The sequence below is a fragment of the Arvicanthis niloticus genome, chromosome 19 (genome assembly GCF_011762505.2).
Source record: "Arvicanthis niloticus isolate mArvNil1 chromosome 19, mArvNil1.pat.X, whole genome shotgun sequence".
Taxonomy (NCBI): Eukaryota; Metazoa; Chordata; class Mammalia; order Rodentia; family Muridae; genus Arvicanthis; species Arvicanthis niloticus.
In genome coordinates, this window is record NC_047676.1 from 8,896,383 (window position 1) to 8,968,471 (window position 72,089).

The 72,089-nt window shown below is 43.0% G+C and overlaps 1 long non-coding RNA gene across 1 annotated transcript; it reads left to right on the forward strand.

Annotated features, from left to right (window-relative positions):
- Positions 1-7,056: 7,056 nt before the first annotated feature.
- Positions 7,057-43,709, forward strand: LOC143435105 (uncharacterized). The gene is made up of 6 exons (XR_013105106.1): positions 7,057-7,135; positions 18,801-18,978; positions 23,546-23,662; positions 24,408-24,627; positions 41,724-41,832; positions 43,490-43,709. It is a non-coding gene; the product is annotated as an uncharacterized LOC143435105 (long non-coding RNA).
- The last annotated feature ends 28,380 nt before the right edge of the window (positions 43,710-72,089 follow it).

The following is a 72,089-nucleotide window of genomic DNA, read 5'->3' on the forward strand; positions in this document are numbered from 1 at the left end:
AAGAGGGATAAAGGTACTTACCTTGCCAATTTGGGTTTCATGTTTAAATGAATTTGTCTTTATTCATCAACTAGAGAAGGTTTCCTTTATTACATCTTTGCACCCAACTTTAAGAAAGCCCGGGTGATGGGTGAGTTTTTCTCTCCACTTGCCAACGTTTACCATAACAGACCTGCTCTCAAGCATCCGCAGAGGTGACTGATCTGGGAAACTTGTCTTCCCTCACCTGTCCGCGTTGTTATAAGCATATGCGTTTAACATCTGAAGCATTTCAATCCGATGGAATCTTGGGACAACTTTAATTGGCACTTGTCTTATTATAAGCAAAGCAGAGCATCTTGTCTGTCAGTGAGTCAGCTGCCTTCATTTCTCCACAAATGTTCTGCTGGTATTTCTGCTGTTGACTACTGGCATTGGTATTTACTTTCTCTATTAGAACTTCCTTGCAAATTAAGTTCATTGGTCTTTGCATTTTTCTTAGCGTATTAACTGTCATTTTTACTTTATTCACATCTTTTCTATTTAATCATAAAGAAAAAGCAATGTTGGGGGGAATATGTTCATAAAATAACCATCAAATATGTGTGAAACAAAAAAGGCTTTTAAAGATAATTAAATTAATTTTCCATGATTTTTAATTAGTTTTTTTAAAAGATTTTATACAATGTGCTTTGCTCGTGTGCACTCTACCCTAGCTCTCCCCGCCCCCAGATCTCCTAGCGGTCCTTACTCTCCCAACTCTGTAGCCTTTTCACCTATAAAGTCCAATTTGTGGTGCACGTGTACTCTTGGGGGTGTGGCCTTCACTGGAGCATGATGGGCTTACAGAATCAATACTCTCATGCTCAAGAGAAAGCGGGCTCTTCCTCCCCCTGCAGATATGTTCTTTATTTCCTCTAGATTCCAGTTAGTAATCAGGGAAATAGTCTTTATTCTCAAGTTAAAGAGAAATCTATCTGCTTTTTTTTATTTTACTATGTATTTTTGTTTACATTTAAATACTTACCATTGGACATTTGTCCTGATGTACAGCAGAAGTAAAGATTCAGTCTCCCGATCTGCCCCACATAATGTCACCTGTGAGAAAGGTAGTCTCTGCCGGCTCAGTGATGCGTCATTTTTTTTATTGTGTGATAGGTTTTCAGTTATGTGAATCTGTCTCAGGATTGTCTCTTTTATGTTGAGTCTGTCTGTCTGTCTGTCTGTTTGTCTGTCTGACAGAAGCTTCGTACTGTGCTTTAGGACCTGAGCTGTCTGGCTGCCCTCAGCTCTTCCTAGTGCTCTTTGTTCTTGATGCTAGGCTTGTTGGTCATTTCAGATGAACTGTATAATCAGGCTCCCGGGCCTGTGGTGGTGCATTTTTTCCCGAAAACATCTACATTCTAAGGGACTGGAATTTTCTTGGGACTTCACAGCCAGAGTTAACAACGCACTTTGCGGTCACTTAAGACTTAAGACTGCTAGTCTACTGTGCACTCTGCCTGTTTGTTTAATCTGCCTTTAAGGGAACAATGATACAATCAACCTTACTTGCCTTGGATCTCACACATAACCAACTTTTGCATCCTAAGCTACTGCATAGTTGTAATCATAAGTTATGTGCTCTTCCATCCCCCGGATCCAAGAGTATGTGTGTATGTATGTGTGTTATGATAATCATTTGCTGGCCTTATAAAATGAATATTCATCATAAATACAGAAAGCATCACTCATTGCTTGATAGATAAGAGAGAATGTGTGTGCACATGTGTGTGTGTGTGTGTGTGTGTGTGTATGGGGGGGAGAGGGAGAGATATCTGGGTCATTTGGGGTCAGAGACATCAGTTCTTGTAAAACTCTGTTAAGATTTTTGTAAAATATCTACCCCCTCCTTCCCCGTGTGATACTTTCTCTGCTGCTCAACAAATGAGAGAGGAAAACCCCTTTGTTAAGGACAGACACCCAGGGACAGATACAGACACAGACAAGGACAGACAGACTTACAAGACAATATTCAAGCAGGCAGAGATTCAGATTCCCTCAGTAGACAGGCAGGGTGATGAGACATGGAAGAATGGAGAACTCAGATCTGGGGTCCTCTTCCATAATATGGCACCAACATGTTATTGGGACTTGAGTGTATTATTGATGAGGTCAAACTGACTGCACCAGTGCATATAAGATCCCTGGTTACTTAAGATATGAATCACATTAGACTTACATATTAACTGAGGATGACTTTTTATTTATGCAGTATTCCTATGGAAGAATACGGGCATCTTTGCATTTGCTTGAGTGGACTTTTGTGGTTTTCAGGATGTTTACTGCTTGGCTTCTCACAGGCTTGTTTTCCTAGTTCCCGTTAGATCCTTTGTGTATTGCTTTTCCTTGCATTAAGTGTGGTCTTCAGTGCTAACAGTGTAGGCACGTATCTGTAGTTCCAGCACAAGGGAGGCTGAGGCAGGAGGATCAAGCAGTTGAGGGCCTGGGTTACACAGTAAGATCTTATTTAAAGAAAAACAAAAACAAAAACAAAAAAATATATATGAAACAAAATGACACAAATATGGTGTTCTGTTATATATTTTTATTATTTTTCATTTTTAGTATACAATGACTATTTTTATTTGTTAATTTTAAATATTTCGGTCTCACTAAATTCTTTTTTTTATTAGATATTTTATGTATTTACATTTCGAATGTTATCCCTTTCCCAGTTTCCCCTCCAGAACCCCCCTCTCCCATGCTCCCTCCCCTTGTTTTGGTGAATCTTTTCTCTGATGCATTTGAATTCTCTGGATATGCAATCATAAAGGAAAATCTTATTTATATTAATAACTTTTAAAATCGCAAATAATAAATAAATTAATATATTATATGTTATTATTATTTGCTTGTTATGTATTTTAAACTCACTTACATTGCTAACTCAGTGTCTGGAATCTGAATCTCTGAGAAAGTGTGCCTCTTAGAGAGAGGAGCCAGCGCAGCTGCTGAATTCTCCAGGAAATGTATGGGGAAAACACTCTAAGAAGAAAAGCAAAGCGAATTTCAAGTGCTCAGATTAATATTAATTTTATTAATATTAATTAATATTGTCTGTGGAGTTGAAATAGCATTGTATAAATCTCTCTCTCCCTCCCTTCTCTCTCTGTCTCTGTCTGTCTGTCTCTCTCTCTCTCCTTCCCTTTCCTTCTCTCTTTCCATATATGGATTGCCACAGTCTTCAGGAATGCTCTTTTTCTCACGGATCCTACTAGCTCTATCTCATACAGCTGAAGTTCTTCTCCACTCCTGAGTTTTGTCTCCCGTTCCCTTTCTCTGCACAGTGTCTCTCTGTGTCACCAGGGCTGGCTTCATATCCTCTGTCCTTCTGTCTCTACATTTTCTATGCGCTGGACTATAGGATCATGGCTGGTCTACATTCCCCTTTTGGTCATGTTTGTATTTTATGTTGGTAATAATGCTGGGAATAATATGCAATGAAGAATAGGACAAAATGACTGGACTAAAGGGATATCTTAAATGTATATAAAGATTTTCTTAATAATCTTTATTTTACTCCTAGAGACAGTAGTCCTGTGTGTGAGTGCGCATGCGTGTGCGTGTGTGTGTGTGTGTGTGTGTGTGTGTGTGTGTGTGTGTGTGTGCGCGCGCGCGTGCGTGCGTGTGCTCGTGTGTAGGATGTAATACATGCTATAGCTTATCCAGAATCTCACAGAAATTGTGGAAATGTTAACAGTTTCAGTTTGGGGGAACAGATTTTTAGTGGCAGATATATGGCCAGGAACTCATCCATTCATGTGACAAGTACTGAGTGCCCAGTGCCATTCGACCTGCTGTAGGAAAGGATGCCTGTGTCCTTTTGTCTTCTTGAAGGAAGAGAAAAGACGACGTCAGATCAGCATATAGAGGATAGAATATACGCTGAAGATGGCTGAGGTAAGACTTATGCAGGCACAAGGTCGGAGCTGGGAGAGCACGGAAAGAGCAGAGGAGGAGGGGGAGAGGGGAAGAGGGGTGGGGAGAGGGAGGTGTAGAGAGGAGAAGAGGGAGAGGAAAAAGGAGAGGGAAATGGAGGAGAAGGAAAGGAAAAAAGAGGGAGGACAGAGAGGGGGAGAGAGGGAGGGGGAGAGTTAAGAGGGAGAAGGAGAGAGAGCTGACTCCAGGATCCCGAGTTGCCAACAGTACAGCAGGTCGCCTTCTCACTGTCATGTCAGGGTACTATGGACTGCTCAGGAGAGCAGTGTCTCGGTGTGTTCACTGAAGAGCAGAATCTCTCAGCTTGGCTTCTTCTCTTCCTATTGATGAAGGTCACCTCGTGGGGCATTAACTCCCTCTCACAGCTGTGTTATGCTTCCCAGCTTCTTCATCTGCTGAACAGTGAGGAGGCAAGTGGAGACTACGAAACAGGAACCAAGGCAGTCAGTGAGCCGAAGAGATGTCATGTGCACAGGGATGAGACACATCAGCCTCGGAGGTAAGCAGTGGATCATGTGAAAACTTCGAAGTCCTTGTTTTGTTCTGTTGGCCAAGAGGGCGCTCATTTTATAATGTAGGTGGCCTTGAACTCACATGCTCAGTCTCCCAAATACTGACTGAGATTACAGAACCAAGCCCTTGTTGCTGACTTTTAAGTTCCTGGGATAGCATTGGCTTTACTTGTCAGGAGGTATGAAGCCAATGGAGGAAGTCTTAGAGCAGGGACGTGAGAGTTCCCAGAGTCGTTAGCCTGGATTCATGGAAACGAAACAACTTTCTGAAGGTGATTGAGCCGGGACACAAACCCAGTCCTTATCTGAAGTGCCTATCCTGTCTGCTGCAAGCATTTCTTTCCTAATGCATTAAGTACAAACTCTTAATTCTGTATATTATTTATGTCTCCGTTTTATGCCCACCTTTCTCCTTTTTGTGGAGAGTGAGGCTGTGTCTGAGCTGTGATTTTTTTCACTCATTCCAAAAGTAAATATTCATCCCATTGCTGTGTGTCTGTGTGTGTGTGCCCATAAATTGTACCTTGCAATAAAGAAAGTGGACAAACATCCCCCTGGTCTCAGGAAATTTATAGTCTGCCTGTAAAGAGAAGACAGGAGTTGTATTGAAATTATTTATATTCAACGATTTTCACTTTGGGGGGATTCTTGCTTGTCTCATTTAATTACCTCAAACAAAATTGCCACTCCTTTTTTTTCAAGAATCTTCCTAACTGAGAAGTGGAAGTAGGCAAAAAAAAAAAAAAAACCATGGGATTTCCTTTTCGATTTTATAGATTTTGACTTGCAGCCTGACTGTTCAGTTAGCACAGTAAAAGACAACTCCCCGCACGCCCCTAAGCCTTGCAAACCCCACCTGTGATCGGAAAATCCAGCTGTGCACTTTCTATTTTTCGCCTCATTGATGGGAATAAGGATTCAGCAATCCTGGCTTTAGTGACAGAGCTGCCTGTAACACCTGCGGCAACACAGACCAGCTCAGCAGTTCTCAAGAGAGCAAAGCATTAGTCAGGAAGAGGAGATGCTCTGGGTGCCTCCCACTCCCTCACATGGAGCTTCAGGTACCCCAGCTCTGCTCCTTAAGAGGTCATAACCTACATCCCACACCTTGATGTGAAGACATGACATGACCAATGGAGAACACTGAGTCTAAAGACCCTGCTGTTTCCCCATGGCCACTCAGGACACAGATACAATAATGAGGCTCTTGGCCTTTCTGTAGGTGTCCTGGAAAGTACCTCAAACAGGAGAACAGATTCTGAGTATCTATTTGGGACTCATAGGTTTGAGGTGGACCTTGGCCACCATCTCCCCATTGGCTGTGCACTCTCCAAGAATTGAATGGTGAAGTGATTTAGCTTTGTAAGGCATTACGGGCTTCTTTTGGGTCTTGGAAATCTGTAACAGAAGGCCATATATAGGCTTAACTTTTATAATTTTTAAAATCCTTGTTAGGAAGTTCATTCCAATTCTAGTTGGTGTGCTTCCATGGTCTATGTGAACATTCAGGGTCTCTCAAGCCACAGACCACAATATCTCACCTGTGACCCTCCCAGAAATAGAGGAATTTCATTTTACCCAGTTTGTTCCCATGTTCTTCCTTGTACACCCTTTCTCCTTTCTTTCTTCCTCCTCCTCCTCCTCTTCCTCCTCCTCCTCTTCTTCCTCCTCCTCTTCCTTCTCTTCCTCTTCTTCCTCCTTCTTGGATAGGGTCTTTCTATGTAGACCAGATTGACTTCGAACTCATAATCCTCCTGCCTCTCTCTGCCTCTTGTGTGCTGAAATTAAAGGCGTTTGCTATTATTCTGGCTCACATAAACATTTTCAAACAGCTACTATTAATATCCTATGATTTAGGAATGTTATCATTTGCTTAACAAAGTAGGTTAGAGTCTCACTCTATGAAATGAGTAAATGTTCCAGTCATTCATTCATTCATTCATTCATTCATCCAGCCAGCCACCAACCCCTTTCATTCATAAGAGCTCCCTGAGACCCAGCACCCACACTGCTGCTGTGTGAGGCTGGTGATTCAGGAAGCTCCATCTTTTTGCCTATTGCTTCGCTGTCTCAGAGTCTCTGCTGTGATGCTCCTACAAGAGCCTTTCAAGAACTATGGCTTACTTTTCTGATCAAGATTTTATACCTTAAAAATCGATAAGATTCAGCATCAGACGTTGTGAGAATTAGGAAGTCTTTGGAATTTGTATGCAAAATCCTTTCCAGGAAAGGCCAACTTCCCCATCTAAGGTGCAAAATAAGATAGAAATGAAATTATTTTAAATTTATTCCTTCCTTCCTCCTTCCTTCCTTCCTTCCTTCCTTCCTTCCTTCCTGTTTTTATTTCATTTCCCCCTTATTCTAGATTTTTTTCACTTATCTTGAAAATTCCTAGTTCTGCTCATGTTTCTTGCTACTGACAATTTCCTTCTTCTTGGTTGAACAGAGGTTTAAAACAGCCACTGGGAACTGTTATCCTTTGTGTAACAAAGCAGGTTCTCACGCTACTGCCTGTACACTCTGCTGTGTATACACACCACACTTTCTTTCCTCACAGATCCCTTGGTGACCACCGGCTGTCTCTTGGGAACTGCTCTGTGGTAAACATTCTGAGGACTTGCCATGAATGTCGCAGATACAGTGCCGATAAATTCGTTGTGATGGTGAGTGATCCAAAGGTGACCTGATTTCTGAGCTTCCCAAGTGCCCACCTATGGTATGGCAGCAAGTCAGTCAGTTCCCTTTATTTCCAGGTCAAGACCACAACCTAGGAATGTCAGGGAGATCTATCGCCCCTTAATCTCAACTCCCAGATCTCGGGTCCCATAGAATTGGTTCCTTGAAAACAAAACTTTTGTGTTGGTCCAGTAGAAAAGCCACTCGGTTGCTCTATCGGGAGCCCAGGTGGAAGGAGCCGAGGCAGACGTTTGTACACATTAGAGTCTAAGAAAGTGTTCTCAATCCTTGAAGAAAACCATTACTTGGCTCACTGCAAGCTAATTGCATTTGTTCAGTCAGTGTGAAAATGAATGCAGACGGGATGAGCTATGAAACACCCTACTGTTAAACCACAGAATAAAGCCACTTGTTCAGGAGACATGGCCTAGGATGAGGCTTTCACCAAGAAGTGGGAAATTGCTTGGTAAATTTCACTTTTATGCTTAAGTAACTCTTTTAATTAATTTCTACTGACCTGCTCCTCCTCCACCATAACATGTGTGAAGAGCTAAAGCTGGGCTCTGGGGATGGGAAGAAGCAGCTTCCGATTGCCCTGCACAGAGCCCAGGGTGCTGGAATCTGCAGCTTAGGTGGCCGGCCTCAGAGGACACAGCTCAGTAGTGTGGTACCTCCAGCTCCTGTGAAAAAAGCTTGCTTTGGGGATTAGAGGCCATGTTGAGACTTAGAAATCACGGAGAATCAAGTTTTAATGGGAAAAAGTACACGGCATTAGGGTAAAAAAATCGGCGGGGGCGCTGAATTTAAAGGACCCGAGTCAAGACTCCAGTATCATCTCTTTCATCACAGGCGCCATCCCTCCCATCTTTGCTCTGATTGGCTGATTCCTTGTGTCAGCTCTTCCTTAGAAACAGAGAGGTGCTGTGTCATTCAGTTACACGTGGAAGGAATTCGGGTTGAACCCCAAGTTTTCAGAAAAGTGTTAAGGCCAGTCATCCCCTGGAGCCCAATTCAGTGTTTGAAGAAAAATGTCTCCATAAAGGTCTGTATTGTTGTCTCGTGTTCAATGCTGCAGAGAAATACTTGAGATTATGAAATAGTAATTAGATACTTAATAGAACGAACAATTTATTTTTGCAAGTCCTAGTACACTCTAGTCCTTTAAGTGGTCTGGCTTTAGATATGGCACTAGACTATGGTTTGCATAAAATAAAAAAAAATATTTAGTGTCATGTATGGCTTTCCCAGTGACTCAGGCAGGACACAGATAACAAGGTCACTTAAATAATGTTTAAATGGTCTTTGAGCAGCTGCCTGAGGATAATCCACAGTTAGGCACTGGAGAAGAGAGTCCTGAGCCTAGTCAGCCGTAGAGGAATCTATTTTCCTCAAGGTCACACAACTCCTTAGAAGGGAACCACGCTAAGAGTCAGGTGACCAGAACCTGCCGGGACTGCTCCCTGAATTTCGGGAGTAGGATGGGGCTTCATCTTAAGCACCCTCAAGGGTCTGTGGAGAAAGGACAATTGAAGTCTTGCAAACCTGGGAGATTATATGTGGGACAGGTACATGAACTGTCTCATTTCCAGTAGCTTGCTCCAGTTCTATGAGAAAGCAAAGTAGACATCAGTGTGCCGGTCAGGCCAGGGGATAAATATATCTTCGTGGCTTCCCCAAGGCAGCATGGCTTCCTCTGTGAAATACACACTACAGTGTTGGTAATGTGGGGAGACAGAGCCTTGGGGTGAGAAACCTGTCTAATCCACGCAGTACCAAACTGAGATCTCCAGACACCAGACACACTGGAATATGATGGGAAGAAGCTGTAAATTGCATCACAAACACACACACACACACACACACACACACACACACACACACACACACACACGCAAATGTATAGGAACATAAATGAGACAGAAGGAGACAGGTGAGGAGAGATGGAGATTCTGACCCTGAAATGTTAGCCATCTTGTTATCTTGTTAACCTCATGGATATTGAATTACATAAAGAGAAATGGGCTTTAAGAATATTTTAACAGCCGGGCAGTGGTGGTGCACATGTTTAATCCCAGCACTTGGGAGGCAGAGGCAGGTAGATTTCTGAGTTCAAGGCCAGCCTAGTCTACAAAGTGAGTTCCAGGACAGCCAAGGCTATACAGAGAAACCCTGTCTCAAAAAAACAAAACAAAACAAAACAAAACAAAACAAAAGAATATTTTAATTAAAATTCTATTCAAAACATGCACACATGCAAAATCTACTCTTTGTGTCATAATGTGGACCTGATGGTAGCTTTGTCTTATTAACCAGGTTTGAAAGGCAGCACCGATGTTTTGGAAGGAAGCTGAAGACTGTTGGCATTTTTCTTTTCAGTGTTGTGGTAACTCAGCAAAGGCTGAAAAGCAGATGCTTCAGAGCTCAGTGTGCCTACAACTCCAGAGTGCACTGTGTCTACAGCTCCAGAGCACAGTGTGCCTACAACTCCAGAATGCAATGTGTCTATAACTCCAGAACACAGTGTGCCTACAACTCCAGAGTGCCCTGTGTCTATAACTCCTGCTTCTTCCTGGGTACATTTGCACAGCGAGAGGCTGCTGACACTTTATTAACTGCTGTTTTATTTAAATTGCTGAGTCTGAAGTGATGCTTCCCCTCTGCTTCTGTTCTCTAAAGTGCAAAAATCATTAGCTACTTATTTGGGAAGCGGCATGTGGCATGTGGTACTACTCCACTTGATTAATACGTGGAGTCGCTATTTTTGCTTTATTTCAAAACATTCTGATTCATGGTTATTTTTCATTTTTTCCTGTTTCTGTTTTACTTTTTTCTTCCTGGCAAGAGTATAAATGTTAAATATTCCATTTCTAGCAAAATTAAAAAAAAAAAACCTTACATTTATTTTTTGGGAGGTGCATCCATTTATTTATGTTACTAACAGACTGCCCATCATAGACCAGCCTGATTGCTTCTGTTCTCAAACTGACAGTGACCATGAGTGATCTCATGTGTTAAAACAAACAAACAAACAAACAAACAAACAACAACCACCACCAAAAATTCTTATATTCATTTCCAACTTTTGATTTTGTTTTTCTCTCCTCTTGACCATTCCATCTTGAGCTGGGTTATAAACTTGTCTCCAACTTCAAAGACGCCCTTCTGATTAGTGTGGAGAAATTGTTTATGGCCAATCCCTGGATTCCTTAAGAAACAGTTTCTCAAGAAGCTATAAGGATCCAGAGCTGGGCTGACTTCCGTGCTCTTCTTAGTTACTCATGAGTTTTGATATATGCACTTTCTCAGTTAATTACTGTTATTGTACTAAAAAGAAGATGAAAAAATGTAAGTTAAATGAGGTTGGGCGGAGGGGAAGCCCGGCAAAAGTCAGAGGGCAAAGTCATGTCCCCAAAGCCTTGGGGTGCCGTTTCCTTCCTGTGAGCCACACACTCACAATGACGGTCAACATCTAGCTGAGTTCTATTCCCAGTGAGCTGGGAACAGAGCCCCTAATGTCGCTGGTATAAGAAAACCTCTAGCTAAACACATGAATAGCACATGAACAGAACTTAGGAGATGCAGGCACGTGAGGGGCAATGCTTGGCAGCCTAAGGCAGAACATGGAAAATCCTAGAGAGCTCAGAAAGCAGACGTTCTGGGAAAAGAAACTCTACTGCACATAGTTAAATCCTATGAGGATGTTTGGGGGGTATAGATGCGTTTAAATAAGATTCTGAAATTCAATAGTGAAAAATAGCAGGAAACATATTTACTGCTGCAACCTACATGGCTTTAGAAGTTACTCACCAGACTGATGAGAAGAAAGGACAGACAGACAGACAGATAGACAGACAGACATGTAGAAAAGCTGGGATTGGACCGGCCATGTACTGTGATGAGGATGCACCAGCATCCTGGAGACTCATTTTTTGTATTTATTATATTTAGTATATACCCCTAAACAAGGAGATGGGATTATTATTTCCAACCGACAGATCAAAAGTTTACTGTATACTAGACCAGCTCCTGTGTAGTGTAGAGACAATTTCTTAAATGTGAGGGGCCCTCAACAATGAACATTAGGAACTCATGCTCCAAGTGCAAGAGGATTCTTCACATGTCCTGGTACTTGGTGTTCTCTCATGTATGCTATCCTATCCAGTATTTCTCTGGGAACAGATGGGGTCTGAAGACATGAAAAACAAGGAAGGCAAGAGAAAGCACATTTTTCTTTGGCTTAGCCTCGGATTTTCTTAAGTGATCCCAGCCAGGTTACCCCCAGGATATGGTTTAGAAAGAGCTAAACAATAATTCTTGTGTCCTCACCCCAACCCCCTAGTATACATCATGTTTCTACTTTTAGTCTTGGCTTCGTCAAGTTGAATGTAGCCCCCAGAATTTGCAATATAAACATACTAGGAGACAGAAGGCTGTCTGTCCACACTCAGAGGCTGCAGTTGGATCCTAGCCTGCTTTAGAGAGGGAAACATAAGGTGCTGCCTGGACAAAGACATGGAGAAAGGAAAGTCAGAGCTCCCAGGGACCTGGGTAAATCTCGGGGATTTATCTCTGTTCTATTCATCTTTCCTGGTTTAGTAAGGTTCAAAGGAAAAAGTGACCTTAAAGCTTGGCTGGCTCGATCCTATCATTTACAGTGAAGACTGCACCTCTGGAGGCTGATGGCTGCTCCACAGCAGATGCGGGTCCAGGCTGGCCTCCTGGTTTGCGCAGTTCTTTTCATTACAGTTCGTGTTTCTCACAGGCCCGAGCTCAAGATGAAAGCCCTGAATGATCTTTCCTGCCAGGGCTCTGTACAAGGGATGTGTCAGTGGATATGAGGAACTAGAGGGCAAGGAGTTGGGAAGCCGTGAGGATCCTCGATTCTACAGACACCCCCCCCCCCCCAGCTGTGCTTTAACTGCGTCTTTCAAAGAATCCACCCAGGATCCTTTGTTTAACCCCTAGGGCTTTCCATGGCCTTATCTTTAAACACCTAAGTTCTTAGTGACTTGGTCTAAATTTTGATTGACTTGTGGATATTTGCCTAGTTGGAATTTTAAAGAATTACCTGATTTTTCTCAAGCAACTGTGCTTTGCTGTCTTTCTCACCCACCCCACCCCCACCCCACTCTGTTTTTCAAGTTCAGACAGAGTCTATTGCTTTTGAGATTTATGCTCCCTGTCTCCCGAGTCTGTTGAGCACCAGATTCTCAGGAGGAGTGGAGATCTGATTGCTGTGATGTGATGGAGACCTGTGCTTCAGTCAGTGCACTGTTTGTAGAGTGATGGACATGTCCGTAATGAGAATCTCAAGGTGGGGGTTTGTATCGCCACAGTTTTGTTACCTGATCTGAAGCCGTGGGCTAAGCTCTCTATGTCTGAGTCCCTTCATCTAAAAATGAAAATGGCTCAACTAGATCATTTTAGCTCACAGAGCTATGAGAATGAAGTGTAGGTATCAAAACACATCTGCAGGTATGAGAATGCTTGGCAAATATTAGACGCAATAGAGTTGGACCTTACGGGTGTGCAAAAACTCCTGTTAAATTCGACAGACTTTATTTTTATTTTAAAAAAGTTTAAAGTACTTTTTGAAGAACTAGTATTTAGAGAGAAAAAAGAGCCGTGCAATTTCGAACAAAGGAAAATGGATCTGTTTTAGAATTCTCTACTCTGTCCCCACTGGGTTACACAGCTTACTGCTCTGTGGTCCTCTGTGTGCTGTTGGCGGCTGAGGGAGTGCACAGGGGCATGGGCCAGTTCAGCATTGAGCTGAAGGCCAGGAGTGGAAAAGCTGTTGTTCTCTCCCTTCCAAAAGCTCCTTGTGTGAGGAGCTGTGCTGGCTGTATACATGCTTCCAGACCGTGGGCCCCACATCCCCAAATGCTTCCATGCCATGCAGGAACTGCAGGATTACAGAGCTGACTGAACCCTCACATGTGAAATGTCCCCAAAGACCCATGGGTTAAAGGCGTAGTGTTTAGCTTGGTGCCGCCCAAAGGCAGTAGACACCATCAGCATCAAGCAGTAGTTGAAGCCAGGACTGTGTGGGTTTAATGCTCAGAACCCAGGATGTTTGGAGAGAAGGAGTGAGCACTACTCATTGTCAAGAGGCTAGTGCAGGCCAAAGAGCTGGGGGAGTCCAAGGAATCCAGGGAGCTCAGGGAGAAGCCTAGGAAGCTCAGGAAGCCCACAGAGCCCAGGCGGCCCAGGGAATCCGGGAGCTCAGGAGCGGGAGGATGGACCTGGGAAGAAGTGATGTTAAATTCTGCTGTAAAATTGAGAATCGGAGAAATAATGGTTATTTTACTTAGAAGTACCACAGCCACTGGTGTAGTTAGTGTGTGTGTGTGTGTATTTCCCAGGGACTAAACATGAGTTTTTACTGGCCTCTGCTATTTGAGGGGGATGAAGCGGGGGAGGAGTGGGAGGCACTGATACAAGGCTAACTGTGCTTCACTGGCCAGTAGGTGATGGAGAACTCGCTTAGGTAGTGTCTGATCATTTCTGGTTTGATCTCCACCTGGCCTTGCCGTTGTACACGCTCACAACACTGCCTAACCATCTCAGGCGGTTGGTCCAGTTCCACACCACGGTAGATGAACTTGCCAAAGGTCTGTTTCTTCTGCTCCACTTCAGCCATCTTGGCAGCTGCTTGTCTGAATCTGCCGGCTTTTTTTTTTTTTTCCCACGTATTAATAAGCAGAGTGTATTGTCATGGGTGGAGGAGAGACCATAGACTTGGCTCGCGCTCAGGACATGTCTGTCAGATTATAAAGGACATTTCCTTTTGGACTTGTCGGGGTTTGAATTGACTACGCTGAGTTTGTTTTTAAAAACACCGTCATTGTTTTCCGATTTCCTATTCCCTATTTTTACCCCAGGGGTCTTTCTACCCCTGAACGTTGGGCTATGCCATGTTATACTATGCTGTACTTTCTGTATCTCCAGACCTTTTTGTGATAATAAGCTAAATCTGACTTTTCCACTGATTCCAACAACATTTTCTGAGGTTCCTTCATGCTTGAAACTCAGCCCAGGATTCTGGATGGGAAAGAAAAGAAATGAAAGATTTTGTTTCCAGTCTTTTGTACCATGTGGCAAATATCATCCGGGTGATTTCAGAAGCAATTCTAGGAAGGAATCTGAGCCAGGATCTTTAGGGATGCACAGGAGAAACCAGGGTTCAACCATCTATCAGGGGCCCTTCCACAACCCTAGGAAATGGAAATCCCATGTAAGATGAGGTCACAAATCAAATGCAGAACAGGGAGACATGAAAATAACTTCATTCGGAGTTTCTTGGCCAACGCGCATCTCAGAGAACCAGTTTCTAGGTAGTTCTAGCGGTACTCCTTCTATTACTCCAGGTTTGTGGGAATGCGCAGCGTGTTCCTGTTTTTATTCTCCACGCCTCTTAGGGACACTTTCAGTAGCTCCACAGATACTCCTTGATTTGGATGGAGTTAGGTCTCAGTAAAGCCACCACAAAATATCACAAGTCGCAGGTATGCTCAATCTACCTAGAGAACACCTGCCTTAGTCACACAAGACACCTTAGCTAGCTGGCTGTCCCCTCATGACTTCAGAGCTGATGGGAAGTGACAGCCTGCTGATGGGGTCCAGTGCTACCAGAGTGAGCATCTTATCACACATGTCTAGCCATGGGGAACCTCAAAACTGGACGCTTACGTTCTCCTGGATAAATACTGCTTTGGGAGCGATCATAATAAGGTTGAAAAATCCTAAGTTGAACTTTCACAAGCTAGGGACTCCGTGTGTGTGTGTGTTGTTGGAGGCTATCTATGTATGCATGCACACATTTATCACATTTATTTTACTTTTTGAGATAGGATCTCCTAGGATGGTTTTATGTTTCCAGTCCGCCTTGGTGTCCTCGGTGCTGGGGGTGCAGACGTGTGCTGACACCCCACAGAAACCCCCTCCCTCTGTGTATGTTCTCGTTCCTCCACTCTCTACTGACATTTGTTCCAAATCAGAGCTCTCCACTGCTTGATCCTCTCTTCAGTTTTGTTTAGTCTGTCACTTAACCTGCCCATGGGCATGTTAACATTTCCAGGCCTATTTTCTCTTCTGGAAGCCACATCCATGCAGTCGGGAGAGCCTGCCTCCTCCTTCCTGTTTTCTTGGTGTTCCGTGGTGCTCACATTTGTTTATGTCTTTGATCAGTTTGATGGACGGACTTTGTCATGTCTACCATGTTTTCCCAGTTCCTCAAGGTCCTGACTATGCTCCATGTCCCATTCTCTCTCTTCCCTCTCTTAGTGACCACCAAATCCCCGTTATGACATCCATCTCTCCCTTTGTCTCCCATTTCTGACATGACAGCCCATTCACCTTGTTGACAGGAGGGGCTGCACAGCTGTCTCTGCTCGTAACCACAGGGTTTCACTACTCTGAGAGGGTGGTTGTGTTTTGTTCTATTTTTGAGGTTCAGGCACTGTTTTGATAGCATAAGTTTAGACTCTACACCTAAGCTACGCACAAAATTACTGCTTTGACTTCTTACCGAAAGACCTTAAAGTTATTTTTTAACCTTAATCCCAAGACAGAGAGATCAGTACCATCAGGCCAGCTGGAGAAAGTTCCTGCCTTTCGTGCAAATTATTAAGGGGCGAGCTCTCAGCTTCACCTTCACTGCCTGTACTGTGCGATACGACCCCAGGGTTGCAGGTCTGTAAGTTGCATGTGCACTTTGCCACCAGCTCTCTTTAAGCTTTGCCAGCTAGGTTCTCAGAGTGGGAATGGAAGGAGGAGGGAAAGAATGGACTCTCTGCTTGCTAGCTGTCCTCATTCCTGAGCCATTAAACCCAGCCACAGTGCTCAGCTCAGTCAGCTGAGAAGGAGTTCCGGTTTCATTGTATCCAGTTCAGCCTCAGAGACACAGTGCCAGATGGGAGCACCCCTTCTTTGAGATTTGGATCTTGTTTGTGTGGGGACCTTAATCCAGAATGTTAGTTTTTAATAATCTCATCCTTTGTCAAGAACACATGTGGAGAGCAGCCTATGGTGGAGGACCCGCGTCTTTCCTGTCTGGTGCTCACAACTCTTGAATGTGAGCGGTACACAAACGACTGGTTATTCTGCTACAAGATTCTCTTCGTTGAAGCCCGGTGATGAGGAGCAGAGGGAAGCCTTAGTTAAGGTCTGCCAATGGCTCACAGCGGATGAACCGACCCTGCTGATAGGAGTGATCTTGGAAGGAATCCACGCCCACTTGATATATTGAAGGGGCCTTAAAGAAACCCAGCTGAGCCATGCCAGGACGCACATCCTACAGAAGCTGTGAGATCAGATGTGATCATGGCTTTATGCAACTCTGCTTCTGATAACAGAACCATATATTTGTGGAGGCAGAAGATCTTTGAATACATTGACTAAGATTAAAGCTATGAGCTTTCTCTAGCCTCTAAAGGTGCCAGAATTCGTTCTCTCTAAACACAAGCATTTAGGCCTGGCCTCCACCTTTGGACCTTAGGATCTGGGGGGTGCTTCTTGGGTACCATGTAACCTCTTTCTAAGTGTCAAGAAGCATCTGGTTATTTCTCTCTCTCTCTCTCTCTCTCTCTCTCTCTCTCTCTCTCTCTCTCTCTCTCCCCTCTCTCTCTCTTCTCTCTCTCTCGGACTCTCTCATTCTCTCTGTTTACACACTCATGTTGTACATGGGTGTATGAATGTGTGCAGGTACACATGTCCATTCATGAGGTGCTTGTGAATATGTGCACACATGCATGGGAAAGTCATGGATCAATTTCTCTGTACTGTCTACCTTGGTTTTTTTTCTTTTTTTGAGGCAGGGTCTCTTGTTGGCCAGGAGCATCTAGGTTGGAGAAGGCCGACTGACCAGTGAGCCCCAGAGATTGTGCCTCCCCAGTAGCTGTAAGTTTATACCCCTATGTTTGTGGCATGTTAGTGATCGCCAGATCCCTGCTTGTACCTGGATTCTGGGACTCTTCTCAGGTCCTTATGCTCACACAGTGGGCACTTCACCAACTCAGTCACCACCCCAGCCTTTCTCATAACTTTTGAACTTCTCCTCTAAATATTTTGCACATTACCCAGGGTTTCTCTGGGCTTTAGAAGGAAGTGGGTATCCTCAGATCTTGCTCCCTCCCCACGGTCAGATATCAAAGGCAAGCTCTGGCTGTTCCTACACAGGGTAATTAAGCATCATGAAGTCTCCGTATTTCAATTCTCAATATTGAAACAGATTGATCTTTACCAGTTGTTAAAAGGTAATCTCTAGTTCCTGATATAAATGGTCTCCCAGGATGAATGCCGTTCGGGCAATCTGGTGGATTAATTGCTTCCTCCCTGATGACTTATGACTTGGAGCAGATAGGAAAGAAGGATATCAAAACAAACACTCGAAGCACAAAGATAAAAAAACGGTAATAATTAGTAACAGCTAGAAGCAAAATTAATTCACAGTGGGCCCATAATGCCAGCTATTTAATGCAAATTAACAAATGACATTTTAATGTAAAGGACACGAAAGCTAATATTCTAATTTTCTGAGTAAGATCAATAACTCAACAAACAATAATGTGCTCTAAAAAGGAACTTAGAATCAGAGCAATAACTTTACTTTAGAGATAAGTGAAATGCCACACAAGTTTATATTTGTGGTTCCAAAATTAGACTAAATTAGAATTAGGTGCCACAGCCTTGGAAGGAGGGCCTCGTAAAGAAGGAAAGAGCAAGCAACGCTGATCACTAAGTGATGAAACTGGTCACATAACGCTGGATAATGAGGCAATCTCTCACTTCTCTGAAGGATTAGCAAGGGCAATTCTGAATTAAAATGGTGCTGTCTCAAAGCCTTGGCATCTTGTGTCTTAAATACAAGTTTTGGGAATGAATGATGAAACAGCATTCCCATTTCTTGTGTTGGGTTGCTTGGGATGAATCGTTTTAATTTCAAGTTCAAAAACATACCCCGGCATTCAGACCAGAAGCTCATTGTGACCACAAGTGACCTACCTGGTTTATTTTTGTCTGGTTCACACAAAGCACAAAATAAAACCCCTCAAACTGGATACTTTCTGTAGCCTGGTACCTTGTGGTCAAAAGATAAACTTTACTGGTTTATGCCATTTCTTCCTTAAAACGAACCTGCATGGTGGGAGTTCTTAGTCTCATAGTGAGAGACTTGAAACATTAGGGTTTGCACAGGGTCATGTGTTTTGCAACTTCATGAGCCCGGATTTCAGTAGTGGCCTGCCATGTTTAGAGAACTGATGACTGATGTTGCCTGCATTCCTTTCTTGTATCTCTCTCTCTCTCTCTCTCTCTCTCTCTCTCTCTCTCTCTCTCTCTCTCTCTCTCTCTCTTTCTGTGTGTGTGTTCGTTCTCCGAAATGGCCTATAAGCCAAATGAGTATCCTTTACCAATTCTGTAATTTACAAAGGGTGTTGTTTCTCTATCTGTTCTAAAGTATGTTTATAGTTATTCCTTTATTTCGGAGACAGGGTCTCCTAGGCACAAAGCCATCTTTCCACCTCAACTTCCCGAGTAGCTGGGATGACCAGGGCCTCACTGTCTTAGGTTTTGAGTTTAAATTGAATTGCAAGATCCGAATGTGAGCCCTGAATTCCTTCTGTATCATGTTCTCTGCCCTCACCCTCCAAGAGTCATTCCCGTCTCTCTTCTACGACAATGAGAAAGATATGCTGAGAAGCAGCCCTCATGGAGGAAGACAAACACTGTAAATGTGCAGTGCTGGAGCGTGGCCATGCGTCCTCAGCCTTGACCAAGGGACGGAAAGTGAGCAGCCTACAGAACCTGCAGGTTACTACTCCCTCCAAAGGTAAACTTTGCTCTGAGTAGTATATACTTTTAAGTAAATGAAATCTGATTTAGCAATGTGTCAATAGGAGTCATTTTTATTTCTATATTCATTTAGCATGATAATAATTAACACAACAACAACAACAACAACAACAACAACAACAACAACAACAATAGGTAGTTTTCCCCTAAGTCCCATGACTTGTTTAGTCCCATGTTCCTGACTTCATTAACAGTATCAGGTATGGGTTCCATCCCTTAAGTTCAATCAAAAAGTGATTGGTTGTCCCCATACTATTTATGCCACTATTGTACCAGCGTATCTTGCAGGCAGGTCAACTCTCATAGCTTGCAGATTTCAGAGCTGGTTGAACCTGATTATTGCTTATCCTCCTGACGAATTGTATATAGCACCTTCTAGCATTATGAACACTCCTAGTCTGTAGGGGTGAAACTGTTGGTTGGACACCAGCTTGGTTTCTCTGCATTCAATGATATAAGTAAGTTGTGATCAGCAGTAAGGCCTTACCATAGAGTCATGGAGGGTTAACCAATAATATTGGCAGTGGCCTGTGATGTTCAGTGGCATCTATGGAACTCCTTTGGCTAACTACTCAACGATACATAACTCATTCCTGCTATTGGCTGTTTTTGCTTGTGGTAGCGTATAATGTACAGTTTGGGCATCATCTCCTCCATTATATGGTGAATCCATTTACATTTCTCTTAGGTATATACATATTAGAAAGACTGTACAGTAGCAGGTTTCAATATAGCTTTTCAAAACCCCTTTAGTGTTAATTGTCCCTCCCCCATACTCACTCAGTTACCTTGCCTCTCTATCCCACTCCTTACGTAATCCTCCTGTTTTTATTTTCCCTTTATCCCTTTATAGCACTATATTATATTTCCCCTTTGCTAGATATCTTCTCTCTACAGTCCCTTACCAGGTACCTAACCTCTGTGGATATTTGAAATAAAACTAAAGCATAAAATGTAACATCAATTTATAGGAGAAGACATGCAGTGTGTATCTATCTTTCTTAGTCTTGGTTATGTCACTCAGGATGCTCATCTCCAGCTCTACCCATTGACCTAAACATTTAATAATTTCACTTATAAAAAAAGCTGAATAACATTCCAGTGTGTGAATGAACCAGACCTCCATTATCCATCCGTTGGTGGGCATCTAACTTGTCACTTTCTGGCTGTTATGAGTAGAGCAGCACACGGAGGAGCAAGTATGTCTCTGGTAGGGTGTAGAGTCCTTTGGGTGTATGCCTGAGAGTCCAGATAGTTGGCAATATGATAGCTTGATTTTCAGCACCTTGAGTGACCTCCACCCTGATTCCCATAGTGCACAACTTTGCACTACATCAGCAATGAAGAAGTGTTCTCCTTTATCCACACTCTCCTCAGCATCTGCTGTCATTGGTTTTATTAATCTTGGCCATTCTGATTGGGGTAAGATGAGATCTCAAAGTAGTTTTAATTTGCATTTCCCTGGTGGCTAAAAATGGTGAACATTCCTTTGTTTCTCAGGCATTTGTATTTCATCTTTTGAGAACTCTCTATTTTGTCCTAGATCCCATTTTAAAATTTTGTTATTTATGTTCAGCATTTTTAGTGTGTGTGTGTGTGTGTGTATCCTAGATACTAATTTCATTTGATGTATGATTGGTAAAGATGCTTCCCTATTCTGTTTGCCTCTTCTTTGTTTAAATGGATGTTGTTCTTTGCTGTGAACCCTTTTAGCTTCAAAAGGTCCCATTTATTAATTGTTGATCTTAACGCCTATACTCCTCCTCATTGTGCCTGCTTCTCCTCCTCTTCCTCATCCTGCTTCTCCTCCTCCTCCACCGCCACCACCTCCGCCTCCTCTTCCTTATCCTCTTCTTTCTCTTCTCCCTCTCCTTCCTCTTCCTTCCTTTCTTCTCCTCCTATTCCCCCTTCCTCCTCCTCTTTTTTTCTTTTTCTAGAATGTTCAGGTGTGCTTTAAATTGCTGGCATGAGAACTTTCTAATTTCTTTATAGAGAAACTTAGTGCTATGAACTTTCCTCTAAGAACTGCTTTCATTGTGTCCCATAAATTTGGGTATGTTGTGACTTCATTGTCATTGAATTCTAGAAAGTATTTATATTTCTTTATTTTGTTCCTGACACAGAGATCACTGAGTAGAGAGTTGCTCAGTTGCCATGAGTGCATAGGCCTTCTGGTGTTTCTGTTGTTGTTGAAGTTCAGCTTTAATCCATGGTGGTCTGGTAGGATACAAGGCATTATTTTAATTTTCTCAAATCTGTTGAAGCTTGCTTTGTGACCAACTATATGGTCTGTTTTGGAGAAGGAGCCATAAGGTGCCAAGAAGGTATATTCTTTTATGTTTGGGGAACTATTCTATAGATATCTATTAGGTCCATTTGATTCATGTCTGTTGGCTTTATTATTTCTCTGTTTAGTTTTTGTCTGGATGACCTGTCAATTGGTGAGAGTGGGGTGTTGAAGTCTCCCACTATTAATGTGTTGAGTTTAATGTGCAATTTAGTCTTTAGCAATGTTTCTTTTACAAATGTGAATGCCCTTGTGTTTGAGACACAGATGTTCATAATTAAGATATCATCTTGGTATATTTTTCCTTTAATGAGTATGAAGTGTCCTTTCCCATTTCTTTAGATTAATTTTGGTTGAAAGTCGATTTTATTAGATATTAGGATGGCTATCCCAGCTTGTTTCTAGGGTCTGTTTGCTTGGAAAACATTTTCTAGCCCATTACTCTGAGGTAATGTCTATTTTTATTACTGAGTTGTATTTCTTATATGCAGCAGAATGGTGGACAATGTTTTTGCATCCATTCTGTTCGGCTGTGACTTTTTATTGTGGAATTGAGTCTATTGATGTTGAGAGATATTAATGACCAGTGATTGTTATTTCCTGTTATTTCGATGTTGGTCACGTCAGTCTGTTTGTGGTTGTGTGTGCTTCTCTTGGTTTTGCTAGTATGGATTTACTTATTTCCTGTGTTTTCATAGATACAGTTATCCTCCTTGGGTTGGCATTTTCCTTCTAGTATTTTCTATAGGGCTAAATTTATGGATAGATATTGTTTAAATTTGGATTTGTCTTGAAAAGTTTTGCTTTCTCCATTTTTGGTGATAGAGAGTTTTGCTGGGTCTTGTAGTCTATGTTGGCACCTGTGGTTTCTTTGTTGTTGTTTTTTTTTTTTTTTTTTTTTTTTTTTTTTTTTTTTTTAGAGGTTACAAGGTTTCAGGCCCTTCTAGCTTTTAGAGTCTCTGTTGAGAAGTCAGATGTAATTCTGCCTTTGTATGTTACCTGGCATTTTTCACTTGTGGCTTTTAATATCTTTCTTTGTTTTGTAGATTGTGTGTTTTAGTTATTATGTGGTGGGAGGACTTTCTTTTCTGATCCAGTCTGATTGGTGAGCTACAAGCTTCTTGTATGTTTATAGGCATCTATTTCTTTAGGTTGGGAAAGTTTTCTTCTATGATTTTATTGAAAATATTTTCTGGGTCTTGAAGCTTGGAGTCTTCATCTTCTTCTATGTCTATTATTCTTAGGTTAGGGCTTTCCATGGCATCCCACATTCCTGGATGTTTAGTGTTAGGAACTTTTTAGATTTAACATTTTCTTTGACTGATGTATCAATTTCTCCAATTGTAGCCTGAGATTCTCTCTTCTATTTCCTGTACTCTGTTGGTGATGCTGCATCTGTTGTTCCTGTTGTCTTCCCTAGGTTTTCCATCTCCAGGATTCCCTCAGCTTGTGTTTTCTTTATTGCTTCTATTTCCACTTTCAGGTCATATACAGTTTTATTTATTTCCATCATGTGTTTAATTGTATATTCCTGTATATCCTTAAGGGGTTTGTTTCCTCTTTAAAGACATCTACCTGTTTGATTTTATTTTCCTGTATTTCCTTAAGGGATTTATTCGTTTTTTTTTAAAGGTTCTATCATCTTTATAAGATTGCATTTAAGGTCATTTTCTTGTGCTTTGGTTGTGTTAGGCTATCCAGGGCTTCCTGTAGTAGGGTGGTTGTGCTCAGAGAGTATCTTATTGCCCTGGCTTTTGTTGACTGTGTTCTTTTGAGGGCATTTAGCCATCTGGATACCTTTGGTCCCTGGACGTTCCTGTTGTAGTAGGTATTGGGATTGGTATCTTTGGGCTGTATAGTTTCAGATCTGTAGGTCTGATGAAAGTGGGTGGAAAGGTCAGGTGTGTGTGTGTGTATGTGTGTGTGTGTGTGTGTGTGTGTGTGTGTAGAATGGAGATCCAGACTGGATAGCAGTCTGCTCAGGGTAGTTTGGGTTGCCCCAAGAGGACTCAGAGAGCAGGGGAGATGGCTGGGGGAAGGAAAGCTAACCTGCATGGTTCAGAATACACAAGTCTCATGAGATGGGTAGAGAGGTGGCAGGAGAATCAAGAAAATACACCTTTAACCTGGGTCTTTTGAGGTAGGAAGATCTACCTTTAATCTGAACCATACCTTCTGCTGGCAACCTGTATAAAGGACAAAGGAGAAGGAAACTTTCATTCTTTGTCTGCTTGTTCCATTCCTTCACTGGCATTAGAACTCACTTCTCTGAGATTCTAGTGTATTCTGAAGACCAGCTGCAACATCCAGCTTTGTAGATTGAACAGCTACTGGATTCTGGACAGACATTGTTGGACTAACTGGACCACAGCCTGTAAGTCACTCTAATAAGCCTCCTTTCTCTTTCTCTGTATCTTTGACTTTCTGTCTCTTTTTCTTCCCCTGGCATTCCTGATTTCCCTCTCTCCCCCTCTCTCTCCTTCTCTCCCTTTCTCTCCCTCTCTCCCTTTTCCCCTCTCCATTTCCCCCTCTCCCTCTCACTCTCTCACTTTCCCCCTCTCTCTCCCTCTGTCTCTCCCCTTTCCCTCCCTCTCCCTCTTCCTCTCCCTCTCCCCATCTCTCCCTTTCCCTCTCCTCCCTCTCCCTCTCTCCCTCTCTCCCTCTCCTCCCTCTGTCTCCCCCTCCCTCTCCCTCTCTCCCTCTCCTCCCTCTCCCTCCTCCTTCTCCCTCTCTCCCTCTGTCTCTCTTCCTCTCTCCCTCTCTCCCTCTCCCCCTTTCACTCTTACTCTCTGTCCCTCTGCTTCTCTCCCTCTCTCCCTCCCCCTCCCTCTCCCCCTCTCCCCTCCCTCTTCTTCCTCTCTCTCCCTCTCTTCCTCTCTTCCTCTCCCCCTCTCCCTCTGTCCTTTTCTCCCTCTCTCTCTCTCTCCCTCTCCCTGTTCCTCTCCCTCTCCACCTCCCTCTCCACCTCCCTCTCCACCTCCCTCTTCCTCTCTCCCTCTCCCTCTCTCCCTCCGCTTCCCCCCTCCCTCTCCCTCTCCCTCTCCCCATGCCTCTCCCCCTCTCTCTGTTCATTCTATCAGTTCTGTTCCATTAGAGAACCCTGACTCATTATCTTCTAGACACATTGCACATTCACAGATGAACTCTTGGCACTTGCAACATCTTGTACAAAACCTGCTCAAGCCCAAGCCAGACAAAATCCAGCTCAAAGAGGGGAGTTGACGACACAGTCCCACTGGGGCCATAATGTTATTGGCAATTGTCAGCTGCTGGGAGAGGCAGAGACAGTGTTCTCTAGGGATGCTGATTACCCTCTGGTGAAAGTTGATCTGATCTCTGGTAAGTGGATCCCTCTCCTGTGAAACACCATACATCCAAGAATGTTTGGGTAGTGCAAATTGGTCTTGAAGACTTGAAAAAAATAAGGAACACAAAGTTGAGTTAGTAAGGAAGAGGGGTTGGATGGGGGAGGAGGGGCAACTGAATGAATGTGGGCAAAATGCATCCTGTGAGACTTTCAAAGAACTGATACAAATTTTAAAAGAGAAAAGTGTAAAAAAACAAAAAAGACAAGTGTAGAGAATGTGGCATCTAGTATGTAAATTCAGTCATGGCGTATACCATATAGTGTATGTACTCACATGCATGGGGTCTTCTACCCATTGCCAGGGGTCTGCTTAGAAACCTGGCTGGCATAGGTAGCAACTGCCTACCCTAATTCTCAATGGTGGGGCTTTGTTCTGTTCCACGTTACCCCTCCCGTTTACCACTCCGCTCTGCACGGCCATTTGCCTCTGGTTAATGCTCACAGCATCCTGCACCTGTTCGCTGTTTACATTACAACTGCCGCAATCTTCACTGATTTGCAAAGCTGAATACATTTTGATGATTTAAATAACATTTGAATGCAAGCTGTGTCTGAGGAAAAATTTCCTTAGTATATCAGAATATATTTATATCTAAAGTTGACTCTGAAAATACTGACAATATGAAAAAAAAAACTCCTTCTTTCCTTTTACCTGGATGATTCTTGAACTTTACAGAGCAAGCGACATTTTTCCCCCCCAGACAAAATAATAGAGATCAGGTGACTTAAACAACTGGCATGTGTTCCTTACAGTTCTGAAGGCTAGGTATACGTAAGTAGGGGGAGAACATGACCAGATCCTGAAAAAGGCCTTTGGCTTGGCTTGTAGGTGGCTCACATGGAGGAACAAAGAGGTAGGGATGAAGGAACAAGGAGGGAGAGAAAGATAAGAAGGAAGAGGAGAAAGAAGAGAAGGAAGAAGTGGAGGAGGGGAGATGGGGAAGAGGAGGAGGGGAGATGAGAGGAGGGGAAATGAGGAAGAGAATAAGAAGGAGAGGGGATGGAGAGGAAGAGAAGGAGGAGTGGCTTTTGTTTTCTGATGACATCAGTCCCATCACTGAGAGCATAGTCTCAAGTCTTCACCTAACTGTAATTGTCCCCTAAAGTTTCACTTTGAATACTGTCTTATCAGCAATCAGAACTTCTGAGTATTTACTTTTTTTGGGAGCAGCAGAATACAAACATTCACTCCCTCTCAAGAGATAAACAGATGGAGGGCGGTGAGATGACTCAACTAGCCTAGCCACTTCCCAGCCTGCCAGCCTTGAGTCTGATCCCTGGAACCCATAGAAACGTGAACAGAGAAAGCCAGCTCCAAAACTTTTCCCTTGCTGTCCACATGCACACTGTCATCCATGTGTTTGTACACACCTCTAGCACACCGATGAGAACTAAAATTTAAAAGGAGAATCGGATCCAATCAACCTGTAGAGACTTCTGATGGTGGATTTAAATGTTTCCTCATAGCTGAATGCATTTGGTATCTGACTGGTCTCTGCTGTGTGTACTGGGCAGGGGGTTAGAGCTGAAGAGTGTATCTCTTGCTCGCCCATGCTTTCTAAGGCTGAGGGAAGTTGTGCACAGTGAGAAACATACTGTTCAATATCTGGAAAGTGGTTTTTACCAAGGATGAGCCACTGCAGCCAGGGACAGCAGTGGAAAATATGCCGATGATGTAGAACAAAACACAGCAACCAAGTTCTCTGCTAGTTAGGGTGACCATAAAGGAAAATCTCTCTCTCTCTCTCTCTCTCTCTCTCTCTCTCTCTCTCTCTCTCTCTCTGTCTTTCTCTCTCTCTCTTACACACACACACTCACACATACTGTTTCACACACAGACACACACTCGCATAAACAGACACAGTTTCTCACACACAGACACACTCTCTCACACATACATACATACTCTTTCTCTCTCACACACAGACACACCCTTTCTCTCACACATATACACATACACTCTCACACACACATACTCTCTCACACATACACATTCTCACACATACACATACACTCTCACACACAGACACACACACTCTTTCTCTCACACACATACACACACACACTCTCACACACACACATACTCTCTTACACACACAGACACACACATACTCTCTCTCTCTCACACATAGACACACAATTCTCTCTCTCACACACACAATCACATAAACATATACACTCTCTCACACTCAGATAAACACATTCTCTCTCTCACACTCTCTTTCACACACTCTCTCTCTCACACATAGACACACACACAGAAGACACACAGACACACACAAAGATACACACAGACACACACACAAACACACACACAGTCTCCAACACTTATGCTTCTGCTTTTCATGATTGCCTGCAGTGAATTCATTAATAGACACAATATCAACTAAGTAGGTAGAATTACTCTTTCCATTCAGGTGCAGAAAGAGCTGCTGAGTACTGAGCACACAAAGAAGAGTTGGGTAGGACTGAGTGTCTTCCTTGCCACCAGTGTGTTCTGTCCTGTAGGGATTTCCCATACCTACCACTGCACTACACGACCCTCTGACCAAATCGGATGGACAAGGTATGGTCATTTCTTCTGCTGGGAGACTTGTTTTCACCAGAAACTTGTATTTTCAGCAAGAGGTGACATGTGGCACTATAGTGGGGACACATCTTAAGCACTGTACCAGACAGAGGAGACTGGTATCCAGTTCAACTGTCTTACACAGAAAAAGATCTCTTAACTCTCTTGACTCTTTGACTAAAACACCTAAAGATGAGACTCTCTAAAGCTTTAGTTTGATCCAAGAGCCTAATGAATCATGTCAGGATGAAAAACTCGTTCTATTTCTCCTGGCCCTCTGACCCCCGCCTTCCCCTCCTCTTTGCCCACCCTCTTTTCTCCCTTCCTTTCCCCCTCTCTCATCAAGGTAGCCTGCGTTTAGCCAGAGACATTAACAAATCCAAAGAATTCATCAGTATTTTATGACAGCTCCATCGGGGCAAACAACTGGAATGTTGTCCAGGCTCAGGAATAGTCTGTCTATTTTGAAATAGTAAACGACCCAACTGTGGATTGTAATTTGAGACAATACTAGATGCTTGCTTTGCCACTAGTGCACCCCTAACCTGCCTAGGGACTCAGTGCTCCATCATTCTCCAATGGGCAAAGCTGATTCTCTGTTTAAGCCAATCAGCATGTTCCAGTCTTTGGCACCAGAGAGATTAGCTTTCTGGTGGTCACGTGATGCCCACATTTGAGAAGAGTTATTTTCTAGGCTTTCGTTAGAACTATCAAGGGCATACTTTCTTTACCTGTAGCATGAATTGGAAAGGGTCAGTGGGCTGGAATTTCTTGTGAGCACATGGGCCCTGAGCACGGACTAGGCAGGGCTGAAAAGTTCAGAGAAAGATGCTCTCTTCCTGAGAGGCCCTGTGCAGCCTGGATCAAGCTGTGCCTGAAGCAACGGCACCCTTGGGATTTTTCAGTTTTTGTGAGCAAAGAGGTCCCGTTTTTCTTTTCTTAAGCTCATTTGAGTTAGGGATTTTGTCACTTGCGGCCAAAGGAGTCATAACTAATACGGTTATGGGAAGCTGGGTTTGAGGGAAAGTGTCAGGTAATTTCCAAAATGGAAAGGCTGAGCTACGAGCAGAGACAGGTTCTAAAGTTCCGCTAGGCACACGCTCTCCTTTTCCTGAATTCATAAACCACTTTGCTTCTTTGGCCAGGGGCGGTATGTATATATCACGCTGTCTTGAGCTGTAAATCTAGTCCTTGCATGGTAGGTACAGTTTTCATGTCTATAGAACTCTGGTATGAAGAAATGTAACTTTCTTTATTGTTTTATAATTGAGTTTAATTTAGCTCAAAGACCTTTGTGTCTACAAATGGCAGAGAACTTTTATCTTGCTGATTCTAGCCAGTTCTGGCTTAAAGCTTAAAGTATCTGTTAGGGGATAATAAGTTAGTTCATGATCCTGAATAATTTTCTCCTGGCAGTGATGTGCTTTCTAGCAAGCATGGCAGGAAGGCAAAACTGTCTGGGCTGGGAGCTGACCTCTGACCATGGACAGCAGGTTCTGATCCATGGTGGCGTTGGGCAGCCATCCCTGCTGGCTTCACCCTCTCTACATACAAGCTTAGCTTCTGCAGACTCTGCCAGGCCCTCTTCTTTTGTACGGTTTGAGTTCCCTTGGTCCCTAGACTCCTAGCAAAGTCCTTTCTCCATTCTGGTTCTTGAGACCTGGGCCCCTTAGCTCCCTGATTTAACGCCAGGAACTTCTGTCTTTATATATCCCACAAGGGAGAGACATGCATTGAGTCAGCTAGGTACCTGTCTACCCAAGGTAGCTACAGGCCCTAATTACTGCCCAGGAACCACCCGGAAGACTCCCCTGTCTCTCCCCTCCCTCTTCCCTCTCTTCCCTCCCCTTCTCTCTTTTCTTCATTTCTTTTTTTCTCTTTCCCTCCCGCTCATCTCCATGTGCACTTGGTTCTGGTTCGATGGCAAACCTAAAACACAGCCACAGCGACCTTGTGAGGTAGCTTCCTTCCTCCTGATACTCTGAAAAGTCTGCTGGCCCTGGCCCCTTGAACTCTCTAAGCTCAAGAAGAGTACCTGTCCTCATGTGTCCTGGGCTGGATTCTTTGCCCTAGGTTTCCTTACTGGATACTGTATTGACATGAATAAATGATCCCTCTTCCTTTCCTCCCTTCCTGTTCTATGTCGCCACATCCCTGGTTTCCAAGACTCTTCCTTCCTTTAGTCTTTATCTCCAGATGTTGGCTGTGTAGATTCTATGTGGAAAGGTCAAGAGTTCCCATCACTGCCCTTTTCAAGACGGGCTCGTCTCATTCCAGCAGCTGGGAACCTTGTCGCTCACAGACTTGTCTCAATGGAGAGAAGAAAAATCTCAGTGCAGAAATGATAACTCAGAAGAATTCTTGAGAAGAAAGGGCACGTTGGTGCTATCACAGCATGATTTGGCTTTGAAAGCATCAGTGTTCACCCACCCTTGAGAGCACATGCCCAACTCACTCCTCACGGGGCGTGGTTTGTCATTGCCTCAACTGTCTGTCCATCTGCCTGAAACTGTGGTGTCAAATTCTTCCCACTCCACCAAGGACCATCACCATGAAAGGGGTGCTCCATCCCAGCGCACGTACCTTTTCCAGAAAGCCGGTGTTGTTTTAGTCACTTGTAATTGGTTCTTGTATTTTATATTAGCAGCTCTCTGGCCAGAGACACACCTTGAGTTTCTCGCAGCATCCCCTTGTTGTTTCGGGCTAAACTGTGTCTGCCCCCAAGATAGGCTGCAGTTTTAGTCTACAGAACATGTTTGGAACAGAGTCTCTGTAGGTGTAAAGGATCACCTTTAGGGAGCACCTACCATAGAAGCAGGCCATCCTCTGAGGAAAAGGAGAGGACATATCTGGACAGAGATGCTTGGGAAGAGGTATCCAGTGGTAGAGGCAGGGGTGGGAGAAACCCATCTAGAAGCTGAGATGCATGGAACCCCAGAATTTAGACGAAAGTCCAGAGGGAACAGAGTCCCGAGAATGCCTTGGTTTTAGCCTTCACAATCCCAGAACTGTGAGGGAAGAAGTTTATGTTCAGAAACCACCATCTCTGTACTATTTCCTTCCAGCAGCTCAAGAAAGAAGATGGTGAAGGAGATTACCTCATAAACCCACTTCTCTCCATCAGTCCTTGGGGCTGGTATCCTGAGGGCTTAGAACAGTGCAGGAGCCGTGGGGTACCCAGCTCTGTTTCCCTAGCTGGTGTTCCTGAGTGCTGGACATTGGGAGGCTAATAGCTCCAAGCTGCTGCCATGTTGAAAAAAAAAATCTCTCTGAGGAATAATAGCTACCCTGCCCAAGTCTTAAAGTACCCAGAGGGGATGAAGCCCCTAGCCAATTATCCACTGGCTGACATGGCGACAGAGGCCGTTTACCTTCTTGTGGGACAAGATTTTGGGTGAGTTCATGCTTAGATGCTCTCTGAGGAGTCAGAACTAGATGCTCTCCATTAGAACCTATACTCCAATATTCCCTCACCTCGACTCCCCCCTCTTTCTTCTTTTGAAGGGACATCACTGCCATGGCTCTCTCTGAGGACCCAAACTCTCTTCTCTGGCTAAGCTTCTAGGGAAGCTGTCCTCTAAGGACACAGCCCATTCTTATCCGATGAGGTTAAGTTTCCCCATCCTGGTTAAGAGTCTAAGTCCTGGGTGGAATATGGGAGCTGGCACAGCCAACAAGCTTCCACAGCTGTGGCTGTTAAGCAGTGGACCGTGCTCTGAGCCTCAGTGGCCTGGGCTGCCTGCGTTGATGGGATCTCACAGGGTTGAGTCTGGCAGGACTCATGGTCTGAGAGAGCAAGTCTGTGAGGACGGATTTGCAGAAGCTAATTTGCATGTGGGAGTTTCAATGCTGGGAAATTATACAGAAGTTTCTCCGTGCCAATCTGGGGATTGGTATGATGTCAAAGGTTGATTTCTGAGTCCAGCCCCTGGGCCTGGGTCTCAGTCCTTAGAAGTAAACTGGGCAGAAGCCCCAAGTGATGGTTTCTATGTAACAGAAGAGTTCCCAGCGTTATCCCTTTGGGCTGATGAAACAGATTTAATTTAGAAAAGAGGAGATGAGGAAGGCGAGTTTTCATGTGTGTACACACATACAACTGCACATGTCTTGTGCACAGGCACGCATGTGTATATGGATAAGCATGCGACCCTGTGCAGGAATACTCGTGCACCTGTGTGCAGGCATGCTTCAGGGGAGACACATACATAACACAGAGATGCAGCCACCGTCTTGACAAGTGTTTTTGCTTTATTTGGGCAAGACAAAGCCACCGGCACCTGCAGCTCTTCCACAAAGGTGGCAAGAGTCCCACCTGAAGCGAGTGAACCCTATGTGTCTGAATGCTCGCCGCACTTATCGTCATCTATTTTTGTATGAAAGATCTCTTTGCTTTCGGTTCCTGACTATCTCGTGCTTGCTGCTTCCGTCCTTGCTCCCCTACCCGGCGAAGCCCTCCAGTCAGCCTTTCATCGTGGCTCAGCCTTTCTGTGTGGATTACACGGAGGGAAGTTTACAGTCCCTTTTAGCTTTTGTTGCTGTTCCCGTCTCTGGATGCTGGTTTTGAGGCTATAGATATTTTACCTCACAGAGAGGGGATCTGAATGCTCCGATTTCTTTGTTCACAGATAAACCTGGGCTTGGAGCCCTGCTTCTCCCAGATGCACAGAATCTGTGCTGTGCCATCTGCCAGCAGGTGGCAGAGCGTGCATCCTGCTTGTTTTGATAGGAGCTTCCAGGGTTTGCACTAAGCTCTGTCTGCCTTGACTGCCCCTCTCTATTATAAGTTACGAGGCAGGAGCTCGGGTCCTGAGGTTAACTGCATTCTTATTTCTGGCATGTTCCCTCCATCCCGCTGTCTGAGATCTGCTCTGTTATATTTTCTATGGTTTTGTTCTTCCCCAGTGCCCTCCTCATTTGTCCCAGGAGCTGGCTCGGAGTGCTCTTACAGTTGCTGACTCCAGACCTGAGAGCGACCATTGCTGAGTGGTTACCCTACTCCAGCCAGGACTTGTGTGATAAGGCATGTGAAAGGCCCATCCCCTTGAGGCAGGAGTACAAGTCTGGGATATGACTGATGCCCCACAGCTCCTCCAAGAGGCTTTCCAGCCCCTTCCCCACAGCCTTATTGTTCTGTTCATCTCTTCTATCCTTCTTTCTCCCCACAGGCCTTCCTTAGTGAGTCACTAACATCTGAACCTCATCTCAGGATCTGCTTCTAGGGACCCCAAGTAGATCTGCATAGAATGTGTAGGTGTGTGTGTGTGTGTGTGTGTGTGTGCGTGCGCATGCGTGCATGCACACATGTGTCTGTATGCATGTGTGTGTGCACATGCATGTTTACATGTGATGTATGTGCACACATGTGTGCGCACATGTGAGCAGGAACACACACACACACACACACGGGTGTGTGTGTGTGTGTAGCTACTTGAATACAATTCTTCACGCTTACCCCCTCTTTGTGTCCCACTGAGCAGGTCTGGGACCTCTCCTAGTGTTATTCATTCATCCAACTCTCTACTCATCCTTGCTCATAGTGGAGCCACCATTGTATACAGCCACTTACAAATGGCAGCAGATTGCCTCTTCTCTATGTGACCACAGATACAGTCTCTATGCATTTCCTTGCATGTGGAGACTTGGCCTGGAGTGACAGATGCCTGTGTGAACAGCCATTGGGTGTTCATGCCAAGACCGAGGGCAGTATGCCTAGCTTCACGGAGTCCTACAGATGGCTCCCCATGGCTGCACTGGCTCTCGAGAGTGTCTCTTCTCACACTCTCTTCTACAGCTGGAGGCTCATCCAGCAGCCTGTATTCTGGTGCTGGGTTTCCACTGTTCTAATTTTCTCCACATTGCAGGGAACGGCCAGCATCTCTGAGTACTTGTCAGATAGCTCCCATTCACAGAAACACCTACTGGTTTAAAAAAAAAAAAAACAACACAATTTAAAGACAGTCTTTGTTTATTCTAGACATTAATCCCTTGTTGCTTTATTCGGCAAGAGTATCTCCATTGAGTGGACCATCTGTCTTTTCCCCTTGCTTGTGGCATCCTTTGCTGAGCAGAAGTCCTTGGGAGTTACTGCCTTATGTTCTCCCCATCATGGGGAGATCTGGATGAACTAGCTTTTTTATATCTCTCTAGGTATTTAGTGCACTGCTCCCAACAGGAGCAGGTAGGAATCCACAGGGAGCGGTGTTAAAGGGCAGGATCCCATTCACCTTTCCTAGTTACCTTTCTGCACTCTGGATTTCTCTTCTGTGAACCTTATTTGTTTTTTTTTGGAGCCTTCATGTGCATGGGCCATCTCCCCAAACCCTAGAGGTGTCTTGACTTACTTGAACTACACGGGCAATCCATGTTAACAAGCCATGTTAGGCCTCGCACCACTGCATAAACAACAGAAGCATAACTCCTTGGCAGCCCTTACTAAGAAGAATGTTTTGTCTCTGTGCATCCCATTAGGTCCCCTGTCATCAGTATTCAATATCAAAGCAATGGGTGCATAGCTGAGCAGCCTGTGGTGCATGCTGGAGCTGAGGAGTCAAGCATCTCTTTGGAGACTCCTCGTGGGTGTTTAGTGAGCACTGAGCACATTGGTAGGTTGGCCCTATGAGAAAGGATTGTTGAAGGGATACCTTTGATTCCCACAGGAATCAAATGCCTACAGGAGAGGCTCTCAGAAAAGCAGGCATAGACAATAGGGCTGGCACTGCCTGCAGAGTTAGCTCTCAGCCTGGACTGTTGCCTGGGCCAGGACCCAGCAAGTGTTTTCTGCGAAGAGCCAGATAGTAAACACTTCAGGTGTTGATGGCGAGTCTCTGTCACAATGATGCTTCTCTTCCAATGCAGCACAAAAGCAGCTATAAACATGAGAATGCATGGGTGGGCTGTGGGCCAATAAAACTTTATTAACAAATGTAGGTGCTAGCCCAGCCATCCTTATTGTTATCCATGTGGGTGCCCACACATGGTCTAGTCACCTTCCAAGATTCTGCCTTTTAATAAGATTATGCTAGTAACACTTAAGTTTGGTGTATGTGTGTGCGTGCACGCAGGCATGTGACACTCACAGGCAATGAGATTTATGGCTGCGAATTTGCATGTTGTTTCTGGCTACATTAAGAGAGTGACGGCAAGGTTGAATAGAAACAGTGGGAGCAGTATGGCCCTTGTGTGGTTTGATGCTAAAATGTCACCACAGGACCATGTTCTGAATACTTGGTCTCCAGATTGTGGTGACATTTAGAGACTGTGGAGTCTTTAGAGGTGATGTCTGGTTGGTGGCAATGGGTCATTAGGAGCAAGTCCATGAAGCTTAGACATATGGCTCCAGCCTGTTCTTGCTGCTTCTTGTCAGCCAAGACATGAAAAGCCATTATGCTCTGGCCTGCTGGTTTTGCCTTCTCTGCCATCTTGTTTCGTGACCTTCTGAAGCCTCCAGCTTAAATAAAGTTCCTCCCTCAAGTTGTTCCTGTTGTGTCTTACCCTGACAGAGAGAAGAAAGGTAACTAATGTTTCTCTCACTCAAATCCATGACATTTGCTCTCAAGCTCTTTCCAGGAATGTTTGAGAATCGGGGAAAGAAGGGACTGTAAGTAAGACCCTCTCTCTCCTTCCTGGCAGTATGCACAGTTAGACTTAAGTATGACTGTAAGACCCAAAGAACAGTGACAGGCATGGAAGCTCCGGCTCTTTTTACAGCCAGTGACAAGTCTCGATGTTAAGGATGCTACCACCTGTCCCTCCTGCATTGCTGTCAGACTGCCACCAAACCGTGGGAACCTGGAGCTGTGATGTGACAGATTCAAAGTGTGGTGCGGTAAGAAAGGACAGCTACTCTGGCCACCATCCATAGCCACGGCTACCATCTTCTTTTATTACTTGTCCTGGTTAGTTTTATACCAATTTGACATAAAGTTTTTGGAAGAGGGACTCTTAACTGACCCATAGGCAAGTCCTTTGGCCTTGGTTAATGATTGGTGTAGGAGAGCCTAGCTCACTGGGGGCAGGGCCGATTTTGGGCAGATGGGCCTGAATCACATAAGAAAGCAGGCCGAGTAAGCCATGAAGACCTCCCCCATGGTGTCTGTGTCAGTTCCCAACTCTGGGCTCCTGTCCTGTTTGAGTTCCTTCCCTATCTTCCATGGATGATGAACAAGCTGGGAATTAAAGAAACCCTTTCTTCTTCCTCTAAGTTACCTTTGTGCACAGTGTCTTATCTCAGTAATAGAAGGCTAACTAAGATGCTGTGGATATTGGCTTGGTGAAGCAGGTGTACCTGTGGGATCCAACTCGGCTGCAGGTAACAGGAACCTCAAATAATAATGATGTAATCAACATGGAAGTTTAAAAAGAAATCTCAGTAGTGTGCAAATTCCATCATCATGTTGAAACCCTTTCTCAGGTGCCCTGGCAGCAGGTCCTGTTCATATCCCCTCAAGTGTTGTGGAAACTGTACTGACAAAGACCTAGAGATAAGAGAAATGCTGTTCTTACTGCAAGTCATGAAATGCTGTAGAGCCAATACAAGTCAAAAGAAGCAACAGAGATTTCCTGCAGGCTTCATAGGGTACAGTGCTTACCTTCATCTTGCAAATATCTCCGTCTTGGATTTTTGTCCTCCAGATTTTGGTGGCAATGACAATGTTGCTGTCTGAAGCCCCTACACCATCATGGGGCCCTGTAAATACATGGGCATCTCAATGGCCATGTGGAGTTGAACATGCGACACTATGATTCCTACCAATCTTTACTGTAAGGAAGGGTAGACATGCAGGCCAGGGATGGAAACTGCGGCCTCTGCCACGCCCATCCTCAGATGAAGTTCTTCTCACCTCCTGATAGCTTCTCAAATCACCTCGCCCATGAGACATGAGGTATTGGGTCTTTCCCTTAGGACAGAAGCTATTCTTGTCCTTGCCTGGTTTGTGAGCTTTGTGGTCACTTCCTGTTGATGGAGATACTTAAAACGGCAGCTCCCAATCTTGGTTGCCACTTGTGGAAGAAACATTTTAAAATGGCGGCACCCAGTCTGGCTTGTTTTTAATCGGTCTCCATTTTCCCACTAGCCTAGGCCTGCCTGAGAATACGCCGCCACTGCTCAGCCACTGAGGCGGCCAGAGACACCAGCCCTGCCACTCACAAGATGCCAGCATAGGAGATGGCTCTGCCAATCTTCCATGCTGTCTCTACAAGGCTGGGCTGAGCCCAGACCATCACACCATCCACGTGGTACCCAGTAGAAATGAGACTCTAATGCTTAAGTTATCCAAAAGCTTTACATGTTTGATAATGCTCAATAAACAAGATGCTCACACAATTAGAGGTGTAACCCAATACCTGACCGAGATATTGCAACTACCTTAGTCTCCCAGAGACACATGAACATCCGCTGCCATGTTCCCTTCTCTCTTGTCCTCTCTTTTCTAGCTCCTCCTCTTCCTCTCCTCTTCCTCTCCTTACTGCTCCTCTTCCTCTCTTTACTCCTCCCACCTTAGCTCCTCCCAACTTGCAGGAAAAATATGCTGCTACAACTTTCTGACATCCATATTGTTCTGTGAAAGAAACATCACTTCTTGTGGTTTATATTCATGGCCTTCAGATGACTCGTGGTCAGCAAGACGGTAGATGCTTTCTCTACCTCACTCTGGCTATCAGTCTTGGGTACCAACTTAGCTTCCCAGAGACAATTACAGATAATCTTAGCTGTCACCCACCTGCTGAACATGATTTCTGCTGAACATGAATTTCCCCTAAGGTCCAAACCCAAGACCTCCCAAACAACCTGAGCTGTGCTTTTGAGTTAGGATCTCAGGGTAGCTGCTATCAGTTGGCATCTGAAGTCACAGAGGGGACCATCCGTGCTAATCTTAGGAGAAATGGGAAATGACCCATGAAGATTCAAGTAACCTTTTGATATGATCTACAGATTTTTAGAGAAAATTCATACAGATGTCAATCTTGACCTCTAGAAACTCAAAGTGTGGCTGTTTCAATGAGGAGTTTCGTTTCTTACATTAGAATAAGAGTTGAGTGTATTTACCAAGGAAAATCTGTAGGTTCTGGCCACTCTTTGTTACTCAAATTCATTAAAACATCTCTTCCCCTAGACTCAACATGCAAAGTGTCAATTTCATACTAACACATACTCCCAATAGTTGGGATACAGCCTGTTACTCGGTGGGTAGATACAAACGGGATAGTGTATTATCCAACAAAACCATTAACTTTGCTAATTCTAGGGATATTTCCATTTTTAAATTGGATCTGGCTTCTATAACATAAGATCATAGACAGATTGGCTTATAACCGACAGGTTTATTTCTTTCGGTTTTAAGGTCTAGAAGTCTGGGATGTGGACCCTGGTAGATTTAGTGAGCAGCTTCGTGGTTCCATATGGGGGCCTTTGCACGCCGACTCTCATGCTCTATATGGTAGGAGATCCAAGACATTCCCATGCCTCCTTTATAAGAGGACAGATTCACATCATGAGAGCTCCAGATCATCTCTCATGGCTCCACCTTCTAACACCACAATCTCAAGGGCCAGAGTGTCAGCATACGCATTTTGGAGAAACAATCATTTGGGCTGTAGTATTACATCTACTTATTAAAGCTAGCGGGGGACACATTTTTAAACGCTACAGGATTTTTTTTCTCATTCTGATTTTTTTTTTTAAATTTACAAACTGATTTGACGAAGACGCCTCCCACTCCTAAGTCATCTCAGCAGAGAAAATAGATTTATAAATGGAGCAAACTAGACTACTGCTTCTGGAATGCAGTAAAGGCCTGGGCAGGGGCAGGAAAAGGAAGAACTCAGGGATCTGAAGGGGGTTGGTTCTACTGCAAACCCACCGGATGAAGCTTCCTCAGGGCAGCTTGACAGCCCTAGCCTGCTGGGCAGGGGGTGGATGACATAGTGCATTTCTGTGGCCATGTCGGTGAAATTGAAACTGGCTAAAAATGTGTCATCGGCTGTCTTCCAGGTGCTTCCTGTACTAACATACTTAATTTCATAGCTACCATGCCAGGCTGTGTGTGAGGGATCTGGCCTGACTTTATAACCCCACAACTAAAAAGATTCTTTTGGTAGGAGCTGTCTGAAATTCTATGTGCTTGTAAGATATAAAATGAGTTTTTCCAATCTATATTTGTCCATCTGCGAAGACACTGGACCTAAGAATCAAATCTACAGGAAAGAAAAAGAGAGGAGAAGCAGTATGCTCTTAGTGAAGACGTTTAGGGCAGAGGGTCTGGGTAATAGGGACAGCTTTGTTTCTTTCCCTTGAAAAACCCAGTAAGAATCTTGTTTGTGATTGGTATCCATCCTCCACAAGAGGTTTGGCCAGCTGCTGTAACAAACATTCCCCAGAACCTCACAGGGTTTGCAGGAAGGCTCTGATTAGCCTTTTTTAGGGGCTTTGCAATACAATGTTGCTAATTCTATAAATTTGTCCATTGCTGGGAATGAAAGAAAAAGAGCTCTTTGGAGTGGCCTTGAAACAGCAAACACATGCTTGTGTCTAGAGGTGACAGTGGCTATTTCTGTTTGGACACATTGTCTCCACCTGTATTGGCTAGGGAATCAGAGACAATGCATTACAGGCCCAGAAGCACTAACGGGAGCTTGTGACCACCACAGAGTCCCTGCCAAGGTGGAGGCATTCAATTTTTGATCCTTTACTCATTATGCTGCAATTCATTCACATTCATTCTGATTTTGGAAAGCAGTACACCCAGACATTATTTATCTTGATTATTGAGCTTTATGGCATTCCCATAAATTTATCAGACAAGCCTCATTTTTGCTACAAATTGAGGGAAAATGGAAAATAGCAGGGTTTTGACTGAACAGTTGCTTTTGTGATAGAGCCCTGGGAAAGAGCAAACCTTACAGAGTTGGGGTTGTAGTAGCTGACATCCACATAAACATTCACAGAGAAGGAAGTGCCAAGGACATATGCTCCACTATGTTCATAGCAGCCTTATTTATAATAGCCAGAAGCTGGAAAGAACCCAGATGTCCTTCAACAGAGGGATGGATACAGAAAATGTGGCACATTTACAGAGTGGAGTATTACTCAGCTATTAAAAACAATGAATTTGAGAAATTCTTAGGCAAATGGATGGAACTAGAAAATATCATCCTAAGTAAGGTAACCCAATCACAAAAGAACACATGCAGTATGCACTCTCTGATATTAGCCCAAAAGTTCAGAATACCCAAGATACAATTCACAGACCATATGAAGCTCAAGAAGAAGGAAGACCAAAGTATGGGTGCTTAGGCCCTTCTTAGAAAGGGGAACGAAATACTCACAGGAGCAAATATGGAGACAAAGTGAGACAGAAGGAAAGGCCATCCAGAGACTGTCCCACCTGGGGATCCATCCCATATCCAGTCACCAAACCCAGACACTATTGTGGATGCTAAGAAGTGCATGCTGACAGGAGCCTGATATAACAGTCTCCTGAGAGGCTCTGACAGAGTCTGACAAATACAGAGGCAGATGCTCGAAGCCAAACATCAAACTAAACACAGGGAACTCCAATGGAGGAGTTAGGGCAAGGACTTAAGCTGAAGGGGTTTGCAACCCCATAGGAAGAACAACATCAACTAACCAGACCCCGCAGAGCTCCCAGGGACTAAACCATCAACCAAAGAGTACACATGGAGGGACCCATGGCTCCAGCCACATATGTAGCAGAGGATGGCCTTGTCGGACATCAATGGGAAGAGAGACCCTTGGTCCTGGGAAGGCTTGATGCCTCATTGTAGGGGAATTTGAGGGTGGGGAGGCGGGAGTGGGTGGGTGGGGGAGCACCCTCATAGAAGCAGGGGAGGGGTATGGGATAGGGGTTTTCCGGGAGGGGGCGGGAAAGTAGGAAAGGGGATAACATTTGAAAAGTAAATAAAAAAAAATATCTAATAAGAAAAAAAAAGAACTTAAGAAAAAAGTGAAACTCTGAGGAACTGCAGAACAGTGAGGGGAGAGATCAATTTGGGATGGAGGCTCTGGATTCCTGGGTGTCACTGCACTGGGTTGTTATTTTGTCCGTGTGCCCTACAGGAAATGTTGTGTGTGCAATTTCCCCAGTGACCTTCCAAGTACATCATGGAGACAATTAAAAGCGTATCCCGGAACCACAGAGTTCCAGTGATTGGCTGGAGGTTAATCAGTGTGAATTGAGCGGGCAGAGCTTGTTGGAGTAAAATCGATTGGAATCCTGATGAGCAAAAGCAGAATTTTTTACCGCTATGCTTCTCTTCTTAGAAACTGTTTGCGTGAGTGAGTGTGTGTGTGTGAGTGTGTGTGTGTGTGTGTGTCTAAAGTTGTACCAGAATCAGCGGAAGCTCCTGTAAGATGCCAAGCAATTGATTTTGTTAAAGATCCTGGATAGTTTCCATTTATTGAACTGTAAACATATAGCGATTTAACTTATTCTGTTGGTGTGGTTTTTCTTTTAACCAGTATCTCTCACATTTTGTGCTTCTGTGAGTTTCATGTGGGCGTAAATCTATAAAATTGACCCAGGTCCTCTCTCACTCTCAGCAGAAGACCGATCTTTCCCTCGTTCCCTCTCTTTCTGTTTGGTGTGTTTGCCTTGTGATGTACCTGTGGGCTTGATAAAGTCAAAAGAACTTTGAAGACCAGAATTATTGGCCAGCTACGCTTCAGCTTAGGATGCAAGAGAAATGTATACCCACATGTGGCTCAAAAGGAAGACTATTCTTGCCCAGGGCATTGCTTTAGTCTTTGGTGTAAGTTTCAAAACCCACCTAGCATCCCAACAGTTGTGTTCACTGTGTGAGTTACCATGGCAATTAGAAAAGCTTGATGTTTTGAGAAATACCTTGTGTAAGGCTCTTGAGGCACAGTGTGCAATGCTGTGAAGAACACAGACCTCACTATGGCTGGGAGTCCCAGTGATAACATTACTCACTGTCATCTGGTGGGCTCACTTTCCCAACCGCCTTCCTGGGGATAATTGGGGTCTCGGAGTGATGTGTTAATATCGGTTACCTAGGAGTTGACCCACTAACAGGGAGCACGGATGGCACCAGGGAAAGACTCATTAAGCTGATAATGGGAAGCTCTCTCTCCTCTTAGGCAGATGCTCGAGGTAAACAAAGAATGTGAAAGGACAGAGTTTGCTTTTGGGGTATGGCAATCGAAGGATGTGTCACTGACACCTGGGCTGGATTTGAAGCGTAAGTTGTTCATCTGGTTGATAAAGGGCAAAGTGAGGAAGGAGAATGAGGCATTCAAACCATGGGGACCATGTGAAGTCAAGCGCAGGTCTGATGGGGATGTCCCCAGCCCAGGACGCTTGTCTGGTCTACTGCCACCTCTTTCCCATCTCCCAGCTAAGGCTACCAGTGACATTGAAGGATTTTCTCTGGGCACTGTGTCTCTTCCCTAGGCCCTTAAACAAAAGGGAACAAAACTATGTGCCTGGATCTATAAACTATGTTTTTCTCTCTCTGAAGAGCAGCTCATGGTCCACAAGGCAAGAGGCTTCTTTGCTCAGATCTGGGACAAGCTCAAAGTGCAAACTCTCGGGGCCCATGGGGATCAAGCCGAGCCTGACCTCACCTGGTATGGCGCCCTTTGCTTTACTCTGCTCTGTTTACCACTTTAGGGCCCCTTCCGGGTTCTTCCTGCTGAATCCCTTGGGCCTGATCTCTGCTAGTGGTTGGGGAAGGCTTCCTCAGTGATGTTTATCAAAAACAACGTTGTTGGCAGAGTTGTAGGAGTGGAAACATTTAGAAACTGTAAACAAAACTATGTGACTTTGGACAGCACATACAAAATGCTTTGTATACTGCAAAAGGCTTCATCGTGTGAACAGTTAGCTGCATGGAAGTTATAGGTAGAGAGCAAGGAGAGAAAGATGGGAGACAGAAAAACAAGGAGGGCAAAAGGGTAGAAAGTATTAGAGTTATTGCGACATCAAATCCGCTGGCTGAGAATTACGGCTGAAGCACTAAATGGCTCCCAGCCATCATAAAGTCTGCATTCTTTATAGAGAATAACACAATGTGCAGCGGCAGCTATATAGAGTATTATCTCAAACCCCAAATTTTCTTAGTATTCATACATAGCCATGTAGGGATCACACACATTTTGAGGATGCAACAGAGACAGCCGAGTTTACAGGAAAGACTAAAGCCATGTCAGGGTCAGGAAGACACCCTTTCACCCTATGCTTAGGGGTGTAGTTCTAAACATTTGAAGTTGATTTCAGTTCTTAAGAATTCATCTGCACCACTGGAAACCCACTTTTGACTTACATACCCATTCTATAGATGTGACAATGGCCACCAAGTTCTCAGGTTTGTGGGACACAACTAGCCTCTTGGGTCTTTGGCTCAGAGCTTCCACTGAGCCCCATGGAGTATCCCCAGAGCATCATGTGTCAGTACTCTGCCTACTGTTGAAGGCTAGATGTAGATTCCTTCAAATGCTCCTTTTCCTCAGAAGCTTCTCCTTGTGGTATTCAGACTGCATGCTGCCCACTTTTCTTAGGCATGCCCCTTATCCCAGACACTATAGCCCATAAAAACATGCCCACTGATGATCTGATGACCTTTCCTTCAGAGATGCAAAACACAGCACAGGTGATTCTCCTGGTATTTGGATAACTTGGAGGAATGATTGGCAAAACCAGTGATTCATTTCAGGGTAAAATGTGTAAGAAAGTCACACACTTTAGTTAGTTTCCCTCCCCTGGGTTGTACATAACAATTACCTTTGAGTTTCCCCATGGATTCTGTACCCCACTTCTATCCTTCCTTTTCTCCTTTTCTTGTTCTCCACCTGGAACTTGACTTTAACTTAGTATTACATGTGATGTTCAATTGTAAATTTAGCAGTAAATATAAAAAAGCCAGCCCACAGACAAACCCTATATACTCTCCTATAAAAGCCACTGCATGTCAAGTCTCCTCTAATGGAGATAAGCACTAAAGGCTCACAGTTGTAGAGAGGGCAAGCCCTGGCTCCTGGCGGCCATCTGCACTTCATAGCTGAGTGGAGGCCATGGTTAGGTTTGCTCAGATGCAAAGAGCAAGTGACCCTTCCTCGCATGCAGGGGGGCCAGAAAGGAGAGTGGCCGGAAGGGAGAGCAGGGAAAGTGGCAGTTGGTAAGAGTTCATAAAAAAGGCTCCTTGCCCCAGGGAAGAAATTTAAAAAATAATAAAAGGATTTGAAATTATGGTCAATATACTTTTTGTTGTTGTTGTTGTTGAATTAGGGAAAAGCTGGAAGAAGCTGAAGAGGAGGGCAACCCTGTAGGAGGACCAGCAGTCTCAACAAACCTGGACCTCTGAGATCTCTCAGATACTGGACCACCAAGCAGGCAGCACACACCAGCTGATATGAGGCCTCCAACACATACACAGCAGAGGACTGCAGGGTCTGGGTTCAGTGAGAGAAGCACCTAACCCTGGAGAGACTTGAGGGCCCCAGGGAGTGGGGAGGCCTGGTGGGGTGGGGTGGGGCAGGGGCATGGGGACATCCTGGGGTGGAGGGATGAGGGGAGAAGGTATGGGATGAGAAACAGTCAGAGGGTGGAGCAGGAGGCGGATAATGACTGGACTGTAAAAAAAGATTAAAGATAATTTAAAAAAAGCAACAATGTAACCATGGAAAGGCCATTGAAATGACTTTGAGTGTATTCAGAGCAAAAGTAGAGGGCTGGTGTGTGTAAGTGTGTGTGTGTGTGTGTGTGGCAAGAACCAACACGCCCCATTGTGGGAAGCAACAGCGGCAACATCTCAACCTCAAGCTTCTTCCCATGCCAGTTCCCTCTCCTTTCCCTCTTCTGTGCCTATCCCGGTTACGGACATTACTTTTAAAACGTATTTCCCTAGCAGAAGATGTGATGGACTTGGGGCACCCGAAGCTGAGGCAGGCAGTGATAGTTTAGGGTGTTTCCCTTCTCCTCAGGGCCCCGTAGCATGGGCCCTGCAGGTACAGATTATTTTATGTGGCCTTGTTTAGAGATGTGGAGCCTTGGGTTTTTGATCTAGAGACAAAAGCTAATAAAAAGCCGGAAAGATGAAAAGCAACAGAAAGAGCCTTGTTTCGTGTGTCACATTAGTAGTCTTGGAGCTGGGCTGAAATACAGCCCATCACGGTCTGTCATCCTGGCGTGAGCTCCTGGTAAAGCCCTCCCCTCGGATTCCGTTTTACACAGACCTCTGAGTATTTCTCTTCCAGAAGTGTTGTTTTTGAAAGAGAGTGTCCTAGTAACTCACGTGTCCCTTTCCCACACACTGTAGAATCTCTAGATGATGAAAACACCCAGGATCAGAGAAAGATAAGCAAAACTCGAACGGCAAGAAGATAAACTCATCTCTAAGAGAACTCCGTTTTCAAAAGTGGCTTCCGTTTTTTAGGTTTGAAAAAAAAAAACCATCAGAGATTAAAAGTTATTTTTTTGGAAGGGAGAATTTTATAAATGAAATGGGGAAATTGTAGAGTATTTAAACCCCTCTTTCCTTGTACCTGAGAAAATATTTTAGATAAAAATATGTCTCTGGATAATTTTAGGTGAAGCAAAAATGCATTATGAGTAGTATTATCAATTGGACAATTTCAACTCTTTCAAATGACCAATGTATCCAATTAAGAGTAATTTTAGAAGTGTATAGTAACTAAGTCCATTTATATTAGAAAATTTTGATGAAAATGATAACAAGCCAAAGAGATCTCAGTTTGTACACAGGTAATTTTAATTCTTTTTTTTTTTTTTTTTTGGGTAATTTTAATTCTTAAAAAGTAACCTCAGTAGGATTCACACTTGCTCTCTCAGACTCTGCCGAAAGTCTGGACATGAATCCTGACATGTACATAATGATTTATGAATGTGTGTTGGGTTGTTTCTCATGCAGAGAGATTGTAGACAGCAACAGATTCCAATCTCCGAATCCTGAAACTTGACATCCAACGTTGATGTCAGTGGGGAGGTAATGGGCCATGCAAATAAAATCTCCATCTTGACAAAGGAGTAGTACAGTAGTTCAATCTAGCAGCCGGCTGTTCCTGGTGAGTGGGATCTACCTGACACCACTGAGCAGCTTCTCTACATGGCCAGTGAACATATAGGAAGACTGTTTTTTTCTTCTCAGCATTTGAAAATCCTTTGAGTCAGTTTCGTATCATTACTATAAAAAATTTCCACAATCGTCGCCTTAAAGTAACACAGATTTATTCTTTTACAATTCTGGAGGCCCGCAGTCTGAAATGGGCTACATTGAGGTGACATCAAGGTGTTGAGACAGGGTTTCTCTGTGTAGCCCTGGCTGTCCTGGAACTCACTCTGTAGATCAGGCTGGCCTCAAACTCAGAAATCCGCCTGCCTCTACCTCCCAAGTGCTGGGATTAAAGGCATGGGCCACCACTGCCCGGCACAAGGTTTAATATTTTTACTATAAATTATTATTAATATATTATTATATAAATATAATATATATTAATTTTACAATATAAATAATGTAATTTATATTGTGTTTTTTTTCCCCTTTCACCCAGGATGAAGAACTATTGGCAATGTATGGCTCCTGATTGGGGAAGAGTCAGTTTTCTTCAGGGGTGTGGGCTCTGGTATGCAAGTCATATTCTTATGGGTAGTCCCACACCTCTGTACATGTGTACAGCACGACTGTACTTAGTACAAAAGTTAGGCAAATGTCACAGAGACTGGACTGGGGGTTCAGGAGAAGTGTCGTTGGAGGGAGGATCAAATGTGATCAAAATTTATTGTATTTGTATATGGAATTCTCAAAGAGTAATAAAAATATACTAAAAGACTTTGCAAATTGGAGAATGCAAGGGGACCCCGAAGATTTATTTAGGACTTAGCAGATTTTAAATGTGAGCCTTTTTGTATGAAGAAGTGAGTTCATATTCAATGGTACTATCAACTTTAGGTTTCTCTGAATGTAGAGATTTTTGCCAAATGAAGGCTAGCTTTAAACAGTCATTAATATTTTGTCTGAGACAACTAAAAACCCCAACTTAGTAAAATACAGATATAAAATTTAAGACAGACATTGAGCTCAAATAAATTTTTTAGCATGTAAAAATAAAAGATTAAAAGTAACAAACAGTAACAAATTTGCATAAATTTACTCATTTGTCATTATTGTATGAGACTTCTGGTTGCACCAGGTCCTTGTCAACTCATGCTATTGTCAGACTATTTCATTTTAGCCATTCTGAAGGACACACGTCTTACTGTAGCTGTAATGTACATCTCTCTGCTTACTGATGAACTCACATAAATCTGTGTATTTGCTGAATGTTAGGTTTCCCTCTTCATGAGTTGCCAAAAATGAGCATTTTTTTTCTGGTTCCTTTGAGTTGGTTAGATTACTGCTTTGAAGACATCCCTCAAGGATTCTGGACAAGCTCTTTTATCAGAGGGCAAGTGAACAACATACAGTTTCTAAATTCACACTGTGGAATCCTAACCCCTCATTTGATACAATTTGGAGGTAGAGACTTTGGGAGTAGATTGGATGCTGAAGCCGGAACCTTCCTAAAGCTGGGCCCCGGCATTACAAACACCCAGAGAGATCTGTAGGCTTTCTACCCTCTGAGAATGGGGTGAACAGAAGGTAGTCAGCTGACCACTGAGTCCTTAGGGGACAGCATCTTCAGGCATCTTGGATTTATCAGCCTTCAGAACTTGACAGGTGAGTGTCCGAAGGTTATACATCACTTAGGCTGTATCAACATGTTATAGCATCCTGAAGGGACTCATGTGCCTTGAGCCTTGGCAGAATTCTCATATATTCATTCTCTCTTTCTCTTTCTCTCTTTCTCTCTCTCTCTCTCTCTCTCTCTCTCTCTCTCTCTCTCTCTCTCTCTCTGTCTCTGTCTCTCTCCCTCTCTCTCTCTCTCTCTCTCTCTCTCTCTCTCTCTCTCTGTGTGTGTGTGTGAGTGATCTCTACTTTAATAAAGAAAGCCCTCCCCCATTTTATCCCCTTAATTTCTATTCTACCTCATTGATCTTCTTTTGGGTGAGTGTCCTTTTTTTTAAATGATTTTTTCCCCCTTTTCAAAGTTAGAAGTCTTATGCAATATTGTAGCCCTACAGCCTCTCTGGGATTTACTATTTTTAAGGTGTGAGGACACTTAACCCGAACCTGAACCCGAACCCGAACTGGAACCCGAACCCTAACCGTAACCCGAACCCTAACCCGAACCTGAACCCTAACCCGAACCCTAACCGTAACCTGAACCCTAACCCTAACCTGAACCCTAACCCGAACCCTAACCGTAACCTCTTTTTTTAAGACAATGACTTCCATCGACCCACCCCTTCTTTTGAAAGAATTGTCTTTCTCTACCTGCTTGGGATGTTACCATGGGCACATGTTAAGTGAGGTGTGTTTGTTTGTCTCTTTCTGGAATTTTCTGTTTCACTGGATGTAACTTGATTTAGGGGAAATAAGGAATTGTGACCTCTCTTACATTTGTGTGCTTATAAAAAATTTGAACCATTAAAATATGTTTTGTTGTAGTTTTCCCTTCCTTCCTTCTTTCAAAAAATAATGTTGGGGATCATGAAATCCAGGGCCTCAAGCTCGGCAAGCGCTCTACTGCTGGCCTCTGTACTACTGACTGCTGTACTATTGTCCTCTCAACTCAGTAGCTTCCCTTTAGTCAAATTATCTTGAGTACTTTGTGCCCTTCAGTAGTTTATCCTAATGATATCCTATCTCCTTTCCGGGTTTTAAGAAGAAAAATGAAATCCAGCAATGGCTTTGGGGTGGCACACTCTCTGATGGCTTCTGCTGGAGGGGAATGAGAAGTGGGCCTGGAGTAGCCATAGCCCTCCACCGACCATTAGCCTGATTTGAATTCACTTTTCTCCTTGGAGGGCCCAGTGTGATTCACCATAGCAGGCTCAGCACAATGTCACTGCTTCTCCAAAGCACTGCTGCCCCCATTCGATATGAAAGCAGAAGGAAGGATGTCAGCGAGAGAGGGGAAGTGGGGGAGGGAGAAAGCACGGCCTGGATGTGAACTAAGCATATGACACACTTGAAACCGTCTTATGGAATCCAGCATTATCCACAATGAATACAGGCCAATGAAAGAAATAAAAGGCTATATTGTGTTTAAAACAAAACAAAGCAAACCCTACCAGCTCATTTTCCTCGTCTCTTTCTGCTGCCCCAGAGATGGCCTTGTCTAGCCTTTCTACTGCCTAAAGGTCATCTTGTCTGGTATCTTCTAGAAACTCTCTCTCATGCGTGTTGACCCTCGTGGCTCCTTCTCTGCCCTGAATCCTACAGCTATCAATTATTTCTGATTTGCTTGTTCTGGCCTTTGCATCATTATTAAATATTTTATGGGTGCTTATCTATTTTTTTGTTTCTATCAAGCTGGAGATCCAGCTAGGAGTCAAAGTCCCCCTCTTACTGAAAGTAGTTGCTCAATAAATATTTCATCAAGGAAGGAAGAAACAGTGGGCAGAGCAACTGAGTCCTGTGCCCGGGATGCTGAGAAAGAAGCATGGGGAAGCACAAAGGAAGCTTGCAGCTGCTGAGGAATTCAGAGCCGCCCTCTCGTTGCTCCTCATGTACACTTGCTGGATCCTTCATTGTTCTGAGACTCAGAATACCAGCATCAGTTTATTGAGAGATGCCCTGAACCTTTACTTAATGTTTCCAAATGCCTGAACCAGGAAGGGCCCTCTCACAGGGCTCAGTGGAGAGGGACCTGGATAAGAAGAAGATCATCCTGTTTTTAGTCAAAGCTCTTTGTAGCCCAGATTGGCCTTGGATTTACTAAAAGTAAGCTGAGGATGACCTTGAAAGTCTCATTGTATAGCCTTTATTGTTTTAGCACTGGGATTATGGGCATATGTCACCATGTCCTATTTATCTGATGTTGGAAGTTGAACCCTTGACTCTTGGTGTTCTATTGAGCTACCTCTCGGGCCCTGTTTGCTTTTTAATGGACATGAGATCAACAGCCTCTAGACCTAGATTGCTCTGTACCTAGGGGAGCTGTAGGAACTGGATGGACAGGTTCAGACTCCACTTCCTTCAGGTTGTTCATAGACTCATCATTTGCATAGATAATCTGTTGCACCTGTGGCAAGGGGCAGCCTTTAAATAGCTGCTAACGGAGATTGGTTTGATAAGCCTTCAAGGCAGCCTCCTGATGAACTGTACATGCTGGCTGGTGGCATGCCAGGAGAAGCTGCCGAGCTGCAGGTAAAGTGAGACACACTTGGAAAGACACCTCAGTGGCTTGGGGATTTCTGTCACTCACCCCAGACAGATGATTTTGAATTTTTGTTCCTGTGTCTCAACAGAAGTTCTCCACTTAACGTCCCCAAGGTTTCTAGGAGAGTGGAAGGGGTGATCTGTAGTGTGTTTTCTCCTGAAATATTGTTTTCTGAGATGTGAAAAAGTTGGTAAAATCAACACTGCCAACTCAGCCCTGTTGGCAGTTTCCAAGAAGTATGCATGGCAGGCATAGTTCTGATCTTGTTTGGGGTATGACAAGTCATTCACAGTCACCCATCTCCCAACCATGGGTTTGTTGTTTGCTACAGGAAGATTCTTGGGAACTCATTAATCATTCCCGGCTGGGTAGTCCTTAAGTCCTGAATAGAGACAAAATTATGTGGAGTATAAAGTATTTCTGATAACCCAAACTCAAGGCTCAAGATCCAGCAGCTAGACCACAGGCTCTCCTAGTGTGTAATGAGCCCGGCAATATTTATTTTATCCTGCTCTTTCTTTCCAGACTCATCCCATCAAGGCTAGCTGAGGGCAGGCCTGCTGGGTGGAGAAGGGAGACAGTGAATGGGAAGGGGGAGCCCTCAGAGCCTGCTCCTGTCCATTAACACTAAACAGCAGGAGGAATCCTGTCTTGGATTTAGGAACATGTGACCTTCCACTCCCTGGTTCTTTATGTAGTCCCAGGCTGTGTCGCTGTCCTTTGTCCTGACTCAGAGCTCAATCTTCATCATGAAAAAAAAAATGCCATATGCCTTTTGTCCCGGCCTCCTGTTCTCAAATGTTGCCATACAGGGTCCCCTGAGGGATGCTATGGGTTATGGATACCTTATCTAAAATGCTTAAGACCAGAAGTTGTATTTTTGGAGACTTTACATTTTGGAGTATCTGAACACTTATAATCTAAAATCTTAGGGAAGAGACCTAAGTCTAAACACAAAATTCACTTAAATTTAACGTATGACCTCCTACAATAGCCTGAATGTGACATTAGGTATATTTAGTGCCTATGTTTTACTTCAACCTATCATGGGGTTGGGGGTGGGATTTTCAACTTGTAATGCCAGGCTAGTGCTCAAACTTTTAGACTTCGATGCATTTACAATGTCAGGTTTTCAGGTTGGAGATGTATATGTACAACCCAGGAGTGGGGTGGATGTCAATTGTGAGGATGGTCTGGGTATTCATAATCTTCAGTTACAAACTGAGCATCCAAGTGTCTGAGTGGCTTCTCACTCACTTCCACTAACGACAGTCCAGAGAGGCCCAGGATATTCATAGCAGCCATTCCTATGTTGTACCAGCAAGGGTGATATTCTTTTAAAGGACCACCAGATGAACTTGTGGGTCAAGCTGAGCCCTGGTGACTATGTGAAGCCTTGCAGAATAGTAACTCCATAGCACTGATAGTTTTAGGATTGCTCCAAAGGTTAGTTGAGTGCCAGGGAAGGAGGACCTAAATATTAGTGAAGTTTTTAAGGGTATATTATGGTAGGTTTTTTTTTTCATGCATGGAAAGATGATAATTGGAGTTGAGAAAAATGGGATTACATGACTCAGGCATGACACATACAACAAGGCCAGCTTTGAAGTAGACCAAGGAGTAAACAGCTATTTTAAAACCTAAACATAAGATCATTCTGCCCAGTCATCTATCATTTGTGTAAATAGATTTTCACGAGGCTCCTGAAACAGACTACAGAATCTTCTTCTGGGCAAGAATTCCCTCAAAAGATAATGGTGGGTTGACATGGGACACTACATAGTAAAACCACATCAGCATAAGCAGGGAGCTATGGATAAGTTGATTTCAGGTCTTCAGTTAAGAGAAGGAGAAGAGTGGGAGTATTTATTTGGCTTTCAGATGCCTCAGAAATATAGAAGACATTTTTTTCCCTACATAGAATAAGCTGGTGGTGAGAATGGGCTGGAGTCTAGGCTATTATTAAAGTCAATAGCTCAACATGCATGGTGCCATGATGTGCTGCTTTGACATTCTCTCTGCCAAAATTGATTAGTTCATTATTTTTTAATTTAGTCTCACCCCAAATTTCAGAATATGGGCACTTTCTTTGACTGAATGTGGGCAGATCTTGCGACGTGAATGACCACTTTCAATCTCTTGTCAGAGTTGCCCTTAAGCTTTGCTTAGGGAATTCTAGGGTTTCTGCAGCCTGCATTTGCAGATTCTTCCAACTCCTCCCACAAGCAGTTCCAAAGGCCAAGACCCATGGGTCTGGTTTAGACACAGCAGTGAGCACACTGCTCTGACATTGCTTTTTTGCATTGTTTACTTTTGTGCACTGCCACTAAAATATTTTATGAGGTCAGCTTAATAGAAAAAGCTTTATTTTGTCTGCTTCAAACGGTTTCAGTCCATCTTATCAGGAAAGGCATAGCAGAGTCAGTGGAGGATTGTGTGGTAGAGGCCTGTCCTAGCACAGGAGAAGATGCAGAGAATGGCAGGGACCAGAGGCCAGGTAAAGACCCTTCTCTAATGATCTGCTTCTGTTTAGGCTCCTCTTTCCCAAATAGAACGATCAGCTGGTAAAGGAGCATCTGACATAAAAGGCTGTTGGGGGATCATTTCAGATTCAAACCACTCCAGATTGGAAAATGAGACTTAAAATCAAATGTCTTATGACTGTTGAGAATAAAATCAACCTAGTGGAGAGTGCAGAAAATGACGTTAGCTTGGGGCTAATTAGGAAAGTAATCTTGGAAAACACAGATTCCAGCAATTGTAAAACTGCTGTGAGGTTTTACAAAGTTTTGGTGGTATTTATAGCTCTGAACCAGAAAGGAGGGGTGGAAATTATATCATTTGTCGGTAAGAAATCCTGATTGGTGCCTGTCAAAGTTAAAGTGCCTTAAAAAACAGGCAAGATACTGTTTTGGTCTCTAGGGGTTTGGAGAAAAATTAATTGTGTAGAAAGTCAAGCAGAAATTAATGGCAAATGTTTTAAGAAAAAGCCCAAAGTAGGGTTGCTTAGGGTTTGGGCGTAGGGTATCTGCAACCCAGTTCAAAGATGCAGCTTAGACAAGGATTAGCGATGCTTTCAAAAACCACTGTCAGTGAATTTGGTTTAATTCTGAGATAGATTTGCATTATTCTACAAAATATATGAGATGAAAGCGGGGAAAAGGTTTATTTTGGCTCATGGTTTAAACCCCCTGTTTCTTGATCACCTACTTTGGACCTGTGTCAGCACAATATATGGTGTTGGGTACATAGTAGAGAAAGTGTTAATCCCACAAGCCAAGAAAGCCAAATTTGAAGCAAACTTTAATTAAACACTGGGCAGGTTGAGGGACTCTAGCTAGGTCCATCCCAGGATCCCCGGCAAATGGCCACAAGTCATGTTTTGTAAGGGCTTAAAAAGTCAAAACCACAAGGCCACCATATTTCCCATCAGGTCCAATCAGGAGCAAGCAAGTATCCTGACGTACTTTCTGCCTGTGTACCTCCTGCCTACAGCCAATCAGAGACAAACATTCATTCTGACGTACTTCCTGTCTATGTACTGCCCACCTACTAGTGTAATCAAGCTCCTCTGGTGGAGTTGGGTCAAACAAACTTGCTTAGGGGGAGTGACAGTATGGCTTTTATCTCCGATAAAAAATAGCCTCCAGGATTTCAGGAGTTATCTGTCCTTGGGCAAGGGGCTTGCAAGTTTCAGGCATTTTTGTTTCATGGATATCTTAGGCACAATGATTAAAACATAGTTTTTGCTTTCACAAAAGCTTATTCTTCTCACAAAGGCAAGGAAACATCGAAAGACATAAAAAGGTTTCGAATATCTCCTTCAAGACCATGCTGACAGTGACCTAACTTTTTCCCACTGGTCCCCAGCTTTGTAAGGTCCCGATAGTACCAGCAGCAAGCTGAGGATACCAGGACTGATCACAGGAGCCTGTGTAGGGCTTTCATGACTCAGACTGTAGCACTCTCCAAGATTCCCTCCTCCCCCTAGCTCTAGTCAAGGTAATCTGATTTTAGCTTTGCTCAAGGTAATCTAATCTTCCTAGGTGCTGACCTTCGGTTTTGACCTCAGGGGTTGATTAAGTGAAAATTCTCCATACTCTGTATCCAATCAAATTCCTCCCCTCTATTCCCCACATCTTATCACCTGGTCCGATTCAGCAACAATCCTGCTGGATCCATCTAACAAGACCTCCTTAGCTTTAATGTTTTCTTTGGGTAATTTTATCTCTACTCACCCCTATCCTGGTCCTTAACTGAAAAAATCTTCCCTTGCTCTTGCATTTAGAGACGAGCCCCATTTATCTACAATACTATAACCTCCACCCCTGTAGTGTGGCCCTTAAAGGAGTCTGCCTCATTGTCAGTGTCAGGAAAACTTTTCTTAGTAGTTTTTGTGACTGAGTGATTAAATGGACCCTCTGGCTTCACTAACTCTGACAAAATGATAAAACTCTGAGTTACCCAGATGGGTCATGTGTCTTCAGCTTCTCCTCAAAAACTTTTCTGTAGGTAACACCTCTCCCTGTGGTTATGGTAACAATCTTCTAAAACATTGCTGCCTTCTCCTTTTCTTCCTGGTTTGTTACTTTAAAAAAAAAATATGATTACATCATGTCATCCTTCTTTCCCCCCTCCAAACCCCAAACCCTCCCATGTCTCCTTCCTTCCCCACTTCTCATGTCCCCCTTCACTGCCTCTCAAACTGACAACCTCTTTTCTTTGATTACTATTGCATCCACACATATGCATAAATATATAAATTAAACCTGCTGATCTGTGTAGTGTGGCTTGTAGATATGAGGTTTTGGGACTGACCACTTCCTATTGGATAACCAATTAGGGGGGCTCATCCCCAGGATAGACTAATCCCCCCTCTCTCAGCAGTCAATTATAAGTTGCCTACAGTTCTTTGTCTAGAGGTAGAATCCCATTAGATTTCCCCACTCCCAGTTAGCATGTCTATTGACATGGTCGTCATTCAGGTCTTCTTTAGCAGCCATATCGTTGAGGTATCACATGTGTGTCTTTCTTTTAATTTCTAGGATTCACATTCTCACAGCAGACTTCCTTGTCCTCTGGCTTTTACAACCTTTCAACCCCCTCTCACACAATGTTCCCTGAGTTGTGGATGCTGGAGTTGTGTTGTAGAAAATTCATTTATTTCTGCATTTATGACCAGCTTCAGTTTTCTGTAATGGTCTCTATTGGCTATAAAGAGACCTTTCTTTGATATGGGAAAAGGACCACATTTATCTGTGCATATAGGGATATGTTTTTAGGATGCAGATAGGAATTAAGTTGATCTGGAAAAGTGGTGGTAGTAGGTTCTGTTAACATCCATGACTTCACTAGTCCATGGTAAATCACTAGGTTTCTAGTACAAGGCATGGTTTCCTTCCTGTTGAATGAACTGCAATTAAAAATATAAATCCAATTCTATGAGGTTGGTTACTACCAACATATGAGTGCTATTTTACCATTAGTGATATCTTGCCATGAAGGTCATTGTTGTGGTTCATGGGTATCATATTTAGATAGGACTATTAATTGTCTCCCCCCCCCCATTAGGAGTTTCCACAGTCCTTTCTGATTTTATGAAAGCTAGACCACAAAAAAGAGACTTTCAGGCTAGATCCAGATCAAATTTCCTTCCTTCCTTCCTTTCTTCCTTTCTTTTTTTCTTCAAAGATTTATTTATTTATTGTATGTATATGAGTACACTGTAGTTGTCTTCAGATACACCAGAAGAGGGTGTTAGATCACATTGCAGTTGGTTGTGAGCCACCATGTGGTTGCTTGGAATTGAACTCAGGACATTTGAAAGAGCAGTCAGTGCTCTTAACTACTGAGCCATCTCTCCAGCCCCAAATTAAATTCTGTAAGCCCTGTGTCTGAAGTGTATGGTGCCTGCAGCTATAGAGACTTACCTTCAACCTCTGAAAGGTAGCCAAGGGCAACAGCAACAGCCTATATTGTTTTTGAGTCTCTTGGACTGTCCTGACCAACAACTACTCAAATAAATGTCTGTTTCTCATGCTTTGTGTTAGTGTGTGGGTCTTGTGGGGAACGCTGTCAGCCCAAGTAGCGTATCTTCACTGAAGGTATGACTTTGAGGATTCTTTACACTGACTTCCACAGCTTGCATCCCCATCAACAGTGAATGAGGGTTCCTCCTTCTACGGCCTTTCCAGCATTTGTTGTCAGTTGTGTTGATCTTACACATTTTGTCTGGGGTGAGATGAAACCTAAAGTTGTTTTGATTTGTATCTTCCTAATCGCCATGGACAATGAATACATTTCGAGGTGCTTTTTAGCCTTCTTATTTCTTGTATTGAGCACTGTCTGTTAACCCACTGCCTACTTTTCAACTGGGTAATCCTAACTCTGCTTTTTGACTTCTTCTTTTACACACACACACACACACACACACACACACACACACACACACGTATGTATTCTGGATATCAATCCTCTGTCAGATGCATATCTGACTAAGATTCTCCCCTACTCTGTATCAAAAGCAATGTATAGATTCAATTCAATCCCAGACAAAGTCCTCACAACATTAAATAGAAATATTCCTAGATCTCATATAGAACCAGGACAGACTCCAAATACTTAAATTAAGCAAAAAGAAGAATATTGGAGAGACATCTATTCTAAGTTTCAAGATACACTTTAGAGCTACAATACAAACAATATGGTGATGGCATAAAAATAGGCATGTAGATTAGTGAAAACAAGCCAAAACAACCCCATGAGTACACACAACTACAGTGATCTGATGCTTGACAAAGATGCTCAAAGCATCCGGAACACATCCTGAACACATGGAAGTGGGGAAGCTTGATGTACAAGAATGAAATTAGATCTGTATCTATAACCTTGTACAAGAAAATGATTCCAAAATGGACCAAAGACTTCAATTTGAAACCACAAAATACTAAAACTGCTAGAAGAAAACATAGGCGAGTTATAGGTACAGGAAAGAACTTTCGGAACATGGCAGACTCTACTTGACAAGTGGGACTTCATAAAACTAAGACGCTCTGGTATAGCTAAAGAAGCAATCTATGCACGAAGAACAGGGCTTCTTATATTCTTGGTTGTGAGCATAGCCTTTAATGGCTGTGCCATCTCTGTAGTTTCTTAAACTGGTTGAGCCTGTGACCCTTTTTCAATCTAGAAATTGTTACATAATGTCAGGTTAATAGGTGTATAAAGCAAACATTTACTAATAATAAACCACAAATAAATGCATTTTAAATGAATTCTCTGGTGTATATAATTTTGCCATTTATAAATTTGAAATTAAATGTGCTTACTTGTAACATGGATATGCTTGATTATTTATACATAATGGACTAAGTCTTGGCCTAATACTTGATACCTCAAGGTGAACATTTTCAATGTTTTCAGACTTGATTGATACTTTGATTATAATTGCCAGTACTGAGAATTATTTTTCATATTAATAATACAGAATTTTCAGGGTGATTTTGGAAATTGTTGAAAAGTTTGCCCTAGTCACAAGACAAAATTTATTCAATGACTTTTTTTTAATGTTGTGTGTGAGGTGATACCCAAAGGGGGAACTCCCCCTTCTCAAAGGAGAAAGGAAGAGGATCTGCATGAGGGGGTACTGGAAGTAGAGGGGGGGCTGGGACTTGGATATAAAGTGAATAAATAAATAAGCCTACAAATATTTGAATATAGGAACAGTTCAATTTAAAAGGTATAGATTATTTAAAACATGAAATTCAAGTCAGCAACTAAACTGATGATTTTTAAAGTCAACTTTTGTAACAGAATATAATCCAAGGACACACTGATGTGATGCTAACATCCCGAGGAGGAGAGACAGGAAAAATGTCAAGTAAATCTAAATTAAGTGTAGAGTAAGGACACTGTAGCCAATAGCACACAGCTGTCCGCAATCCAAGCCAAGGTCTGTTTCAGGAAGTGTTTGCTAGCATCGCATGGCACGGTGGCATGCCTGCAGTTCACGGGCTGGGTCTTCAGAATCCAGGATGCAGTGGTATCGTATACCACACAGGTGAGTGACACCACCAACACCCAGGCTCATCATGCATTTGATCTGACTTTTGGTTGTTATGACAACAGGTAAATAAACAAGAAACCCTTTCATTCAGCGACAGCAGTAGCTGGTATCCATCCTTTGTGGCACACACCCCGTCTTCCTCCATTAGCTTTCACTGCCCAGGCCCCACACCATTTCTCTAAGAACACTTAGAATTCTGGGCTTTCTCATACTGATGGCTTCTCACACTGGAGCTACACGTGGCTGTGAGTCTTCAGCCATGCCTATCTCATCGTCGTTGGATATTTGGTTCCTCTCTTGTCTGTGGTCTCAGAGACAGAGGACTCTGGGGAAATCGGACAAGAAGTCAAACTTTTGGGAATGACAAAGAGCAAATGGGACACAGAAAAACCAGACCAATCTTTGAACCTTTGTGATTGATGGTTCTTCCTTCAGTGGACTCTGCCGTGAAAGTAGCCAAGAACATGATTAAGTTTCTGACTTCACTTTGATGTTTTTTTCATAGGCAGGGCCTCCCGTCCTAACTCAGAAGTGACCCCGAAGTGAAGTGACCTCTAAAAACTATGTCCCTCATCAGACATTTACTTGCTCTTGTCAATGCTTGTCAACTTGGAGAATCCCACCTCCAAATAGAAAAAGAATCATAACCATCCAGACAGAAGTGAAGATATTCTAAAGAGAGACGTGTGCACTGCTCTACAGCTCTCAGATGGAACCCAAGGAATTGGAATTTTCACAAGAGTCTTGTTCTGGGGGGGAGAATAGGGCTAGGGCCCCTGTATCACCCAGAGGGGTAGTTTCTCTCCTAGAAAGAGTATCTAAGGTGCTGACAACTTGTAGGATTAACCAGGCCTTAGGAGCCAGACAATGAAATACCAGTGGTTGACTAGACTACATTGACCAGAACTGCTCAGCTATGTATACCCCTTGCTCTTCATTTAAAACTTTATATCACAACATAGCAGAAGATGGGAGATCCCTAGATATCTTTATTTCTCTTCCTAGTGACCATATTGAACATTTTTTTTTTTTTTTACTTATTCTCTCTCAAACTATTGATCTGCTGAAGACAAGAATCAAGCCTAGCTTGCTAGGGGTCTCAGAGTCCAGGATTTGACTGGAAGATCTCTACAGGTGGACTCTTTCCGAATGATGTCCCAGCTCCCTTGGGGACTGGGTGTCTGTGGCTGTCAGTCTTTAGAGCAGCAGTCTCAGCCTCTCTCAGCACACACCCATGTTTTCTCCAAGACAGTGTTTTTATTTGTCAGGAAGCAGGACCCTGTTTTCAGCTCTGGCACCCACTGCTTACAGCTGCAAATCAGGCGTGCACAGCTCATTTTCAGACCCCAGCTGAGTCACTCGGCCGTCTAGCCCATTCATTAGGTACCACTGAGGGAAGCGCACACTTCATTTGCTCCGTGGTTGCTGCCTTATTTCTCCTCTTTTGGTCTGAGGAGAACCAATAAACCTTCTATCTTAAATTTTCTGAGTGGTGCTTTCCGTCGCACTGATTCTTGAATGCTTTTAAATGGGAAAGTGAACAGAAAACAGTCTGCTGTTCGGGTGATTTGCAAGCCCTCTGAAATGACTGTTTTTCTGCTTCATGGGCCTGGTGACAGACAGCACCTTCCCCAGATAGTCCACCAGTCTGGCTTGACGGGGATGGCGCTGCTCAAAATTACTTGAGTGGTCTTATTTTCATTTTAATGTCAGTTGCTACTGAATGAAAACTAGAATTAATTTTTCATGGGCTAATAGTTTTGCACAGCTGAGTTTATGGACTTTACAAATAACACATTCTCTCTCTCTCTCTCTCTCTCTCTCTCTCTCTCTCTCTCTCTCTCTCTCTCCCCCCCATGCCCTTTTCTCTTCTCCTGGTCCTCTTCTCTCTCCTCTCTCTTTCTGCTCTGTCTGCCCCACCTCTTTGGAATTTTTCTTCCTATAGTTGTAACCATTTATCTGGTATACTTTGATAAGAGCAGATTACTTAATATGGAATGTGAGTGAGGCACATTAGAGCCTGACATTTGTGCTCTACCTCCTTACAACCTGTCCCATGCCCAGGCTGTAAACCCATGGGTTGTACTATAGCCTGTTCTCTCTCCTTAGAGACAAAGGCTTGTGCCCTTGGTATCACTGATGCCTGTGGTGTGGAGCTGTCCGTGCATTCTGCATACCTATCAGCATCCTTGGCTCCCACACTTCATATTCTACTCATACTGCCTCTAGGGCTGAGAACACACAGTGTTCCAATGTATTACCAACTGTCTTCTCTGATGGGGATGGGCATTACCTCCAGTGGGAGATATCCTTCACATGTACTCCTTGAATAAAACTCCCCAGGGTGAGACTGAGATGGGTGAGAAAGAGGAGAGGGGAAGTCAGGCAGGTGGATGGAATGCTTCAAGCTCTGCTGAGACCCCAGATTCATGAAGTCACTACTTGCCAACCTTCATTGAATGTTAGAACTGTGTACAGAGATTCAAAGTTTTCTGAACTATGGTTATGTATTTTGGGTTGGCACCATTGTCCATGAACACATACAGTGTTAAGGAACATTCTTGTCCTAACAAGCCTAGCTTCCTTAAGCCCCAACATGTACACCACTCATTGTTCACCATTGCCTGTCTGCACCCTGTATTTGTGCAACTGATTTCCCAGTCGACATTACTATACACATGTATTGTAAACATCATCTTGAGTCTCACCAGCAAAATGAATAGAAAAAAAGCATTCAGGAAATATTGCTAAGGCAATATTTGAATTATACTTTAAGACAGAATCCACAAGAATTGACTCGAGCTATCTTTTGGATACAATTAAAAGTAACAAAATTTAACAAACATTTTAGTGGGTAATCTGCAAAATTCAAGCTGTCCATGGCCTTCCTAGCCTTAAATGATTATAATTTAGCAGTGGATCTAGGGATTGAGATTGACATAAAAATGACAGAGTAGTTCAGTATCATATAAAAGAAATAGCTAAGAGTTAAAAGACTAAGATGACTGAGAAATATAAGCAGAGAAGATAAATGAGACCTCCACAGAGCAGAGAGCAGTTGAATTGTAGGAGATGAATGAGCTTCCTACTTTCCTATCTGATGCTGTAATAAAACACTGACCCAAACTATCTTTAGGTAGGAAAAGGTTTACTTAGTTTATAAGTCCATCCTTCCATTATTAAGGGCAGGAACTCAAACAGGAACCTGGAGGCAGGAACTGAAGCAGAGACCACAAAGGAACCTTGTTTACAAGTTTGCTTCCTCTGCTTGCTCATATATGGCCTAGGTCCATCTACCTAAGGAATGGTACCACCCTTAGTGGACTGAGTCCTCTTACATTGTTTAGCAATTAAGAAAAAAACGTGCCCCATATATGCCCGAGGGCCAATTTAATGGAGGCAATTGCTCACATTAAGTTTCCTTTTCCCCAGTGATTCTGTGCAGAGTTGACAAAAACTACCCAGCAGAATGAGGTAGGAAACTGTACAACTGTAGCTGGGAGAATGCATGGGATGGGATTCAGGCTCAGTCACCATGGAGCTGGGCCAGTCTGGGGAGGGAATATCAGGTCATGATTGGTGCAGCCAGAGAGATGGATGGGACTGGGCACTGGAGGACAAGAATATGGAGTCTGATACTGTTTATGTCACTTGCTGCATAGCAAGAAGTCACTGACTGTTTTTGGCCAGGGTCCTTGAAAGAAGAATATTACTGTGTGCAGGGAGGAAGTTGAGAGCCTGTAGGGGCCGAATGGAGGGGAAAGCTTGATTATTCCTTTCATTACTGTGATGTGTATCTGAGAACCACACTTAAAAGAGGAAAGATTTTTTTTTTTTTTTATGACCACACTTTTATATATGGTACATGGTTGGCTCACCTCACTCCATCACTTTGGGCTTCGGGTGAGCAGAGCATCACTGAGGCAGGAATGCATGACGGAGGAGGCTGCTTACCTTATGGCAGTCAGGACGCAGAGAGAAAGGTAACAGTGAAGGCCAGAGCAAGACAAAGACACCTAGGACTGGCCGCAGTCTCATGATCTACTTTCTCCAACCAGGCCAAGGCCTACCCCCATGACCAACCAGACCAAGCCCCACGCCCATGACCAACTTCCTCTAACAGGCCAAGCCCCACCCCAACCAGGCCAAGCCCCACCCCAACCAGGCCAAGCCCCACCCCAACCAGGCCAAGTCCAACCCCCAACCAGGCCAAGTCCCACCCCCAACCAGGCCAAGTCCCACCCCCACGACCTACTTCCTCCAACCAGGCCTCACTTTTCACAGCGTATCATTTCTCAATAGTCTGTTCAAATTGATGTTATTGATCAATTCATCTGTTGCTTAAGGCAGAGCCCTTGTGATCCAGTCACTCCCCCAAAGCGCCTCTTCTGAACTTGCATGAGGGACTGTGCCTTTATAGTATAGGAGCAGGAGTTGGGGGTTCTTCATACCCAAACCATAGCAACGTTCACCATCTCACTGGATCCTCTTTTGTCTCTGTGAAAAGCAGTCTGGTCAGAGGAGAACAGTCACATTTCTTGTTGGTTAAAGTCTGTCCCCCTGGAGTGATGGGAAAACCACGTGTGGATTCACAATGTCAGACTCCAAGAACCCCGACCTTGCTGAGAGCTTTAGAGAGCTGGTACTAGAGGGGTCCTTGAGTTATTAACTCCTAAAAATAACCCATTTCCTATGAATGCTTCCACGCAGCTTCACAGTGGGATTAGTGGCTTTCTGGGGTCTTATTCTTTTCTTGCTGTATTAGAAAATTTACTAAGAGCTTAGCGTGTGCCAGGTGTTATGTTCAGATTTGGGGTATGCTGTTTTATTCTCTAAAACATTGTAATTGTTATTATATTCCAATGCATCACCTCACCCTCGAGAGAATGGAAGCCCAGAGAATTCAGATAACCTTTTCAATTTCACAGCCAGAAGGCATCTGAGCTCCCATTCTGAGTGTCCCGTCTGGGCAAATTAAATATTTACTATTTAACAAAATACTGCCTAATGTATTCTGGTTTTTAAGAGGCTACCATATCTCAAGACTTCAGATACATAATTCCCATTGTAACCACATGTTAATATCAAGCTGAGACTGTGGGGGTGGGGGTGGCTTCCCTAAGACTTCTCAAGTGCAGTTTAGCAATTTTGGTTGAACCCTGTGTAACTGGTGGTTGGGGAGTAGACAGTGCAATTCAGGCTCGATTGATCCAAAGACTGAGTAAGGGAGGGTATCATAATAACCCCCACCTTCTTCAAACACTCATGCACATTTTACAGGTGCAAGCCAAATAAACCCTTTTCTCATCAATTTGCTTTTGGTCATGCTGTTCCATCACAGCAATAGTGACCCTAATTAAGACACTATTCATTTTGATATTAGGCCTTGAGAGATTTTCCCTATATAAATTGGCATATCAACTGGGATTGCTATTGCTCAGGTATTACTTAGTTTTGTCCCCTTTGATACTTCATGCATTCAGTTTTCTTGTCGTATACAAAAGACAACCTCACAGCAGACATCCTGGTTCTGTGGCTTTTACAGTCTTCTTACCTTCTCTTCCACAACTTTCCAAAATAATGTATTAATTTATCATGGTGGTTTGAATAAGAATGGCTCCCATAGTTGGTGGAAACATTTGGCAAGGATTAGGCAGTGTGGCCTTGTTGGAAGGGGTGTGTTACAGGGTGTGCTTGAGGTTTTAAGAGATGCACACCATTTTGAGCTAGTTCTATCTGCCCCTGGCTTGGAGTTTGAGACATGGGCTTTCAGTTATTCTTGATATTATACCTTTGTTTCACTATCAGGTTAGGACTTTAACCTTCTGGAGCTGTAAACTCAATTAAATGTTTTCTTACAAGTTGCTTTTGTTGTGGTGTTTTATCACAGCAATAGAAGACTAACTCATAAATTTATTCCTTGAAAAAATATATAATTTCTATCATCTATCATACTACCTACTTTTAGCTTTCTTCAGAAACACTAATGTCTTATTTAAATATTTTATTATTATTATTATTATTATTATTATTATTATTATTATTATTATTACTATTACTACCAGACTCCAGTCCAGTTATTTCTGGCCATGTGTGGCACCCACAATCATTTGTTCTCAGTTATGATTAGTTTAGTTTCAAGTCTTTGTATTAACTACTATTCACGGCCAAAAGAAATTTCTATGACCTAGGCTGAGACCAGTTCTAACCTATGCATCTAAACATAAATATTAAAAATATTACTTTGATGGCTCACCTATTTAGTATCTTAAGAGAATATCCCTCATGGCTTATGATGTATCCTGTAATAGTCTTTTGACCAAGTTTATAGTAACATACACGAATACCTTTTTGGGAGCAGGCTTCAGATCCAACCATAAAGTGGTTGGTTATTTCAATAACTACCACACCACTATTGTACCATTAAAAATAATGTGTCTGGCAGGTTGGTTTTGTAATATATAAGGTCAGAAGTGGGTAAAAACCACTGAGGTCCGGTATTTCCCAGAAGCCTACATAGCAATTTCTGGATCTCTGGAAGCTAAGCAGCAGGGAGAGAGTTTTCAGGTCAGTTTGAGATTGATTTCTTGGGATCTTGTTTTATTGAGCTGGCTGAAGCTGGCCTCTGGGGGGATTTGACCGCTATATCTCTCTAATACACAGTGACTAAAAGGAGATCTAGAACCGGAGCGGGAGTGAGTCTGTTTAATCTGGAGCCTAGCAAAGAGCTCAGCTTGAGGAATGGCTTTGCCCATATTTAACTGTAGCTAAAGTATGAGACCATGAAAGTTTTAAATTATAGCAACTAACTTATAGGGAAGCTTGTGGTCTTAAGTGGTCTTAAGTGAAAACAGGGTGCAAGTATGGCTGCAGGAACCCACAGGTGCTTACACAAAGAGCCAAGGGTGAAGTGTGTAAAGAAAAGGCAAGTGACATTTTCTTTGTTGTTATGATTTTCTAAATTGTCTTTTTAAAAAATTTCTCATATTTAAGGAAAGAAGGCATGTTTGAGTGTCACAAACTAAAATATCCTACATCAAAATTCATCAGCCTTCCAAATTCTCACAAGCTATCATCTCTCTAATGAGCAACCAGATCAAGAAATAGGGTATAGTTGGGCCCCCTGAAGTTCACATACTCCTGGGACTTCCAATGGGTCAGGCATCCCTAGTCTAGCTGAGGAAGAGTGAGCCATTTAGCACAGCAATTTATTTATTTATTACATAGGGGGTAAAAATTTATTACATTACAATCTATTTATTACATGGGGGGTAGGCTCTTGGAGTCTGTTCAGGAGATAACTGGTACCGAACAGCATCTACATCCTCCTGTCTTGTAGCACTCAGACCCTGTGGGAGACTAGTGCATGACCTTTGAGAAAGATAGAAGGTGATCAAGGGAATGGTCCAGGAAAGATAAGGAAACCAGGAAGAGATAGAGTGAGGAAAAATGTGTGTGGGGGTGTGGACCAAGGGCCTGGGGTCAGGTGGTATGAAGACTCAGTACCCCAAACCTCATGGATTGTCATCAAGAAGATGGGGGTATGTAAGATAGAAAGGGGTCACACAGATCTTTCTCTGATCCTTTATTGGCAGACACTGCAGTTAATGAGAGTGCTTATGGCTGTCTTCTGGTCTTAATGTCAAGAGGGAGGTGAAAGCTAGGATTAAGAGTGAGATAGAAGGGTATCTTGATTGTGCATGGCTTCAGGAAGACAGAAGTGGACACCCATCTAATGGCTGATGTGCTAGGTATGGGACACGAAGTCAACTTCACAGTAGGAACAGAACAAACAGAGGTTGATTGGCAGAGTCAGAGGCCAATTCTTAAGGACCACAGAGAGTAACAGAATGGCATGCCCCAACATTGCCCATAATTTATTGATAAGCTAGTCATATTGCACATTAAATAATGTTGGAAATGTAAAAAAAAAAATGCTGACATATCCAGATATACCCAGGAAAGTATGTTTATAGAGCTACAAAGGTTAAAATCATATTATCATACTTATATAAACTATCAATAGTTAAAATTAATGGAAATAAATATAAGTTAAAAATTACCTATTAACCCAAAATGAGAACAACTCAAATAATAAATTTTGATCCGTAATTGTAAAACATTATTCATGTAAATCTGTATATTTATTTGGATATTGGGATTTGCACAACTATTATACTACCATATAAACTCCTGGTCCAATCTGATGAATTTTCCAAAGTGTCATATTAAAACACATAATTTAAAGTGAAACCAGTAGAAGGAGCTGAGTAGTAGTAACCAAGTGTAATGAAGGCTACAAATAACAAACTTAAAACCAACACCATCCCTAATGCAATGATGGTTTTAATGGTGAACACAACACATTCTTTGTAATGTCAAGAATGGGAGAAAGCTATGTGCTCATTCTGTTCTTAGTTAATATACTACTTGCATTCTTAGCTAGAGAAATAATGCTAAAAGAAGAGATACACAGAACTAATAGGAAAGGAGACACTGGATTATCTCTATTTGTATATAATGTGGTTCTATAATTGAAATGCCATAGAGACTCTACCAGAAAAGTCTCTTATGTCTGATGTGCACTTTCAGGAAAGGCTAAATGACAACTTACAAAACCAGCATTTTCTTCATGCACCAGCAATGGACATACCGAGAGAAAACCCTAGAAAAGGATCCCATTTGAAATATCTTCTAAAATATCTATGATTAAGCCTAACCAAGATGGTGACGGATTTCTATAACAGAAACTTCAAAACACTGAAGAAAGACATAAAAGAAGACAGAAGAAGACAGAATGTCAGAATTCATAGTGTAAAAGTGGTTATATCCCCAAAGGGGATCTATAGATTCAGTGTGATCCCCATCAATATTCCAATTTCTTCAGAACTAGAAAAACAATCGTTAAATTCACATGGAAGCACAATGTTCTCAAATAACTAAGTCAACCCTGGGCATAGAGAGAAGGTATCATAACACCCAGTTTCAAATTACACTATAGAGTTGTGGTGTTGGCAGAAAGCCAGACACATAGCCCAATGGTTGAACAAAGGACCCAGAAGTGAGCTCACACAGGTACAGCCAATGAGTTAAAGTAGATTGCTGAAAATATACATGAAGAAAAAGTTTTCCCCAACAATTTATACGAATTTATACTAGGTAAGTTGGATATTCTCCAGTAAAAATAAAATTAGATCTTATCACCCTAAGGAAAAAATGAATTCAAAATGGATTAAAGATCATTACTTTGAAACTACTAAAGAAAATCATTTTAAGTTACAAGTGAAGGCAAGGGGTTTCTGAAAAGGGCTCCACTATTAAGAATATACAGAGATTATGTAGAATTATGAAGCATCTACACAGAAGAGAAAACAATGAACAAAGAGCCAGACTACACGAGGAAGACAATCTTTGCTAACTCTACATCAGACAGGAGTTCATATCCAGAATATATAAACAGTTCCAAAAAAATTAAATATCAACCTCATTTCTAATATCTAATCAATAAGTGTGCAGTAAATATATGAAAAGTATTCAATATCCTTAGCCATCATGGAAATGCAAATATAAATTATATTGAGATTATAATCTTATCTTTTCTAGAATGGCTACCATCAGGAAAATAAGCTAATGTTGGCTGATGCATGGAGAGAAAGTAACCTCATGTAATGGTGGTGGGAATATGAATTAATTTTAGTCACTGTGGAAGTAAGTGTGGGGCTCTTCAACTTAAATGAAAATATACCCCGTGAATATGTCAATAAGCCAGCAGACCATGGTTGTCTGCATATCCATGTTTACTGTGGAATGATTCATGGAAGCCAATATATGGACCTGCTTATGTGTCTGTCAACAAGAACCAGAGGTGGGGGGGGGGAGAAAGAGCACCATAAAGGGCAACAGAATGATGCTATATGTAGAAAAATGGTCAGAACTAGAGATCATCACATTAAGCAAATAAGAAAGACTTAGAAAGCAAAAGTTTGCTAGATTTTTAATTAAAATAGGGTCGTTTATTTTTTATCTTCCCTTTACTCTCTCCAACCCCTTCCATATCCCTTCCCACTAACATCACCCATTTCCCTGCTCACTCTCTTTCAAATTTATTACCGCTTCTTTTTGATTATTATTAAATTTTATATATATGTGATATGATGTATATATAATATACATATAATATACATAATATACACATATAATATACACAATATACATAATCTACATATATTATATATGTAGATTATAATATATAATAATATATAATATATGTATATTATGTATATATAATACACATGTATATAACATACATAATATACATATACACATACAAACACATATATATATACATATATGTATATATTTAAATGAATTTGGTTTGTTCTTCATGTGTATATGGCTTCAGAATGGACACTTTGTGTTAGATAACCAGTTAGGAGGCTTGTTCCTGGGTCAGACTAATTTTTCTCCTCTTGACAGTCATTAGATGACTATAGTTCTCTGACTAGGAGTTGGGCCTTGTGAGACTTCTATCCACATTAGCATACCAATAGGTGTTGCCATTTTCAGGTCTTATTTAGGCAGTCATATTGTTGAGTTATGATGTGTGTATCTACCTTGTCATTTCTAGAAGATATAAATGTTCCTCTTCTATGTGAAATCTAAATGGAAAAAATCTATATGACATGAAAGTGGAGTGTACTAGCTACATTTCCTGTTGCTGTGATAAAATACTCTGGCAGAAACAAACTAAGGAAGAAAGGGCTTATTCTGGATCAAGTTTGAGCTTACAGCCTGCCATGGAGGGAAGTCGGTCTATCATGGGAACAGGAGAGTCAGCCTATCATGGGGGCAGGAGAGTCAGTCTATCATGGGGGCAGGAGAGTCAACCTATCATGGGGGCAGGAGAGTCAACCTATCATGGGGGAAGGAGAGTCAGTCTATCATGGGGGAAGTCAGTCTATCATGAAGGGGAGTCAGTATATCATTGGGGGGGAGTCAGTCTCATGGGGGGAAGTCAGTCTACATGGGGGTTCAGTCTACCATGGGGGAGTCAGCCTATCATGGAGGTTAGTCAGTCTACCATGGGGGGGGGAGTCAGTCTATCATGGGGGGTTAGTCAGTCTACCATGGGGGTGGGAGTCAGTCTATCATGGGGGGGTTAGTCAGTCTACCATGGGGGTGGGAGTCAGTCTATCATGGATGGGAGTCAGTCTATCATGGATGGGAGTCAGTCTATCATGGGGAGAGGAAATCAGTTTATGATGGGGGAAGTCAGTCTACCATGGGGTGAAGACAGTCTATCATGGGGTCAAGATTTTACCATGGCAGGGGTTTGAGGTAATTGGTCACATTGTACCAGCAGTCAGGAAGCAGAGAGCAGTGGATACTTATGTTTTTCTCATTTATATTTATGCTCACTTTTCATTTCTATACAGTCCAGAGTCCCCTCCAGGGAATGGTGCCTCATATGGCGACAGAGTCTCTCCGCAATTATCCTAACCAAAAGACGCCTTCATCCGAGATGCCCATGTTCTAGTGATTTTAGATCCCATGGAATTCACAATAAGAGTAACCACCACAAGGGGGACTATGTGAGAGAAGGAGGGTGTCTCCAACTGGGCAACAAGAGATGATAGTGGGAGCCAACTATGAGCAAAGTAATGTCCACATAGGAAGGTGTATTAGTCAGGGTTCTCTAGAGCCACAGAACTTATGGATAGTCTCTATATAGTAAGGGAATTTGTTATGATGACTTACAGTCTGTAGTCCAACTCCCAACAATGGTCAGCTGTGAACAGGAAGTTCAAGGATCTAGTAGTTGCTCAGTTCCACAAGGCAAGCAGGTGAAGAAGAGTGAATCTTCTTTCTTCCAATGTCCTTATGTGGATCTCCAGCAGAAGGTGTGGCCTAGATCAAAGGTGTGCACTACCATGCCTGGATCTGGGACTTGCTTTGTCCCAGATGACCTTGAACTCAGAGATCTCCTTGCTGTAGTCTCCTGGAATTCATAGCCACTATGCCTTAAGATCTCCAAGCCAAGATCCAGGTTAGAAACTTGTATCTTCCAGACTCAAGATCTAGATCACAGGTGAGCCTTTCAATTCTGGATTATAGTTTATTCTAGATATAGTTAAGTTAGCAACCAGGATTAGCCATTACGGAAGGTGTCAGAATGAAGCCTGTCTTTGTACACCAATACAAAATTATACACAGTTATGACATTTACTCATTCAAGAACAGGAGGGTAAATTCTTGCTATTTCTGAAAAAATGTCTTCATCTATATGACTTAACAAAATTGTAATGGAATATTGATCAGAATATTGATATACATAGTTCTTTGTGATTCCGGAGAAATTTAAGGAGTTTTCTTCCTGCTTTGATAATTATAGAGTGGTAAGGTTTGAATATGTTTTGTTCTAGAGCTTTGCTCTGGTTGGTAAGGAACCATTATAGATTGAATTGTGTCCTCCTCAAAATTCACACCAGAGCCGTAACCTCGAATGTCACTGCAGTTGGAAATGGTGTCTTTCAAGAGATAATTAAAGTTGAATGAGGTCATATGAGTGGGACAGTTACCAAGCATGATGAATGTCTTCATAAGATGAGGAAGAGATACCAGTGCTGGTGGCTTGTAAGAGAGGCCAAGTTAGGGCACAGGGAGAGAGGCCGCAGGCCAACGAGACAGGCCTCAGGAGAAACCCTTCCTGCCAACAGCCTGGCTTTGCCTTCCAGCCTCTAGAACTGTCAGAAACAATTTCTGTGATTTAAACAGGCAGTCTGTGGTATTTTGTTATGGCCACCACAGGAGACTAATATGTGAGTTCACCATACTTTGTCATTTCTAGAGGAGACGCCATTTGCTCATTGTTTCCTTTGCTTACCTTGGTACAGAGAAGGCAGAAGGCAGCTTACTATAACAATTTCAACACTGTCATTTTGTTTTAAGCTGCTTGTTTGGGATTTAAATATATTTGCTCTTTAAAAAAATTAATGTTTGAGAATTTCATACATGTAAACCATGTACTTTGATCACTTCTTCCCCTTCAACTCCTCCATAGAACTCCTCCCCCACCATGTTTCTTCCCAGCACCCACATGTAGGATTTCTTTTTGAAAACCACTGAGTCTACTCAGTGCTGCCTGTGTGTGCATGGGCATAGGGGTCACCCTCTGGTTGCCTAGCACATCCTTTAAAAAAAAAAGCCTACACTTCTTGAAGTAGAAACTTTGACAGTACTTCAATGTGGTTGCTCCTCCCAGCTGCTGGACACAGATCTCTGTGGATTTGTAGTTCGAATATATTTTTCCCCTTAATTGAATAACTGAGTCATTGATCTTGACCAAAACTCATAAATGCCTTATGGTTCATATGTCTAAAATATGGAAACTTTTATTATGATGAATGTACATTCATATTTCTGTTCTTGAAAAAGCTAGTTTATTGGAATACTTGCAAGAACAAATAAACCAATTGTTCACCCATTTGGCTGCGTATTTAGGAGTACGCACTCTGATTATCTCTGATACCCACAGTTTGAGCTCTTTATACTTTTTTTTCAGTGTTAAGGTTTGAACTCTACACCTCAGGCATATTAAAGCATCCACAACTCACATTTCTTAGCTTTGAAACAAAACCTAAGAGGCTGCGTTGTGAATTCTGTGATCAATCATATTTACATGTTGTGCAGAGTCTGGAGTGGAAGGAAGTGGGCAAATGACTGAGACTTTGGCTGCAGGATTGCACTTAGCAGGGATGTTTTATAGTCACCGGAATATGAGGGAGCTGTCTGGGGTCCATCGTGGAGACATAAAAGCAGAACTTGTCTGCAGATGCCTCTGAGTGCCTGCAAATTGCTGTGCCTAGCTTGTTACATGTGCTATAACATGGTTTGTTAGGCTACCGGGAACACAGGTGCTCACAAAGTTCCTGCCTTACCAACTTCCCCAAGTAAGAGGCTGCCTGGTCTCCAGCAGGAGAGGACCAAAGCCAGTCATTGTGAGAGACTGTTACCCAAGGAGAGGGGATTCCCCAGTCCCACAGGGCATTGAACTGGGATCAGAAGACCTGGAAAAGAGGACTGGAGGGCAGGAGATGTAAAGAATGGTGGCTTGTCTGTAGTCTGATCAAACCGCTGATTTTAATTTTTTCACACAGGGGTTATCTACACATAGAGGCAAGATGTGGGGGAGATTATGACACAGGAGCATAGGTGTTCTCAGGGGGAGTACAGATATCTTCCAGAACAGAGTGTTGTTGGCTGGGTGAAGAAGCAGGGAACAGGTCACTATGACTCTGTCTATGATTCACTTGTTTCTTATCTAAGACTCAGGCCTATGGCTGATTTTAAGCCTTCAGTGTATAAGCTCCTGACATCTCCTCCCTTCTCTCGGTATAGAAGGACTGTGGCGATATTAATCTTGCAAAAGTGGGGATAGAGGCCTGACCCCCAGTAATTAAAGGGGACCTTGTAATGGCTCTGGTTCTCCTGTCATTCAGTGAGGCTTGGGGGCCATACCCATCTCTATGTCTTTTTTCCT